The sequence below is a fragment of the Rhinatrema bivittatum genome, chromosome 7, assembly GCF_901001135.1.
Source record: "Rhinatrema bivittatum chromosome 7, aRhiBiv1.1, whole genome shotgun sequence".
NCBI classification, from domain to species: Eukaryota; Metazoa; Chordata; class Amphibia; order Gymnophiona; family Rhinatrematidae; genus Rhinatrema; species Rhinatrema bivittatum.
The window spans coordinates 139872391-139944479 of NC_042621.1; the positions used below are offsets into that span (position 1 = coordinate 139872391).

Sequence of the window (72089 nt, forward strand, 5' to 3'; positions counted from 1 at the left end):
CTCCCTTCTTACTCATCTTTTGGATGTCTTCAGTTCTCTGTCTAGTACTTCCATTTGATTTGGAGGCCGGTAAAGCACGCCAATAAAAATGGATGCCCCATCATCTTTTTTTAGGACGGCCCATAACGCTTCTTCTTTGTCCCGTCTTCCCTGCAGCTCAGATGCTTGGATATTGTTTTTGACATAAAGAGCCACTCCTCCCCCTTTTCTGTCCTCTCTGTCCTTTAATAAGTTATATCCCGGTATGGGAGTATCCCAATCATGTGAATCCGTGAACCACGTCTCTGTGACAGCAACAATGTCCAAGTCTGCCTCCAACATTAAGGCTTGCAGGTCTGGGATTTTATTGCCCAAACTATGAGCATTTGTGCACATAGCTTTCCAGCTATTCTGGTACAGGTTAATGCTTTCTTGGACTCTCTATGTGACTTATTTAGCGGACTATTGTTATCCACTTTGCACTTTTTTTATTGCATTTGAATTTGTATTTGGGGGGTGACATTCTAATGTCCTACTGTCACTGTTATGCTCAGGCTTGTGAACCCTTGGGCCAATGGGAGGATGGTATACCTAGGAGGATGATTCGTAGGTTCTCCCGTCTGGTGGCGAGGCAGAACAGAAGATGTGAACAGCTGACCCTCGGCACTGAAGACTGAGGAGACTGTGGAGGCAGACGAAGAGACGTGATGTCGAGGAGAGGAACTGAGACTTCGCCACTGGAAGCCCACGGTCCCCCCAGGAGGAAGCCCGTAGTGACCCGGACCGCTGGGACATAGGTGGACCTTTGAGAGTTCAAGGAGACGAGCGTTCGGTGCAAGGGCTGACTGGAGCTTCACCCCTGGAAGCCCGCGGTCCCCCCGGGAGGATCCTGTAGGAACCCGGGCCGCTGGGACTTAGGTGGGCCCTTGGAGGCGATGGTCAAGAAGAAGTCCAAGGTCAAGTGCCAGAGGGTCATCGCTTACCAGTCCAAGGTCACACACCAAGGGATGCTTGCCAGTCTGAAGTCAGGAACACAGAGACGAACCAGGAACAAGGATTCAAGACACTAGAAGACTCACTAAAGGAAACAGACAGCATAGGAAGACATTGCTAAGTCAAGGAATGAGCAGAGGAAGCCTCCTTTTATACTTCCTCTGCTCTGGCTCATAGGGAACAGCTGAGTGTAGTTAAAGGGATCAGGTCCCTTTAAATCTGACGAGGAGGCACGGCCTCGTGCCTAAGGATGGTGGCGGCCATCTTGGATTTCCTCCGTGGAGGAAACGCTGCTGGACGCCGCGAGGGAGGAGCAGGGACGGCTCTCCACCCGGTGATCACCACTGGGGCCTGTGCCGGAGTGACGGGCAAGGGTCAGGGGCTTCCCCCGGAGCTCCTGCGATGGGTCGCCGTCACGGGCACGGTAGGGGACCGCGGCTGTGGCCTTCCACGGCCATGGAACACAACAGTCACTGACTATTTGAATAGCATTTTTGCTGGCCACTTCAATCTCTTTCTCAAGAACTTCTTCGGTATTTAATACAGAGAAGGCGTTTTGTACTTGGGTCACTTGATAGAGTGTGTGTCTCCGCATCACAAGTCTAATTCTACCACAGCCCACTGTAATACTGTTGTTTTTTGAGTTCCTTAATGCCCTATGTGAGTAGGGGGGGTAGACTTGTGGTCCGCACAGCTGTCAATAATGGGTGTCTGTGGGTCACAGGTCTTATCCTACCTGAGCCCACTGTAAATCCATTTTTCCTTGACTTTTGTTTTTTTTTTGTGGTAATGGGGAATTAATTCCTGAATAATGTAAAGTGGGTGAAACTTTCTTTATTGCAGCTAATTCAGCTTTAACTTCAGCCAGCTCCTTTTTCAAGGAAGAGAGTTCTGAACAAATGGGGAAAGCCCTAATTTTCCAGATGATTTCCCTCAGAATAAAGGCTCTACAATAGTTACATTGGATAGTCCTCATTTTGGTAAATTTATTTGGATAATACCTAAGGAAATACCAATTTACTAATTTATCTTGTTGCCAATTATGTATTTAGGAAGACTATATCAGAAAAACAAACCTAAGGGTGGCTGGGCAGAGGGGCAGGGTGAGAGGGAGTTAAACAGTTAACCCCTGGTCAAGGTTGTTCTCAGGACTCTGTATCTACAATTGAGTTTGATAAGACCTTCCCTCTGATTTCCTTACTAAATTAAACTTTTCTTAGCTGGACACAAGAAGCTTTAGTGCTTCCTGTCTCAGCACAGCCCACAAACGATCAGATTGACCCCTGGGACAAAATAGCTCACTTTCAGGTTTCTATATCAAATCTGCCCCTTACTAACAGACAAGGCACAATCTTTGGCAAATATAAAGCTCTATTACATTAAGTACAGGTAAATAAAATAAAATTGCACTTAGATTCAGAGAGGCTCTGGTTCCTGAGAATCCCAGCTCCAACAAGTTTCAGTTTTGTGAGGCAAGACTTGCCTTGGGTAAAGCCATGCTGACTTTGTTCAATTAAACTATATCTTTCTATATGTTCTGTTATTTTGATATTTAGAACACTTTCCACTATTTTTCCTGGCACTGAAGTCAGGCTCACTGGTCTGTAGTTTCCCGGATCGCCCCTGGAGCCCTTTTTAAATATGGGGGTTACATTAGCCACCCTCCAGTCTTCAGGTACAATGGATGATTTTAATGATAGGTTACAAATTTTTACTAATAGATCTGAAATTTCATTTTTTAGTTCCTTCAGAACCCTGGGTATATACCATCCGGACCAGGTGATTTACTCCTCTTCAGTTTGTCAATCAGTCCTACCACATCTTCTAGGTTCACCGTGATTTGATTCAGTCCATCTGAAACATTACCCAAGTAACCTTCTCCTGAACAGTATCTCCCCAACATCCTCTTCAGTAAACACAGAAGCAAAGAAATCGTTTAATCTTTCCATGATGACCTTATCTTCTCTAAGTGCCCCTTTAACCCCTCGGTCATCTAACAGTCCAACTGACTCCCTCACAGGTTTTCTGCTTTGGATATATTTTAAAAAGTTTTCACTGTGAGTTTTTGCCTCTACGGCCAACTTCTTTTCAAATTCTCTCTTAGCTTGTCTTATCAATAACTTACATTTAACTTGCCAATGCTTATGCTTTATCCTATTTTTTTATGTTGGATCCTTCTTCCAATTTTTGAATGAAGATCTTTTTGGCTAAAATAGCCTCTTTCACCTCACCTTTTAACCATGCCGTTAATCGTTTTGCCTTCCTTCCACCTAGAATAGGATGGTATTTTTTAACAATGTCCATGCCTCTTGCATACTTTTTACATTTGTAGCTGTTCCTTTCAGTTTTTTCTATTTTTCTCATTTTATCAAAGTTTCCCTTTTGAAAGTTTAGCACTAGAGCTGTGGATTTGCTTACTGTCCCCCTTCCAGTCATTAATTCAAATTTGATCATATTATAATCACTATTGCCAAGCAGCCCCACCACCATTACCTCTCTCAACAAATCCTGTGCTCCACTGAGAATTAGATCTAAAATTGCTTCCTTTTTCTTCTGTTCCTGAATCAATTGCTCCATAAAACTGTCATTTATTCCATCCAGGAACTTTATCTCTCTAGCATGTCCCGATGATACATTTACCCAGTCAATATTGGGGTAATTGAAATCTCCCATTATTACTGCACTACCAATTTGGTTAGCTTCCTTAATTTCTCTTAGCATTTCACTGTCTGTCTCACCATCTTGGCCAGGTGGACGGTAGTATATTCCTATCACTATACACTTCCCCAACACACAAGGGATTTCTACCCATAAAGATTTGATTGTGCATTTAGTCTCATGCAGGATGTTTATCCTGTTGGACTCTATGCCATCCCGGACATAAAGCGCCACACCGCCTCCCGGGTGCTCCTCTCTGTCATTGCGATATTATTTGTACCCTGGTATAGCACTGTCCCATTGGTTATCCTCCTTCCACCATGTCTCTGAGATGCCAATTAAGTCTATGTCATCATTCACTGCTATACATTCAAATTCTCCCATCTTACTTCTTAGACTTCTGTCATTAGCATACAAACATTTCAAAGTGTGTTTTTTGTTTGTAATTTCATTCTGCTTTTTACTTACAAGCACTTGGACTACTTTTCTTATTATTGAAATCTCACTGTTGGGATGCCCTAATTCTAATGCATCATTAGTATCCTTTGAAGATAACTCCCTCCGAACCATGCTCTGCGGAGCGACTGTCAGCTTTCCCCTTTGTTCTAGTTTAAAAGCTGTTCTCTCTCCTTTTTTTTTTTATTTAACTTTTTATTGGGTTTTTCAAACATAAACATATTCAACATATAGTACATAGGAAGAGCTCATCGTTTTGCATCACCATACAGTTCACTTAGCGGAATAATATGCTGGATAACAGACAGGTTAATAACGAACAGAAGAGTATACTGTAACTAGAGCTCAGCTTAGTATTATCTTTCCCCTTCTCAGCAACCCCCTCCCCCTTTCCCCCCCTCTGTTCCCATCACTGAGGCTAGACAGCTCTTGATTTAGAATTTGAAAGCTGAAGCAGTACAAGACACAACTACCGAATTTCCATGAATCGGTTTGTACAGATGTAATCACAGTGTTTATAAATGATGTTTCTATAATAGGCAATAAAAATAAGCATTTGACAGCAAACAAAACACAGTAAACAATAAACTGTAATCTGGAATTTAGAAAAGGGAATTTTGATTGCTAAATCTTCCCCCTACCACTATGTGGGATACCATATAGTTTAATGCTGTATGCCATTAAGTCTCATAATCTCAACTCTGTCATGGGCATACAGGAAACTAAAATGTTTTAGGTGCTAGGTGATTAAAGAGTGGTTCCCAAATTCCTGTCGTCATAGCTACCTTCTTTAGAGAGATGTTTTTAGCCACTATATACTCCAGAGCACTGAGATTGAGTAGTTTTTTGAACCAAAACTCTACACTCGGCGAAGTGTCGTCTAACCATTGGGTGAGAATAACCTTTTTTCCCAGAAGACCTGCTCGTTGAATAAACAACATAATCTGTGATGCGGGTTCCCCATGTAAAGGAACTGGTGAGCCAAACAACCACAAATTAGGGTCATTGGGCAAAGGGATGTCAAGCATTTGAGCACATATGTCCGTGACTTGCTGCCAGAAGTGGAGTACAGTGGGGCAGTCCCAGAAACAATGTTCATATGTACTGCTGGCTGCTTGACATTTTTTACAGGCTACAGTGGGCGTTAACTTGAATTGGTGTGCTTGTGAAGGAGATATGTACATACGCCAGAGCAATTTATAATTAGTTTCTCTAAGCAATATGTTATCGGAAACTTCTGGTAAAGTAATAAACAAATGTTTGAATTCCTCTAAGGAAAGTTGAAAGTTCGGCCAGGCTGCAAGTTAGAAAGGGTAGCTGAGTGATGTGAAGTTTGGTATGGATTGTGTGAGAGAGAGTAGTGCGTGGGGGAGTTAATGTGTGTGTTGGTATCTGTAGCAATGGTGGTAGAGGGCAAGCTATTAAAGCGTGCCATAAGTGTGTCAATTTTGTCATGAAAGTAAGCAGCTAGATTCTCACATTTGTTCTTATCCTCGCTTTCTGCATTAATATTTGCTAGGGGGGTGATGAAGCTAGATACATATTGGAAAAGAGCACGTGGGTTGAACTGGTAATTATGGATCCTTGACGAATAGTAGTCTTTCTTAGCTTTGTCTGTGGTTTTACGGTATTCGTGTAGAAGTGATCGGAATTTTGAAAGTAGTGATGCGGTTTGGTATCTACGCCAATTCTTTTCTGTTTTTCGTAGCTCGGATTTCATATTTCTAAGCTCAGGAGAGTACCAAGGTTTTTTATCTCTTCTCTGAGGGGATTTCTTTGGTAAGAAGGGGGCAGAGCTTATTTGCTATATCACTGGTGATTTGGTGCCATGAGGAAACAGCAGAATTGGCATCAGAGAGGTCTAAGTTCCTTAGACCCTGTGTTATAGGGTCAATAATATCTTCAGGTTTGCAATGTTTTCGGAAAGTAATGGTTTTTTTTAATATGGAGAGGAGGGTGGAAGGTAAGCTTCATAGTGCAGGATGTGTCATTCCGGTAATGGTCAGACCACGGAATTGGAGTGCATTTAGGAGAGTCTGTTTGAATGAGGGAATTTGTAAAGTTAACATCCAAGGTGTGTCCTGCTTTGTGGGTGGGGTTTGAAATATGTTGTTTAAATCCTAGTGCATTTAAGGAGGTCAGGGTGGCTTCACAGGATGGTGAGAGTGGCGAGCGGTCAAAGTGGAGATTTAAGTCTCCTAGGATGATGGCCGGGGTGTTAATGTCTATGTATTTAGAGATGTATTCCGTAAGTGGCGAAGGGTTGTTTTCTAGAATGCCTGGGGGGGGGGGGGGCATAGATTAGGCAGATTTGTAAAGCCTTAGATTTAAAGAGGCCAATTTCAATCTTGTTAGGCGGTGAGATGGATTGTAGGGTGAGGTTGAATTTCTTTTTGGCAGCCATGAGGAGTCCACCTCCTTTCCTTTTACTTCTAGAAATGGAGAAAACATTGTATGAATCAGTAGGTAATTGGTTTATTATGGCTGTATCTGTGTTCCTTAGCCATGTTTCTGTTGTTGCGAAAATGTCAGGGGATTCGTCAGTTAGGATATCACAAATGAGAGAGACCTTTTTCAGGATAGATTGCGAATTCAGTAGTAGAATAGAAAATGTCATTAATCCTAAGATTTGATTAAAGGGGGAGGCCATGAAAGTTGTAGGAAGTTAGATTGTGTTTAATTCTCATAGAATTATAAGCATAGTTGGAGTATTTGAGAATGGGAATTTTTTGGGTATTCATGGAATTCCAATTCGAGAGCAACACTTATCTTTTATTGTAGGGGGTGTCCTTCTGGGGTGCACGAAGGGGCGCGCCCCTTTGACGCGCACCTTCGGCGCGTGGCACCTAGCTGGGCTGGAAATTTAAAGCCCAGGGAGGGCTGTTTCCATTGGCCGGCTGTCCCCGCCTCTGTGGATTGGTCATTTCTGCGGAGGAGGCGGGACGAAGACCCGACGGAGCAGGAGGTCCGGCAGCGGTCAGGTGGTAGGTAAGGAGAGTCTCGTGGTTGGCGGGCGGGCCCCCTCGTGGTAAGAGAGCAATTAAGCAAGGCCTTACCCCGATGGGTCCCAGGCGCTGATTGCGCAGGCCTGCACCACCGTTGAGCCATCCAGGTGAAGAAAAGGAAGTGGAGTCGTCTGATCAATGAAGTTAAAGCCCAGGGAGGGCTGTTTCCATTGGCCGGCTGTCCCCGCCTCCGTGGATTGGTCGTTTCTGCGGAGGAGGCGGGACGAAGACGCGACGGAGCAGGAGGTCCTGCAGCGGTCGGGTGGCCGGTAAGGAGAGCCTCGTGGTCGGCAGGCAGGCCCCCTCATGGTAAGAGAGCAATTAAGCAAGGCCTTACCCCGATGGGTTCCAGGTGCCGATCGCTTAATTGAGCATTGAGTGAAAAAGTTTCTCCGATTTGTTTTAAATGTGCTATTTACTAACTTCATGGAGTGCCCCCTAGTCCTTGTATTATCTGAAAGAGTAAATAACTAATTCACATTTACTTGTTCAAGTGCATGGGATCTTCTTAGTGTTTGGGTATTTGCCAGGTTCTTGTAGCCTGGTTTGGCCACTGTTGGAAACAGGATGCTGGGTTGATAGACCCTTGGTCTGACCCCCAGTATGGCAATTTCTTATGTTCATAAATGCTCCTTCTGCTAATTTCAGTGATATTACGTGCTACTGCTAAAGCAGTTTTTGGCACGCAGACATCAACATGAGAGATGTCAGACAAAGATGCTGCAACAGCCTAAACCTGGGCCTAGTTTTTGATGAGTCTCAACCCTCAATCCTCTAATAGGGGGAGGATTCAACTGTTTCTAAGAGGAGAGATATAAAATCACCAAGGACTGTTTGGTCTTCAAAATAGTAGACTCTAGCTAACATTTTCACGTCTCCCATCCGCCAACGTTGCACCAATGTTTAGTCTTCAATCTGGATCTGTCTTTCTTGGCTCAGCTCCATCTCGAGGTGGAGAACCTGACCCTCCCAAAGAACTTAGCAGATTCTACTCCTATTTCCTTATCCCAAAGAAGTGAGAAGACTGAGAGTCATTGTGGATTTACAAAGGCTGAGCAAGAGCCTTCAAGCAGGAGACTGGATGTGCACCCTGCATCTGAAAGATGTATATACTCACATACCCATCAATTTCACTGGAAATACCTCAGATTTATGCTACATTCCTTTCACTACCAATACCAAGGTTCTTCATGAAATGCCAAGGAGTAGCAGTAGAACACAGTTGTCGCTTGGGAATTTAAAGGAGGGAGCCCAACACCACTGCTTTTGCAAGCCCCATCCTTAACCATTTGGCCAGAAAGGGAAGACACAATCACGAGGGTTCATAATCAATTTTGTTAAACTCCTTCAGTTAAGGTTCATAATCAACTTGGCAAAGCCCAACTTTGTTCCTACTCAAAGAATCAAGTTCATCATGGCATGGATAGGTTCTGTGAAGAAGAAAGCATTCCTGCCATCAGATTAGGAATTCTGCCTTCAAACTTTGATCCAGAATTTACTACAGTGGGATCAGATCCCAGCCTGAGAAGTCCTGGTTGTTCTGGGCCATATGGCAGCAGCGGTGTATGTGGTGCCTACGACCCAACTCAAAATGAGAATTTGCCAGTGGGGTCTCCAGTCCCAGCAGGATCAATTATTTTAGCCCTTGTTGCACCCTGTAATGGTCACTGCAGAGATGAAAATGTCTTTCCTTTGGTGGCTAGATCCAAAGGTCTTGGAGATAGATGCTCCTCTTCAACTGCTACTTCATCAGGTAAGGCTAGCAATGGATGCATCCACCAGAGGGTGTGGTGCACACACGGACTACTTCAGAACTCAAGGGATCTGGGCAGCAACAGAATGTCTGTTTCAGATCAGCTTCCTGGAGTTATGAGCCATTAGACATACACTGAACTTTTTCTTGCATCTCTTTTGGGGAAAGAGAATTCTGATACAAACTGACAACCAAACAGTGATGTTTTCTGTTATCAAACAAGGGGCATAGGGTTGTGGACCTTCTGCCAAGCATCTTTAAGAAATTAGGAGTGGGCTCATAGCCACAGATCCTTTATATAAATAACCTACCTTCCCAGGATCTCCAACATGCTGGTGGATCATCTCAGCAAGGCCTTTCACCCCTATGCGTGGTCTCTAGACCAAAGGCTAGCAGCCAAGTTGTTTGTCCTCTGGGATCACCTGTCAATCAACTCACTCACATCGGAGGACAACAGAAAAGTCAAAAAAATGTGCTCCATTCTTAAAAGCAAGTTCAGATCAACTCTGGACGCTTCTCTTCTCAAGTGGGATGCAGATCTACTATAAACCTTTCCTCCTCTTCTGTTGGTTGTGAGAATTGTGCAAAAAGCACTTAGAGCGGGGGCACCTTATCCTCGTTACTCTAGCATGGCCCAGGCTAGTTTGGTTCTCTCACCATGCCAGGCTGTCAGTCCATTCTGCGATCTGATCAGGCTCTACTAAGTTTGTCATATGAACCTCCTCTCAACTTGCTGGCATGATGTTGAGTTTTTGTTAGTCTCATTACTGTGCTGTCTAAGGAAGTTGAGGATACTGTGATTTCGGCTAAAAAGCTATCTACCAGGTGAGCATAGATTTAAATGGAAAAGGTTTTCATCTTGGTGTCAGGCAGGCTCCCTAAACCCATTTGCCTGTGCTCCAAAGAATCTACTACAGTGCTTATTCTTGCTCTTCTCACTGGGCCTCAGTAAGTCATTGGTTAAATTGCAGCTCTATATCATTGAAGCTTATCATATTCAAGTGGCTGGTAAGCCATTCTCCATACATCTTCTGCTAAGTTCATGAAAGGCTTATGGCATATGAGACCACCAGTTGCCAAGTCACTGGTACCATTAGATCTCAACATTGTCTTGGAACAACTGATGAAACCACCCTATGAACCATTAGTCAGCTTCCTTACAGTTCCTCACATAGGTAGTGATCTTTCTAGTTGCTATCACGTTGGCTACAAGTGTCCATGAACTTCAAGAATTAGTTTATTACTCTTTGTACTTTCAATTTTTCCACAATGGAATGATGCTCCACACTCACCCCAAGTTTCTGCTATGAGCAAGAACATAAGATTTGCCAGACCGGGTAAGACCAAAGATCCAAGAAGCCCAGTATCCTGTTTACATGGCCAATAAACGTCATATGTACCTGACAGGATCCCAAAAGGTTAATAGATTCCATGCTGCTTATGGATTTCCCCATTTCCACCTTAATGGTTTATGAATTTTCTTCCAAGAACTTGTCCAAACCTTTTTTAAACCCAGCTACACTAACAGCTTTTACCATCACCTCTGGCAACAAATTCCAGTTTATTTTTTTATTCATTACATAATTATTTTCTCCTATTTGTCTTAAATGTATCACCTAGTAGCTTCATTTACTGTCCCCTAATCTTTGCACTTTTTGAAAGAGTAAACAATGGATTTGCATTTCCTGTCCCACTCCACTCATTTTATAAACCTCTGTCATATGTCCCCCTCATTTGTCTCTTCACCAAGCTGAAGACCCCCAAACCTTTTTAGTCTTTCCTCATAGAGGAATGGTTCCATCTTCTTTTATCATTGTGGTTGCCCTTTTCTGTACTGTTTCTAATTCTGCTCTGTCTTTTTTGAGAGGCAGTGACCTGCTGAAATTAGTTTTGGCTTTTCATCTGAATCAAGCCATTGCTTTGTATATGTTCTTTCCAAGACTTCATACACATAAAAAGGAGAAAGCTCACCATTCATTGGACAGCAAAAGGACCTCTGCATATCCAAGGAGAACTCAACCACATCGGCAGGCTTCTCACCTTTTTTCTCCTATGATCCTAACAGCCCTAACTAGATGGTGCCAAGTGCACGTTGTCCAACTGGCTAGCGGACTGCATTGCATATGGCTACACTCTTGCTGGGCATCAGATACCAGACTCTGTCAAAGCTCATTAAGTAAGAGCTATGGCTATCTCAGTAGCTTTCCTGAGCGTCATGTCCATGCAAGACATTTGCAAAGCTGCAACGTGGTAGTTTATACCTTTTCATCTGATTAGACATCAAAACTGCAATTTTGGGCTAGCAGTTTTGGACAGAGTATTCACCCAGTAGTCCACTCTCCACATGGGTGGAGATAAGGGGGTGGGTTCCTTTTTCAGTAAGTGCTCCACCACACTCACTGCAGGATTCCTAACACGTCATGGCTAATTCTGTTCTGCTTACCAAAAACAGGGTTTTTCCGTAGACAGCAGGATGATTAGCCATGCTTAATACATATCCTCTGCTTAAGTGCTGCCGATCTAGCTAAAGCTAAACTCCACAATTAACTGATGGGTTCATGAAGCAGTGCTTATGGTGGAACTCCTGCATATGCTTAGTAAAGTAAAAGTTCTAATGAGCGTGGATAGATGGGGCTGTTTGTCATTGGATGACATCACCCATTTGTCATGGCTAATTCATGAACTGTCTATGGAAAACCTCATTTATAATGAGAAAACTTGTTTTTTTCTAGAAACCAAAACATTGTTTAATTGGTGTCTAGATATAAAAATACATTTTAACAGAAATCTTTGCTCTACTGAAAAGAATTTAAAAAAACCTTTGAGGTTTAACTTCTTAAAAAATTGTAATTAACCCTACAGCCCTATACACAAGCAACACCAGTCATGCTCACTTCTATGAGTAAACTATAGTTTTCCCAATTCTAACTAGGTAATAATTATTTATGGACTTTGCCTCTAGAAACTTGTCCAAACCCCTTTTAAACTTGGCTATGCTAGATACCTTCAGCACATTCTCTAGCAATAAATTCCACAACTTTATTGTGCAAACAGTGAAAAAAAATGCATTCTTTAATTTTCTGTTATGTGTTAGTTTCAGAGTGTGTCCCCTAGTGTTAGTTCTATTTGAGGGGGTAAATATTTCTCTATGTACCTGTTCCACCATCCTTATGATTTTATAAATCTTTATCATATTCCTCTGTGATCTCTTCTCTAAGTTCCACATGTCAATAGATTCCAGGCCAAAAAGGTCTAAATAGTCTAGCTAGCATACCATGGGCACCTTCCAGAAGCTGCTAAGGCTTTGGGAGCTGTAGCCTAGACTTTGTACCTTCGTCTAGAGAGGGCCTGTAACATGATAGAACAGATCATACATGACTCTAAAATAGGGAGTACAATTATTTTCAGTCCTCTTTTACTTATAAGGCCATTCAAACAAACTATGCAGAGTCGGATCACATTTTTGTTCCCACTGTAAGTTGGAAAAACATGTGCAATTCATCTGGGGTAGGTTCTACTGGGCCAGGGTGTCGCTGCTGAAGCCAGGCCACTGCAGAATCCTGATTTCGTGAAGTACATGGAAACTCCAGAATCAGTTTCTTAGCTTGGCGTGGAGGACCCTGTTTCTTGTCAGTCCTTTTCTTTTGATGTTTTTTTTGAGCTTAAAAAATCTTGAAAAATAAGCAAAAGGTATGGGTATACCTATGTCCAAACCATGAATGCCTGATGATTAAAATTTCCAACACAAAGTTGAGTTATAAAGCATCCCTTAGTGTGCTTCTACCTGTGCTATATGATGGTCATTCCTACTCTTTGCTTATATATGAGCCTTTGGTCACATATCTATATTTTCAAAATGAGATCATTAGTGGAATCCTTTTCTCCTGGCATAACTTTGGGGTCTCACATTCACCAAGTCCAGATCCGAGAAGGGAAGAGCTGTCTCACAGCGCGATAATCATCCCAGCCCTGAACACACCCAGAAGTCTAATAAAATGTATTTATTCAGCATTGAGATGAGCAAAAGGCAGGAACTTTGTATCTCTATCTTCTGTCAAATCCATGGAATGTAAGTATTGTTTTAAATACCCATACTAAGGTCAAATTTGCTGTATTCTTTAATGATTAAAATAGCACCTAAAAGTACTATTTTGTCTTTACTTTAATATTTTTCCAGAGCACGTTAAGACCTGTTTCAAATTGTATTCCAAAAGTTAACTCCAGTCTTCATATTAATCAACATAAAAAGCTTAAACAAGTTACAATTGTGATTAACTTTTGAGCTATACTGCCTTTAGCAGGTCAATGTAAAATGAGCTCAGGCAATTCATTACAGCAATGTTCCCAAACCTGTTCCGAGGGACTCCCAGCTAATCTGATTTTCAGGATATCTGCAATGAATAACTATGCGATAAATCTGCATACAATGGAGGCCATGTATGTAAATCTCATGAATATTCACTGTGGATATTCTGAAAACCTGAGTGGCTAGGGGTCCCCCCCAGGACAGGTTTGGAAACCTCTGCAGTACAGAATAATCCCCATCCAGCCCAGTGCTCAGTGCTTCGACCAGCAGATAAGCCTAATACTGGCTCCAGTTGCAGCTTCAGTCCTAAGACATTTGGTAATTGCAGTTCTAATCCATGGCTTCAGCACAGAATATAAATCTAAATGAGGATTCCAGCTTGCTGCAGATTTTAAAACTATGAAAACACATTTTTCTCCTCTGTTATGGATTGTTTACAGCTCTGTTGATTTTTGGCTAGCTTTTATTCAAAGCCCAACAGTGGCTCCAGCTTTGCCTAGCTCCCTTAGACACCTCTTTAGGGGGGAGCAGTTGAAGCGCCTGGGCCCCAGTTCTGGCCTATGGCCCCAGCTCCTTGCATAGTGGCTGCTAGCTGGTCAGCTCTAACAGCTGCTGCAGGATCTTCTTCTGGCCATACCGCACCTGCAGCGCCTGCTGTTCTCTCCGGCTCAGCTTCAAATATTCCACTGGGTTATCAATGAGGTTCTCATCTGCCGCCAGGTCCGAGATGTAGTTCTGTTGGGTCAGGATGACGCCAGAATACAGAAGCTTCTTCCAGGATTCCTGCAGTTGGCAGATGGCCTCATTAGAAAACACCATCTCCTCTTTATCTTCTTCAGAGTCCTCCTGCCATCCGTCATTCTCCTTATATTCTCTGAACTCCTCTGATGACATGCACAGCACCTGAAAACAGAGCAGGTTAAGCTCGCGCTCATGCACAATGCTTCTGCACAGGCTGCATAAAGAAACTAATTGTACTGTTTTCTCTCTGATATTGCACAAGAAGCTGGACTCACCTTCCCCAGAACATATTAAGGGGCAATTTTCAAACAGTTCGCAAAGCAAGTAAATTTGCAGAAGCTTACATGCACAAACAAGCACGTCTATGCATGGATATAGTGTACTTTTAGCTAGCTAAAGGATGATTTTCAAAAAGAGTAATCTAGGCATGTTAATCCATCTTAACTCAACTAGACTGCTCTGAAAATTATCCTAGTCTTAGACTGGGGCTTCAACTAATCTCAAGGAGATTAGTGCTTTGCGGGTCCAGCGAGCAGTTCGACACCCTCTCTTCTGGGAGCCAGTTCAGTGATAAGTGCTGCGCACTGCCGGGCGGAGGAGCTGGGTTTGATTTCCAGGCCAGCCAGGGTAGGTGTGCTAAGGAGATGGCCTTCACAATGCCTGGAAAAGGGGAAGGGGGAGTTCCTAGTCATCATGCAACCTCAACATCGAAAGGCTAGATTTAGTATCCATGATTGTATGCATCCAGGAGGAGCCCTGGCACACAGACTCTGGCCAAGGACTGTCACTGCAATAAGTGGGTTTAGATGATGTGGAAGGGGATATAAAATGAGTAAAAAAAAAAAATATCTGCGGTAGTTGTGAATAAAGGTTCTATGGCATGGGGATCTCAGACCTGGAACAGCAGAAAATTACTGGAGGCCCCACCAAAAAGTTATCTTTGTGATAAGTGGCTATTCTTCCTTGCCCAGCTATGCTAAAGTTTACAGTTCTCAACCCAGTGTTTGGCCCTCCCCCTAAGCCTAGCCGGTTTTCTGAATATTGACAAAGAGCATCCATGAGCTCTAGCTGTGTACCTGCAGTGTAAGAATCGGGTTGATGAATGCAAATCCATAGAGGTAGATCTTAAATAAGTACATGCGCGCGAACAAAAGTACGCTGGATTTTATAAGATACGCACGTAGCTGCGTGTATCTTATAAAATCCGGGGTCGGCGTGCAAGGCTGCGCAAAATCAGCAGCCTGTGCGCGCCGAGCCGCGCAGCCTGCCTCCGTTCCCTTGGAGGGAACTTTCCTTCCGCGTCCCCCCCACCTTCCCCACCCCCCAGCCCTACCTAAATCCCCCCCTACCTTTTGTTGTGCAAGTTACGCCTGCTTCAAGCAGGCGTAACTTGCGCGCGCTGCCTCGGCATCCCCCGGCACAGGCCGCAGTGCTGGGGGACTCGGGACTGCCCTCCCGGCCCGCCCCCAAACCATCGCCATGCCCCCGGACCTGCCCCAGACCGCCCCCTGACCCCAGACACACCCCAGGACACGCCCCCTCCCGTCCCTTTTACGAAGCCCCGGGACTTACGCCCGTCCTGGGGCTTTGCGCGCGCCAGCGGCCTATGCAAAATAGGTGCACCGGCGCAGGGCTTTTAAAATCTAGCCCATAGTATGGATGGATTTTAAAAACAGGTTTGGATATGGTTTTGGAGGACAGATAGGCAGGCATGGGGGCTCAACCACCTCCTACTTCTGGGAGTGAGCAAGAGGGAAGGGAGATCTCTCTGTTAGGATCTGCCAGGAATGGCTTCTGCTGGAGATTGGATGCTATCAAAGATACTTATGGTCAAATACTTCATTAAATGGAAGGAAACTTAAGTTATTGCAAAAAAAAAAAAGTCAAAGAAATATAAAGCTCAGAACGTGTTCTCCAGCTACACATTTTTACACCTCTGACCTTCAAGCTGAGTAACAGCTCTTGCTCTGTCAGCACCTCCTGCACGCCGATCACATAAGCTCCTTCCTCACCCACGAGCTCCAGCTGGCACAGGAAGTCCCACTTCTCAACCACCAACTGCTGCTCCTGCTCTGTCTTTGCTCCTAGGAATATTGTGTGGTAGGAGGGAGGAAGATGTTTATGTATTAAAAACACAATCAGTGACCCAGCTTTGCTGTTCATGTCTCAGGAGCTATGGCCATGCTGCTTCCATCCTGAGACATCCCCTAACTTGGCTCCTGAGAGCATCACAGCATAAAAAAAAGAGAAGAAACAGATAAAGGTTTTATACAATTATTAATTCTTTACTCATTGTGATACTTTTTATTGGGACAGCATAAGAATTATTTAAAGAGGATGATATATGGTCTCAAAACCTCATGTACATTCTCTTTTCTTTTTTTCCCCAGATGGGGCCAGGCAGGAAGGATGATGTTATAGGGCAGCAAAAGTGCACAAATATTTTCATGTTTGGAGCATTCTCAAACTGACCTAGGAAACAGCAAAAATCAGTCACATCAGCAAACAGTCTAAACAGGGCTTAGCTTGCAGTTTTAAGCAAGATAAAAAATAGGCAACAGGAAAACAACAATCACAGTTTATCATCAGGTTCAAAGTAAATAATAAAGATATCTAATCATCAGTACTGTGCGGGCTCTCTTTCTCTAATGCAAACATTTTATAAATAAGGCCATGTGGGATCATGGGATGCTGTGAGCACGGCAGGAAGCAGATCCCTGCTGATCTTGGAGCCCTTACCCTGATATCCACCCCTATCAGAGCATTGAACTTTCTTGGCTGTATCAAACATATTTATTTGGTGTACACTGCAGTTATATCTTCTTGTTCACAGTAACACACTTGTTTTCAAATTTGAGAAGAAATTTGACAAGCTAGAGGAGGTAAATGTCATCTTGGTGAGTTATGGTCAAAGTTAATGCACTGGAGCAGTATCTGATCGTAATGCCAAACTCCAGACTGAAACAGGTCTTGCTAAAATGAAAGGGACAATCGCAAAACTGGAGGAAAAAGCGAAAGTCCTGGAAAACAGGTCTAGCTGCAATAATTTGTATTTTATCAGCCTGCCAGAGACAAGTTCAAAAGCTAAACTGCAGGGCTTCCTTGAATTGTGGATCTCGCTTGAGTTGGGCCTAGATCTGGGCAGTTTTGGGCTGAGTAGGCGCACAGGATGTGCCACAGGGAAAAGACCCAGGACAGTAACTGCCTGAGTTCTTAACTTTTCACATAAGATGCTTATTCTGTACTCTTTCAGAGGGGGAAAAGCAGCTAAAGTCCTAGTGTTTCAGGGCTACTCTGCAACAGTGATGGCTGAGGAGCATGAGCTTGCCCCTGTCTGCTCTGCATTGCATTGTATGAGGATGCAGCACCTGCTACACAATGGTGAAATGTGATGGTTTCCTTCATTGGCTGAAGCAGAGGTTTATTTGTGGCTACGCTGGAAGAAAATAACCGATGTTTGCTATAATGAGCAGGCTCACCAGTGTGCTTTAGTAATGCAAAACAGTGTCTTACTGAATACTTCAGGAAGGCTTTTCAGTCATTTCCTGGTCTTCTCTTTTTAAACTGTTCACACTGTTGTGGCACTTTCGAATAGCAATCAGACCTGGTTTTTTTTTTTTGTGTATATCCTGTTGGGGCTTAGTGCTATAATTGGCAGCTAACTCATCAACACAGATTTCTACTTCCTGAGAAAGTTTTTTTTTAAGTTTTGCCCTGTGCTGTAGCAGTCTAGGTAACTGTTGCTGACTAATGGATGTCTTATCCTACAGAAGGATGCTGGACAACGATTCGGTTATTTACTTTCTTTTTGACTGTGTGCCTTGAACTGTTCCGATTTCTAACGTTGGGGACTCAATCTGATTTTTCCCTTCCTCTACTATGAGATCTTATGGTACAATCAGGTTGCACTGTTTTCTTTGTCTCTAAGGAATACATTTTTCTTCATGTCTCACTCACTCTGTTGTGGATGGGGAATTTAATACAATGCTGCCTAGTGACTGAGAAATTAATGTATTTATTGTTTGTTTGTTTTTTTCAAAATAATTTATTATTGTTGCAAGTTTTCCTCTTATCTATGGAATTTTCTTGGGGTATTTTGTGGGTGTCGTTGAGGGGTGGCACCCTACGTTTTAATACATGATCCAGCCCATAAGAATGGGGAATGGAAGGAGGTAAGCAGTGGGACGTTTACTGGATGGAGGTTGGAGAGGTTTCTTGGGGTGGGAGAGAAATGCAGGAGGTTTAGGATTCCTGTGTTGAGAACATGATGAGTTAAGGAGGAGGGGAGGTCTGGGCTGTGGGGCCTGTTTTTTCTGAGTTTTGATTTGACTGAGTTTTAGGGAGATTAAAGTAGTGACGTGGAATGTTGGAGACATTATTGCAGTTGTTAAGAGACAAAAGATACTGAGCACCTTAAACAGAAAGAAAGTTAAGATAGCTTTGTTACAAGAAACTCAGCTGAATGATATAGAGCAGGATTTAAATCCCACTAACGCTCCTTGTGACCTTGGGCAAAGCACTTCACACCGCAGTGCCTCTGGCACAAACATAGAGTGTAAGATCACCGGGGATAGGGAAATATCGATAGTGTCTAAAGTGGTTGACTAGTCATGAAGGTGGAATATAAGTTTTAAAAATCAAATAGACCAACCTCCACCAAATACTAAACCTAACAAATGAGTCTAGGTGGAAGGCTAACTCGATATCAGCTTTTACCAAGTATGCGTGACTATCGAAACAGCGGATGATGTCTATGGCCTGATCTAAGGACACATAGGGGTCGATTTTAAAAAGACTGCACCTGCACATGGATGCACCGATTTTATAACGTGTGCGCATGTTATAAAATCTGATATCCACGCACGTGATTAAAATCTGCGTGTGTACACCGGGGGGGGGGGGGGGGTTTTCAAATTACACACGGCAACGCGCTCTGCCTTTTTTCCAGTTCCCTCCCAGTCCGCTCCAATTAAAGAGCAGACTGGGGGGGAGGGGGGGGAAACTTCTCTACCCCCCTGCCTAACCTTCCTTCCCTTTCCCCTAGCTACCCCAAATTTTTTTATTTGAGTACTTACTGCTCCCCCTGGAGCAGAAGTAGTTTCTGTGTGCCGGCCGGCTGCCGGCACGCGCTTCCCCCGAGATAGCAGCTAATGGCTGCTGTCCCGGCCGGCCTTTGTCGTCCCCCCCCGGCTCACCCCTTGTGCGCCTATGGGTGGTTATGGGCGTGGCCGTGCAGTACACACAGGGCCCGGCCCCACGCGTAACCACTGGTATTTGTGTGCGGGCCTTTGAAAACTGGCCTAAATTGTACAAAGCCTAGGTTCTGGTCATTATGGTCATTCACTGATTGGCCTTCATGGTGGATCAGTGGAATGTTCTTAGTTCATTCTTTGGCCCCATCCTTAAAGATCAGTTTGGGAACGGGAAAAGGACCTGGCCCCAGCCCAGCACCACCTCTTCCTCTGTCTCTTTCCTTGCTGTAGTATTGTTATTGCTAAGGGACACAGAATTCCAAACTGGACTCGACTTGAGGAGAGGGGAGAAGGTATTACAGCATGGGATAGGAAAGCCCTCTTCTGCCTGTGCTTTGTAATGGGTATCTTATCAGTTAATGGACTCCTGGCACTAATTCTAACCAGGGAATAGCCAGGCCCATCAGTGTTACAGGGTAATAGGGGAGCCTGTTGCCACGTCCCTGAAAGTTGTACATTGAGAAGCCACATAGGCTGCTGCTCAGATCATGCAAAGATGATGTAACTTGCAAGGGTAAATTAAAGGTGGGCAAAAAAGGGCTGATGGACCAAGGTTCAACATTTTTTATGTCCTGAGCCAGTCCGCCCACCCCTATTCCATTTGTCCTTGCCCCGGTGCTGTCATGTCCCCCCCCCTTCCTTCTCCCTCTAATTCTACCACCACCCCGTACTGGGGTTGTAGAGATCTGAACCACTGGACTCAATTTAACACTGTTTTGAAAGCACAATCTCTGGTCTCCTGCTCTGCAGCATGACAATATTTCCTTCTGATAGCACAAAGCAGTCTTTGGCTTCAGGGAGGCAATACTGGAGGACCGAAAACCAGCTGGCCTCTGGTTTGCAATGGAAATGCACTCTTATTCTTTACATATCAGAAAGACTGCAAAAAACTGCTTACCTCAGCAGTGCTACATCAGAGGTCAGGAATTTAAATGTACAGGTTTCTGGCATAATCCCTGGGCCTTCCTGGGCCTGGGAAATGCTCCGTGACCTGAATTCCCCTTCTAGGTATTTAAGGTGGACCAAGCTCGATAGCTGGTCCCGGTCCTTTAAGGTGTTTTGGGGTAACCTTTCACATTCCTCTTCTGACCCTGGATTCCCAGGGCTTCAGGAATGGTATCCCTTTGGGTCAGACAGTAAAAGTGATTTTTGACTAATGTGGAGTTAGACACTTGAAAGTGAGTGTATGCATATGTACTGGAGGGGGGAATGAGAAGAAGAAGAGAGGAAACAGAGATCACTCACCCTGCAAGGCTGCCTTGCGCAGAGTCATCATCTGAATATCTACAGCATCGTTGGTATTGTCAGGGTACGGCTCCACAAATCCATACATGTGCAGTAGCTGCCAGTTTGCCATCTGCCCATAGGTATTAAAGAGCTCCTGCCCCTTTGCAATGCCCTGAGTGGTGACCATTCTCAAGCACATCTGTGAGGCAGAGAAGAGCACAAGTCAGCACTGGCACCCACGTTAAAGCTGGGCTCCTACCGCCCTTCTTTATGTAAAATCACTCCTGGACTCCAGGAACCAGCTGCTTTCAGTGCATCCATTTTCTGTTGTATTCTGTTTTATTCAGTGAACAGGGTTTAATTGATACTTAATGTGTTTCTAAGAAATATGCTTCTATTATTATTTAAAAAGGAGCCATACACCAGTGGGAATCTCACCCTTTCAAGGGGATATTTCTCACTCCACTAGGTTGTTCTCAGGTCTGAAGCATCATAATATGAAGACAAAAGATAAGTATGTGAAACCAGGCTTGCCAGAACTTGACAATACAGAGTTCAATTGACACCCCTGACAAAATGGCTTATCCAAATCAAAGCGTCTGTGGCAGAGTTGGAAAATCCCAGATGCTGATTTGCGAACTAGTCAGAGCTGTGCTAACAGTGCTTCAGCTTGTTCGTTATGCGGACACCAACAGAAAAAGCTGATACTGTCCCTGTTTATTCTCAGTTTAACCACTCATTTTATTACAGATTACAATATAAAATAAGAGGCTTATAAATAACTGCCAGACCCACATTAGTACAAGCAGCAGCAACGCTGCTAAATGAAAACCAGCTAAAACCACCAAGGATTTCAGAGCATAAGATTGTCCAAAAGGACTAGCACACTATACAGTCCAGTCAGTTCAAAGGTCAGTGTCATATATGTTAACTTACAAAACCGTGCATGGGAATGCTAGGGCTCTATCTCAAAAGTTCCTAAAACTTACCATGCTGTGTGTCATCATGAGTTATAAGCACCACTAAACTCCCTGACAAATTCTGACTCCCATGTCATGAAACATGAGCACCCAGTGCTTGAGGATTTATGGCCATTTCCATTGTACCACTCTTGAATTTCACCGCTGAAGGGTTTGATGACTTGTGCACCCACGTCACATTTCTCTATGGATTCTGTATTCAGAAAAAGTGGCAGAAAAACGGTGGCTGCCACGACAGGGCTTTTAAATGCCAACCATCTGACCTGAACAGAAGCAGCATCACCTCATCTTGACATCATCTTTTGCACGCAGCAGGGCTCTCAACTGATTCTGTGGACAGCGGATGTACAGTGCACATCCTACCTGATGATGGCACTAGTGTAAGAATCCAGCTGAAGCAGCAATTCTGAAGCAGGTCAGTATAACATGGATTGTATAATTATGAACCACCAACACCTTCATTCCTAAAGTGTTCAATTTTGTGAAAACTATTTTCAAAAAAATAGAAAAAAGTTTTGATTTACATAAAATGTTATTTTGATTATGTTTTTAATAGCTACACAATGCATATACTTTTTATGAATCCATGGGCTAAAGTATATCTCAGCCTCTTCTTAGCACCAATGTGATGGCAGAAACATTATCATCATCTAATTATAAATCCTTACTGCTCTCCTAACAAGGCCACGCTTCAAAAAGAATCCTTCATAAGGGAATGTTTCATCTCTCCTGCTGTGCCAATAACCATCTCACTTAGATAACCCTTCTTTACCAATAAACTATAAATGCATAGGATGAGTTTTGAATGGCATCCATTTCTTTTAGTCCCCACTACTGGCCATTCAGCATTTGATATACAGTATTTTATACGCAAATTAAATCTTCAACTTTATTTTGCCAAGAATGCGAACAATATTGTTGACTTTTCTATAGTCCATCCACATTCAACCTGGAGTGCACCTGGTCCTACTGATCCGCTTATTTAGACTTTTCATCAATCAGTATTGCAGGACTTGACACAATAAGGAAGTTAGAAGATAAAAATGGTGCCATAATTTACAGAGGGAACAATGAGAGGCATTAAAATTATTATTCAGGTCATCTAATTTAAGTATTAAGGGGAACAATTGTGGTTCAGGATAAACAGCACTATATTGATAGTATGTTGTCCCAGCTCAATGATAATAAACTTTATAGCCCTTTGACAGATGATCCCATGGAAGTATTGCAAGAGAAATTGAAATCTATTGTACAAAATGCAAGTTCCTTGACAGACAAAGAAAAGAGTTATTTATTAGTGGAACATCCAAGGAAACCGGTCATTTATTCAGTACCTAAAATCCATAAGAACATCAGAGTGCCACCTCTTAGACAGATAGCATTCTTAAATGGGACAGTTCTAGAACCTCCTGCAGGTTTTGCGGATAAGTTTTTGCAGTCCAAGGTACAACATTCAAGGTCTTAAGTAAAAGATACATCACACTTTTTTAATGTTATTACAATCCATGCAAGTTTCTATGTGGTTGGTCACAATGGATATTAAAACATTATACACTAATATACCCCAGCAAGAGGCATTGCATGTGGTGAGAAAAGCTTTACAAAATAGGCCAGGTATACATCAAATACCATCGCAGTTGTTCAAGCAATTAACTGAAAGTGGTGCTGTTTAACCACTGTTTTCAATTTGGATCGAGGCTTTTTCATCAGACCCATGCCATTCCAATGAGTTCACCTTTGGCACCTTCAGTAGCCAACTTGTATGTGGCAAATGTTGAAGATAGGCATATGTATAGTTCTGAATGGTGGCAACACTATGTAACAATACCACCCAACATTGACAATAGTTTTGCATTATGGAAAGCATCAGAAGACCTACTTATGGAATTTAGCAGGTGGATTAATACGCTAGATAATAATTTGCAATTTACAGCACAATGGTCTACATAATCAATCTCATTTTTGGTTTAAGACATCTATATATCACAAACCGATCTTTGGTGTTTTCAGAGTCATCATTCTCAGTCATTCAAAATAGCCTGTTAGCCATTTTTTTTCATAGTAGAAGAATTTGCTCTGAACCAGAAGATTTTGAGTACCAGGCAAATATTGGGCCGATTCAGTATGGTGCGCGCGGCCAAGCGCACCATTAACCCGTTTGACGCACTATTTTTATCCCTTATACAGTAAGGAAAATGCGCGGCCAACCCCCCCCACAACTAATAGCACTCGTCTATGCGCTTTCATTGGCCGGTGCGCCCAAATTGACGGGCGCTCCGGCCAATGAAAGCACCCCCGTCTATGTGCATTTGGAGGGTATGTGTAGGGGAGGAAATGAACTGCGGGTCTGAAGTACGTTTGGATGATGGAGGTTGAATCGCAGGTGATGGTAGGGTTCGGCGTGCTTTGGATAATGGGGACAGTGAGAATTGTTAGACTGGGATACACTGGGCAGATTTCTAGGTGCTGTGTAGGGGGGGGGAGGGCTAGTAAGGTGGGTTTCCAGACTCATGCTAGATAAATTTTATGGATGCTGTAAGGGGAGGGGAGGCAAGTTGGGTGCCATCTTTTGGCAAAGTCTGGGAGCTGTGCAGAGGTTAGGCTGGAGCGCCCAAAATCGACAGGCCGATGGAGTCCTAGCTGTTGCCGAGCCAGGAGAACCGGGACCTGCACGGGGGGGGGGGAGGGGGGCCGCTGCGAGCCGCTTTCGCCGCCGGCTGCCCCCTCCGGAGGGCGGAAGAGAAGGGAAGGGGCTGAAAAGCAACAAAAGGTAAGTTGCCACATGTCAAGCCGCTTCGGGAGGAGGGGCTTTTCTGTTTCTTTTGGGGGAAAGTTTGCCGTCTACCATTACCCCTGCCTCTAACGCAGGGGTAAGGGTAGGCGGTAAGTTAGCAGGTTAAACGCGCAGCAAAACAGCAGGGTAAAATAGCGATAGTCGGGGCGCGCGTTACTGTATGGGAGGGAATAGCTAATTTGATCGTTTACATCAGATATACATGCCGTGTGCGGAAGGGGTTACCCGGGGATTTAAAGAGGCGGTAAGAATGGGTTAAAGGGGATAGTGTATCGCAGGAAGGGCAAACGCGGCCGGAAAGTGAGTAGAAAGCGGGTTAGGAGCAGGGTAACCGCGGCCCCACTTTACAGTATCGAGCTAATAGGGATCTATAGCAATCTGGTTTGTTTTGTTTCCTCAGTAGGTGGTGTATTGGTATTCTAGGACCCAGTGTAATATTTACCCTTGCTTTTTCACAGGTAGGGTTATTGTTGTTTGAGTCCTTGGTGTTATTACTGTTGTGTTACAATGGGATTGCAGTATAGATTTTGAGTGTCTTTTTTGCGAGGTTTTATTTTAGTTCACAATGTGCCTGGCAGTGGAAGGTGTTTGTGCTGCTGTTACTGTGAGGTGACACCAGAATTTGAAAATATCTTTTAGTATGATGAGCTGTAAGGGAATCATCCAAGCTCCATTGTTTGGGGGAATTTCAGTGGATGCACAGAGTTACAGAACTGGAGGTGCAGGATTTATATTGACATTCTGTCCCTTCCTATAAATTCCAGACTTCACTCTCATAGCCATATAGAATTAGTTGAATGAGGCTATCAAATAATTATATAGTGTGAAACTGGCCAGCTTTTTAAAATTACGCAGAAGACCCTTTGGACTTTCTTATTAACACCAAATATTCAAAAGCTGTGTTCATCCTATCAAGCTCATATATCTCATTAAAGAGGTAAATTGAATAACACAATAACTTTGTTTTATTATTGTTATTCATAAATTAGAACATTAATCTTGGAATATTATATATTTTTTAATATAAATGAGGTTTTCACAAGATAGGTTGTGTCGTGAAACATTTTATTTATGTATATATTTAAGGAATCATACATAAATTGTCGAAATAAATTTTGTTCGTTTAACCTTTAACCTCTGGTTTGCTAGTAGACTGAATTACTGTGTCCCGAAATTATGTTTGTCTAAAAAGTGTGTCACCAACATGAAAAGTTTGGAAAGCTCTGTTCTAGTGGATCCTCCTCCACTGCATTCCCACTATCAATCGGTGTGCCTCTGTCCAGGACCCTCTTTTCTTCTCTTTCTGTATACTAATTCCCTTGGTGCTCTGATTTCCTCTCATGGCTTTCAATACCATTTTTATGCTGATGATTCCCAGATTTACCCCTCTACCCTAGAAATGTCATCAGGAATCCAGATCCAGATCTCAGCCTCATTGTCTGATATTGCTGCCTGGGATGTCCCGCCACCACCTTAGACTCGAAATTCAAGATAGCCAAGTCAGAGCTCCTTATCTTTCCCCCCAAGCCCACTTCCTCTTTTCTCTATTTCTGTTGATAACACTGTAATCCTCCCAGGCCATAACCTTGGAGTCATCTTCAAACGTCTCTCTTTTCTTCTCTACACACATCCAAAACACTGCTAAAATGTGCCATTTTTTTCTCTATACCACCACCAAAATCTATCATTTCTTTTCTGAACACACTACCATAACCCTTATCCACTTTCTCATCACCTCTCTTTTAGAATATTGCAACCCTTAGTCTGACCCAGTATGGTATGTTCTTATGACTGATGCAGAAGGTACTGCACTTTCACTTTATTACAGAACTAAAGGTTTTGGAATGATGGCAATAAGCGCTGAAAACCGAAAGGGTTTTTCCCATGATGGCAGCTTTGGAATACAATTCTGATGCTAAACACCAAAGTAGTTTTTAAATGATATAGATGCAATCTGAGTTTTTTTCCCCATTCTATTTATATTAAAAATAAAAAAAAATAGGAAAGTATCTTTATAAGGTGTAGTACATTCAACCTTGATCACAAAATTAAAATATCAAAATGAAATAATATAAAAGGTTAAATTGCAACCAGTTGACTTTATGTTTGTATATTAATGTTTAACCTTGTCCCATGTAGAGGCTGTATCAGTATCTGTTCACCCAGAGATTCATGGAAACAGATAGTCTGACCAGGGGTTCCTAAACCTTTGTACACAACTTTATTTATATATACATATATACACACACACACACACACAAGTGGCGTACTGAGGGGAGGGGGTGGGGGGGGGCGCTGATGGCCGACATAGGGAGGCCCATACAGCTGCTAGTGTGTGTGCCTAAGGGGGTGTGTGTTTGAGAGAATGATTGGGAGGTTGCCTAAGGGGGTGAGTGTTTGAGTGTGAGTGTGTGCATGTGTGCGTGATTGGGAGGATGCTTAAGGGTCTGTGTGTGAGAGAATGAATGGGAGCCTACCTAAGGGTCTCTGTGAGAATGAATGGGAGCTTACATGCCTGTGTGCAAGCCAGTGAGAGAGAGCACGTGTGTGTGTATGACAGAATCCAAGAAAGTAAGAGAGAGGGTCTAGAGCCCGATAGTGTGTCTGTGAGAGAGAAAAGCTATGGGTGTGTAAGAGCATGTATGTGTATGAGAGAAGAGACATGAGTGTATGTGTATGAGAGAGAGAGGATAAAGTTTGTGCACCCCCCTAACCCTCGACAATCTCAGGATGACTGGAGTTCCCAGGTATGGGCAGCAGGGTTTTGTTTTGTTTTTTTATCATTGTTATTTTTAAATATTGGGTGTTTGTTATATGTACTGTTTTGAAATATCTTATTGGTGCTTGGGAAATTAAAAAAAAAAGATGATTTATTAATATTTATCAGTAGTTTTAAAATTTGTATTTATTAGTATGGTTTTACTATTATGATTGATGCTTTATATTTCTTGATTTTATTTGTTTTATGAGGAATGGTGGTTCTGTTTTTCCATTGTTACACACAGAATCTGGCTTCTTGGGGTTTCCATTTCATGTTTTGTCTAATTTGTGATCCTTTATTCTGTATTTGGTGAGGATCTGTCTCTGCTCTGTGTGTGTGTGACCATGATGAGAGATTCTGCTAGCATATAGTATCTGTGTAGGGATCTATAGCAATTGTGTTTGTCTTGTTTCCCTGGTAGGTGGTGTATTGGTATCTGGGACCCAGGGTAATATTTACCTGTGCTTTTTCCAGGTAGGTTTCTTGTTTGAATCCTTGGTGTTACTACTGCTAATCATGATAGGTTTGCTGTATAGATTTTGAGTATTTTTTTTTTTTTGCGGGGTTTTGTGTTACTTCATAACATGTCTGACAGTGGAAGGTGTTTGTGCTGCTGTTACTGTGAGTTGACACCAGGATTTGAAAATATTTTTTTGTATGATGAGCTATAAGGGAAACATTAAAGCTCCATTATTTGGGAAATTTCTGTGGATGCACAGAGTTACAGAACTGGAGGTGCAGCTTTTATATATTGACAATCTTTCCCTGCCTATATACACTGCAGACTTCACTCTCACAGGCATATAAAATTAATTGAATGAGGCTATCAAATAATTTGAATAGTTATACTAGAAGTGTGAAACTAGCCAGCTCTTTAAAATTACACACAAGACCCTGTGGATTTTCTTATTAAGACTTTTTTTTTTTTTTTAAATAGCCAATTTTAAAGCAGGGGACCATGCTATGGAGGTGGGTGTGATGAGGAAATGACATTTTGGCTCCTCCCCCAAAAATTTCTTCTGTCTAGACACGCCACTGATTTTGTGACCTTAAGCATTAGTACAAGAAGGATAGGGGCGCGCTGGAGACCCTCTGCACGCCACCGATATGCAGATACATACCTACATGCACCGCTCCCCCAGAAATTCTATGGACCGTCTCTCAGACTGATTTATCTAACTTAGCAAAAGGTTTGCGCATTCTGGGCTTACTTGGTTTACATGAGATTGGAATGTGACTGGCACACTGCGGGGACCAGAAGTACAACTCAATGCTCAAAATGCCCACCGCATGTTCTGAAAGCCCCCTTCACCTGTTTGCCCCTTCTAATGCAGTGGCCGGGGGGGGGGGGGGGTGGAAGAGGAAGAACTAGATGTGCAATGAGCAGAAGTGGGGGGAGAAGGTGAATCAGGACAGTAAATGGTTCTTCAGAGGCAGTAGCCGCTGTCCCCCGGCTTCATAATGCTTCATGGAAAACAAAAAGTGTCAGAGCAGGAGACAGGTTCTACAGCATTTGTTGCAGCATCGTAGGCCACTATGGGACCTACCAATAAGGTACTCTTTCTATATGACCCCGAGGATATGCTGGAAGAAACAGTGGGAATTTTGCCTAACTGGCAATTTCATTAGCTCTCCTACTAGTCTAAACCAACCATCCTGGGTTCAATCATATTGATATTTGTTCCACTGTTTTCGTGGGTTGTGATAGTGTTTAGTATTTCTAATTATGTGCTCTTTTAGTACTTTTTCCAGTCATGAGGATTTGGAAGTTCTCTCAAACAGAAGCAGAGAGGGAACAGCAGAGCCCTGTCACGAGTAAAAACAGTGTAATCCGATTGTGTTGACCTCTGAACTTGTAGCACTAGTGGTCCAGACTAGTGTGAGAATAAAAAAAGAACTGAAAACAGGAGGAAACTCCTGTGCCCCCACTTTTTGGAGTAAAATTAGATTAGTAAAGAAAAGAAAACCTAGAAATTAAACCAAATGAAGAAGCTATAGAGCAAAGTAAAGAAACAAAAATATGGGGAGGACAATTTTCAAAAGGGATCTAGGTGTCTAAGTACAGAGATACTTACCTAGATTCATAGCTATGCGCTTTCATAGTTTGGCTTTGCAATCAGGTGTTCCCAGGGATGTGTTTGAATTGGGGGAGAAAAGTATGCATGTAGAATTGCATCTTCAATTCTATGCACATAAATAGCATGGGCAATGTATGCAGGTACTTTTGTACCTTTAGGCAATTTCCAAAGAAAAACCACTTGGATGGTTTCACTTTGCAGACAGGCTGAAGATATGTGGGGCTATGCGGCTTACCCAGATTTGCCCCCTGTATTAGGACCCGTGGTTTCACCTTCTGTCTGAAGCTTGGCTGTCATTTTGTCCCTCTATAACAGTCTTTCCCAACCAGCGTGCAAAAACCTTCATTGTTACATTGCCCACTGTTTGACCAAACACCGCTGTATTAACAGAGATCACTGTAAAAACAGCCTTTAATCTGGTTTTACAGAGATGAAATGTGCAAACTGAAGGGATCTCCAAACACTCTTCCCTGATGACCTTAGGGAATGAGTTGGAACCTAGATTTTAATTTTTATTTTTTTTTTATATTGAGGCAATACAGTAGGGGTGGCCAACTTGGTTCTCAAGAGCCACAAACAGGCGTTTTTCAGGATATCCACAATGAGTATGCATGACATTTGGATTCACTGCCTCCACTGTATGCAAATCTATTTCATGCATATTTATTGTGGATATCCTGAAAACCTGGCCTGTTCGTGGCTCTTGAGAACCAAAGTTGGTCACCCCCTTTAATACAGCATGGGGCTGTTGTCATTCAATGCTTTCTGAATCAGCGTAAGAATTTTAAACTTTATACAACAGCAATGGGAAGCCAATACAGTGATGCCAGCACAGGTGTAATAAGATCATAGCGCCAGGCACCCATCAGAACATGAGCTGCAGCATTCTGCACGGTCTGCAGTGCTGATAGGCTGGATGCCCGATGTATACTGCTTTATAATGTCTGGGCCATTAAGTATCATAACTTGTAAGACTGCAAGGAAGTCATCCTGACATAGGAAAGTTGGGGTTTATAAATAAGAAGTTTGTTAGTCTTTTTGGCCCCAAATTAAAGCAATAAGAACTGTCAAAGATGACGCCTAGATTTCTGACTTGCTTTACAGTTGGAAAAGTCTAGTCACCCTGGGAAGCAGGGGAGCCGCGGTGTGCGCCTCGGGAGGAGGGGAGAGAGGACGGGGGCTGTTCCGGAGCTGTCAGCGCGCCCGCATGGGAGACCGGCACCCATGGATGCCCTTCTGCTGCTGGGGGCTTGTGTGGCTGCGGCCAGGTGAACGGGGGCTGGGGGAAAGTTTGCCTGTGAAATTTCGTGTCGTGTCTTGTCTTGTCCGTCCGAAAGAGGCAAAAAATCGGAGCTGCGCGCACAGGTGCTTTGTTGCGCTCCCTGCCGCCGATCGCCGGCTGCTGGGGCTTGCCTGACGCTTGTCAAGCTGGCAATCCCCGATGCCCGAGCGTAATACAGAAATGATTTTCGCCCTGCGCCTTGCTTTATTTTTTGTAATAATTTTTCCCCCTTGTGCGAGAAGCATTTTTTTCTGTGGATTGGGTTGGTTTGGGACTGGGTGGCTAAATTCACCACACTAACGCCAGGGTCAGGGTAGGCGGTAAATTTCCAGGTTAAAGATGCGGCAAAATAGCTGGTTAAAAAGGCAATAATCTGGGCGCATGTTACTGTATCGAAGGGAATAGCTAATCCAATCATTAATATATCATATACATGCTGCGGGCGGAAAGGGATATGCGTCGATTTCAAGAAGCAGTAAGGACGCATAAAACCAGATACTGAATCGTGGGTTAGACATACGCGTCCAAATTCTGCGTACAAAGCGGGTTAGAAACAGGGTAACCGTGGCCGCGCTTTACTGTATCGGCCTGTTAATTAGTTAGGATAGTAACCGCCGCAATAAGCAAGCTACACCCATGCTTGTTTACCCAGTCTATGTAATTCAGTCCTTGTTGGTTGTTGCTGTATATAGATCCACTTTTCTTCATTCCCCCCTGCCACTGAAGCAGAGAGCTACTCTGACAGAATAATCACCTCGGTCTTTCCTATATTTAGCATCAGTCTATTTCCTGTCATCTATTGCTTAATGGCGGAATACAAATTGTCACTTTACCCAATGCATGACGAATTGAGGATGATACAGGAATAAAGAATTGAATGTCATCTGCATAAGCTGGCACTCAACGCCAAGTCCCACTGCAATGTACAAACTGGTTTCAAATAGATGTTAAAGAATGGCTGACAATGCTGAGCCTTGAGGTAGCCCTGGCTTCAGAGGGTACAGGAGGAGACTAAATGTCCCAACCTGACTTTTTGTACCCCCCCAGTCACCTGATCCAATCTAATGTAGTATCCCTGATACCTATCTCCTCTAATCTGGACAATAAAATATAATCAAGTGTCAAATGCCACAGATCTCTCTGAAAAGGTCCATACATAACATGTGTAGGTGTCAAATCTTCAACGAAAGACATCAAGACATGACATGAATTAGGTTTCCATATTGTGACCAGAACACAAACCATATTGATGCCGGTTGAAAATGTCATGCTTCTCGAAATGTTCTTTAAGCTCTTTTAATACCATATCCCAAGTAAGTTAGTTAAAAATGTTAGAAAAGATATAGGTCAGTAATTTGATAACTCTGTATGATTCAAATTAAGCTTCTTCAGCGAAGGATGTAAACTTGCCTGTTTTAACTGAGAGGGCACAAACGCTTCTGCTAATGACAAATTAATGATCTTAACTAGTGACTCGCTGATTTTATTACATAAAGCAGGCAACCTGGAATTTCTGCAGCCCTGACCATCATCTCTTTAAACCACCCGTTTATCCCCCAGGTCACTCACAGATGAGAACTCCAGCTGGGCATTGTTTCTTGTAACATGATTCAGCAAGTCCGCCACAGGCACCATGAAGGGAGCATTTGGCTGCTCATCCTCGTCCTCTGTTGACTCCTGAAAGCTGGGGGAGGGAGGAGAGCAGTGCAAAAGAATAAATTAAATTATTAAAGTAGCCACCTCCTTTCTAACCTTTATGGAAGTCTCTGAAATCACTTTTTCTATACCCTATGCAAAAATTAACTGTGTTGCCGCCCCCCCCCAATTCATTCAGTGCCTGTCCTGGGCCCATCAAATAAAGCCCAGCTCCCTCCTGCAATCTATATTTTAAAAACCTGACATGCCCCCCAGCCCAGACCCCATGGATAAGGAAACGTATTAGGTACCCTAGGCATACTTTATAGCTTTGCGCACACACACCCGCACAATTAAATTATGCATTTATAACAAATTTTACCTGAAAAAGAACATTCAAGAGTACAGTCTGCTGAGGCAAAAATATCACTTACAGCATACATATTATATTTACATATACACCTGTGGTGCCAACCAGAAAACTCTACAAATAAAAAAAAAAAAAAAGACACTTGGAGCACCTATAGAATTAGACTTTTTGTAATGTGTGCTGAGTATGGACTTGGTCCTCAGAAAGCCATGAATAAAAGAAATTACCATTACAACATAGTAAACCTCCCATACTAAAACAACTAACAACCTTATCTATGAAAAGGCAACACTGCACATATTACACCAGGCCCTAGAACACCAATAAAACTCTTATTAGGAAACCAGGCTGCTATAGATCCCTACACAGAAATTACATGCTAACAAAATACCTCACCTCTGTCATATATACAGAACACAGAGAGACCCTCACCAAATACAGAATAAAGAGATCAGAAAGTATAAACAGATGGGGAAAATAAAAAAAAAAAATTGTGCTAAACCGGCTCTGCGTCTGGGCGTCTTATGGAGCAAATTAGGGGAGTGCATAGCTTTTTTTTTCCTCCCCATTTTGTTTTCGGGTCTGGGGAGGGCCATTTCGGTCCACTCCCCAGATCAGAAAACTTTTCTTTCTCTGGGAACCCCTCCCCCCAAAAAAAAACCCCCATCCCAACCCTTTAATTTAACACCCCCCACCCTCCTGACCCCCCAAGACCTGCCAAACGTCCCTGGTGGTCCAGCGGGGGTCCAGGAGCGGTGTCCTGGGCTTGGGCCGTCGGCTGCCAGTAATCAAAATGGCGCCGACAGCCCTTTGCCCTCACTATGTCACTGAGACCGACCAATAGCAGCGGTAGGTCCCAGTGACATAGTGAGGGCAAAGGGCCGTCGGCGCCATTTTGTTTATTGGCAGCCGACAGCTCACGCCCAGGAGATCGTTCCCGGACCACTCCTGGACCCCCGCTGGACCACCAGGGACGTTTGGCAGGTCTGGGGGGGGTCAGGAGGGTGGGGGGTTGTAGGAAATTAAGTCGGCAGGTCTTGGGGGAGTCGGGGGGGGGGGGTTTGTTAGATTTTTGTTTGTTTTTTTTTTTTATATTCGCTCCATAAGACACACATACATTTTCCCCCCACTTTTGGGGGAAAAAAAGTGCGTCTTATGGAGCAAAAAATACGGTAAATATTTCAAAAGAGCAGAACCATCAAATTACACCCAGTAATTTAAACTAAAGGAAAATTGGTTCTTACCTGCTAATTTTCGTTCCTGAGGTACCACGGATCAGTCCAGATTGCTGGGTTTTGCCTCCCTTCCAGCAGATGGAGTAACAGAAAAACTTGAAGGGCACCCTCTAATAGACCGGTGCACCACCTGCAATGCCTTCAGTATAAACAGTGTCAAAGCAGATAAAGAACTAATGAACTTTGCAACCAAAACATCACATTCCAATCCAATGGTTAGATCAAAACTGGGGAAAAGGTATGTGACCAAAAACTATGGACATGCCAGGAGCACTCTGAAAATCGAGCTCATAATATTGCACTCATTTGCGTAGTCTGTATCTAAAAGAAATGAATTTGAGCGAACTCTCCCCCTTTAAACTTGTCTTCCTCCCTGGGCAGATGTCTGGACTGATCAGTGGTACTACAGGAACGAAAATTAGCAGGTAAGAACCAAATTTTCCTTTCCCTGTACGTACCCGGATCAGTCCAGACTGCTGGGATGTACCCAAGCTGCCCTACATGGGGTGGGACCTGGAGAGTCCCGCTCGAAGAACACTGCTACCAAAACAGTCGACATCCAGAGCCTGGACGTCTAAACCAGTGGTTCTCAACTGGTGCGTCGCAACACACCAGTGTGTCGCCAAGAACACGAAGGTGTGTCGCCACACTTCCCGGTCCCCCGCTGACCCGGCTGCTCCCTGGTCCTCCTCCGCCCGGACTTGAAATGCTGTCAGCCCGGGCGGAACGCAGAACAGTTGGAGTCAGCGGCACCGGCATGGTCTATTCTTCCCACCCCCCGCAGCCTGGAAGAGGAAGTGGTGAGCAGCGGGTGCATGCGCAGGAAGAAGAGACCATGCTAGTGTAGTCAGGATCGGCCTGAAGAATAGAAGAGAGGCGCGGCCGGAGGAATGAGCAGCTTGGCTCAGAAAAAAATGAAGAAGAACGTCAACCCCCACGGCCGATGGGACTCCTTGCTCCGCGAGGGCTGAAAATAGAGGAGGTTAGGGTTGGAAGGAGGCTGCTGCTGCCGCTAGGAGGGAGGGAGGGTGAATGAGCAGGCAAGCATGTGTGTGTGTGTGTGTGTGTGTGTGTGTGAGTGAGATAGCAATGTATGTGAATGACTGAGAGCCTGTATATGTGAAAGAGAGTATGTCTGCGATTGAGAGCCTGCCTGTGAGAGAGAGAGCATGAATGTAAGTTTACGATTGGGAACCTGTATGTGTAAGTTTGTGATTGAAAACCTATTTGTGTGAAAGAGTATGTGTGTATGATTGAGAACTTTTGTGTGTGAGAGAGATCATGTGTATGTATGATTAAGAGCCTGTGTGTATAAGTAAGAGAGAGAGCATGTGTGTCTGTGTGTGATTGAGAGCTGGTTTAGGTAAGGTAGCATGTCAGTATGTGATTGAGAGCCTGTGTGTAAATGAGAGAAAGAGAGAGCATGTTTGTAAGCATGTGAATGAGAGTCTGTGTGTGAGAGAAAGACAGCATGTATGTGTGTGATTGAAAGCCTGTGTGTAAGCCTGAAAAGATAGACAGCATGTGTGGAAATGTGTAATTAAGAGCCTATATAAGTGAGAGAAAAGCATGTGTATATATGTGAGTGACTGACAGCATGTGTGTATAGGTGTGTAATTGATAGCCAGTGTGAGAGAGAGCGCTGGTATGTGACAGAGAGAGGGGAGAAAGTTCCAAGCAAACCACCCTCCTGCTAATTCAAAACAATCATGGGAGACCTGGATATCAAACGTTCCCAGGTATGCAGAGCAAAAAAAATTTTGTATCCTTATTTTTCATTACTGGGTCTTTGTGTCTGCTATTTTGAAATATTTTATTGGTATCTAGAAATTTTTTTTTTAATTTATATTTTATTAGGTTTTTTAAACAATTTTTACACTGTAAAAAACAAGCAAATATTCTGTTTTGAGAAAATAATACATTAGGCAATTACTTTACCATATACATTCAAAACAGTGATATCTAGTCCACATTACGGGAGGTTCTTAAAAGAAAAACAACAAACAGGAAAACTGTAATCACATCTTACAGAAAGTAGGAGAATATAATATTTTATTTGCAGTTTTTCTCAACCCAATTCTTTATCTGCCAAAAAGGACTCTACATGGGATGATTCTTGAAAAATAAACGTATTTTTCTGGTAGACCACAGAGCATTTACAAGGAAATTTTAATAAAATGTTGCTCCTAAGGCTAATACTCTAGACTTTAAAGTCAAGAATTGTTTACGCCTAACCTGTGTTGCTCTGGCTACATCAGGAAAAATTTGGATTCTTTGTCCACAAAAATTATAATCCTTATTTTCAAAATATTTTTGTAGGACCTGATTTTTATCTCTCTCTCTACAAAAGGTAACTAACAATGTTGACCTTTGCGGTATATCATCCTGGGATGCCTCCAAAAAAGAAGTTAAATTGGGAGAATGTTGGACAATATCCATATCCTCTTGACCCACTTGTGTCCTTAATCTAGATTTTGATACATAATATAGTTTAGATATACTAGCCTCATCAATTGACTTAATAGATAACACTTCAACCAAGTATTTTTTAAGCAATTCCATGACAGATATCAATCTGGTTTCAGGGAAATTCAATAACGACTTTGATTTTCCATCTGTCTATGGATTATTATGCCATCTTTTATAGAGGAATTGTTTACCTCCCTAAGTACATCTATCTGGGTAGACATAGTTTTACTTTGTTCTTCTAACTGTATCAAACGATTATTATGTCTCTCCATTACATTTTTAAATTCACAGGTAGTGATTCTATTTTGCTCAATTGAATTAGCCATTATTTTCTGAAGATTATCTAGAGCCTTCCATACATCCCCTAAGGTAATATTCTGGGGATCTATGGGCACCATGGCCGTTTCTTGCGATCCAGGGCCCAATTGCACCCCACCAACTTCTACATTTGCAATTACATTAGTCATTTCACCATTAACTTTTGTCAACTCTCTTAGTCCATAAAGACTTGTCTGGGTAGTATTAGGCTCTTCCATTATTGGTTGAGAAAACTGTTGTGGCCCTTGAGCTTCCGGGGATCCTGAAGAAAACGATATATCAGGAATTATTCTCTGGGTAGCTTGACTTACCCCTCTAGCGTTGTGTGAGTCCATCAGTCCCCTCACAGGCAACCCTGGAGAGGAAGTCCAAACTTTCACTTTTCTCTTTCTGCCCATAAAGATATAATAAAGAAAACAGAACAATTTTTCAGGATGGGCGCGCCCCTTTGGCACGCGGCTTAGGCAGCGCGCCGACAGCTGCGCGCCATAGCCGCCTCGAATTTAAAGCTGTAAGCAGCCCGTCCCCAAACGATGACTTTACGGGGGCGGGGCTACCAGCAGGTCCGCGATGTTCCTCTGGCTCCAGCCCCGGAGGGGTAGGAGCCCTGAGCCCAGTCCTGGCCAAATCCTCTTAGTGAGAGGTCTCTCCTGCAATGCCTCCAAAGAAAACGCCGTAGCCGCCTCGAATTTAAAGCTGTAGCAGCCCGTCCCCCAACGATGACCTTATGGGGCGGGGCTACCGGCAGGTCAGCGATGTTCCTCTGGCTCCGGCCCTGGAGGGGTAGGAGCCCTGAGCCCAGTCCTAGCCAAACCCTCTCTCGGTGAGAGGTCGCTAATGCAATGCCTCCCTGTATCTAGAAATTTTTTTATATGAGTTTTAAATTATTGGATATTCCACTCATCAGCTGTTTCGAAATAATCTGCTCTTTTTGTTAGTATGGTTTTACTGCTACTGATTTTATATTTCTTGATTTGTTTTATAAGGATGGGTGATGTTTCTTTTTTCCTTTATTACATTGCATATAGAGACTCTGCTTGTTGCAGTTTCCAATTCAGTTTTTGTCTGCATGCTTCTAGTTATGCATTTTAGTCTCTTTATTCTTTGTTAGGTGAGGGTCAGCACATGTGATTTAGGTGAGGTTTTTTGCTGGTGTGTAGTTTGTGTGTAGGGCTCTACAGCAGCCTGACTTGGTCTGTTTTCCTAATAGGAGATGTATTGGTGTCTTAAGGCCTGGTGTAATATTTTCAATGTTGCCTTTTCTTAGGTAAGGTGGTTACTGTTTAAGTGCTGGACATTGGTGCTGTTTTGGTGTGGGTTGTTTACTATTTACGCAATTTCTGTTCAGACAGAATATGTATCTTTTCCTTGTGTCATTTTAAACAATAAAAATAATTACCGGACCTTTACTTTTTATTTCCGCCGTGAATTGTAATGAGCAGTGTGTCACACATGTGAGCGTGGCCTGTCAAGTGTGTCACGATGGGAAAACGGTTGAGAACTACTGGTCTAAACTGTATGCTTAGCAAAAGTGTGAAGAGACTTCCAAGTCGCTGCTCTACAGATCTCCTGTGGCGAGACCAACTGACTCTGCTCAAGATGCCATTGAGAGCGGATCGAATGAGCTTTTAGACCATCCGGTACTGCCCAGCTGTGACATATATACGTGGAAGCTATAGCTTCCTTCAACCAATGGGCAATGGTAGCTTCGGATGCCTTATGTCGTTTCTTAGGACCGCTCCATAGCACAAGAGATGGTCCGAAACCCTGAAGTGATTAGTAACCTCCAAATATCGAAGGAGAACCCATCGGACATTCAACTTCCGTAAGTCGCGAGCATGAGGAGACTCGTGATCCAAATCCGGAAAAGCCGGCAATTCCACCGACTGATTCAAGTGGAAAGCAGACACGACTTTCGGCAGAAAGGACGGTGCCATTCTGAGAGACACCCCCGAATCTGAAACCAAAAGAAAGGTTCCCTACAGGACAGTACTTGTATCTCAGATATTCGCCTTGCCGAGCAGATAGCCACTAGGAAGACCGTCTTGAGCGTTAGTTAGGTCCTTCAAAGTGGCACATGCTTGAGAGTTTCAAAAGGAAGCCCGCACAACCCAGGGAGAACCAGATTCAGACTCCAAGAAGGACAAACCGCTCCAACTGGGGGCTTCAACTGCTTAGCACTCCTCAGAAAACGTGCTAAACTACCAGGACCGCAGGTTCACCTTGCTCTCAACTCTAACAAGACTGAGCTTTTAATCATATCGAATAGACAACCACTCCCTGACATCCCTCTTGCTTACTCAGCTACCAACTTCCCTTCGCACACTCGCAACTTAGGAGCTATTATTGATAATCACCTCTCATTCAAACCATTCATCAAATCCATAATAAAGGATTGCTATTTTAAACTTCAAACAATAAAGAAACTCAGATCCCTACTACACTTCAACGATTTCCGCACAGTCCTCCAGGCTATTATTTTATCGAAGCTCGACTACTGTAATGCACTCTTACTCGGCATTCCTGCATCACACACCAAGCCCCTTCAACTCCTACAAAATGCCTCCGCTCGGATATTGTCAAACACAAAAAAAAGAGACCACATCACCCCCACACTTATTCAACTACACTGGCTCCCTATACAGTCACGAATTCTTTACAAAACACTCTCGATCATTCAAAAGAGTCTAGTAAATTCTAACCTGAACTGGATTAACCCCCCCATCTCACCCCGTTCCTCCAATAGACCCACCCGCCCAGCACTCCAAGGAACACTCCATGCCCATTCTATCAAATCTTTTAAACTCTCCTCTACTATTAACAGAGCCTTCTCTCTTGCCGCACCCACCTTATGGAACTCACTGCCCCATGATATTCGAATAGAGACTTATACCCCCATTTTCAAAAAGAAACTTAAAACCTGGCTCTTTCGGCAAGCCTACTCCATTTCACCCCCTATTACATAAACCCCCTTGTGAATTGTTAGATTGATATCCTGGTATGAACGCCTTTATGTCTGCTGATTCTGTACTGTGCACTTTCATGTATATAGTTCTAGTTATAATTATTATAATCAGCATCTCCCCATTGATGCTTGTTATATCTAAGGGCTCCTCCCGAAGATTATCTATATGTTACTGAGTTCACCATCTTTATTTGTTATATGTAAGGGCAATGCCCAAAGTTTTATGTTCACTGTGAACCGATACGATGTGCGAACGGATATCGGTATATAAGAAATGTTAAATAAATAAATAAATAAATCTGCTGGAGACAGAGAAATACTGAAGGGATCGCAGGTGGTGCACGGGTCTATTAGAGGGTGCCCTTCAAGTTTTTCTGTCTCTCCATCTGCTGGAAGGGAGGCAAAAACCAGCAGTCTGGACTGATCCAGGTACGTACAGAGAATGGAGAAATTACTTACCTGATAATTTCGTTTTCCTTAGTGTAGACAGATGGACTCAGGACCAATGGGTATAGTGTACTCCTGTTAGCAGTTGGAGACGGATCAGATTTTAATCTGACGTCAGCCCCTAGTACATATACCCCTGCAGGAAGTGCAGTGCTTCAGTATTCTTCCTTGAAAAGTATTGTGGATATATGTGTGACTGACTGATTAACTTAATATGGATAACTTAAATAACTTTGTTAGAATGTTAAAAACTTGATTAACTTAAACTTGTTGATTGACTATAGCTGGAGACCGCCAGTATAAACCGGAAAGCGTCGACACCCAGCAGGGTGGATGCCCTAGGTAAATGAAAACATGGCTTACCCTTGATTCGTTGAAAAACCATGCATAACGGCAGCCGAGGGTGGGATGCTGAGTCCATCTGTCTACACTAAGGAAAACGAAATTATCAGGTAAGTAATTTCTCCATTTCCTAGCGTGTAGCAGATGGACTCAAGACCAATGGGGATGTACAAAAGCTACTCCCGAACTGGGTGGGAGGCTGCCAGTGGCCCACTTAGGACTGCCTTTGCAAATGTTGTGACCTCCCGAGCCTGAACATCCAGACGGTAGAATCTGGAGAAGGTATGGATGGAGGACCATGTTGCCGCCCTGCAGATCTCGGCAGGTGACAGCATTCTAGTTTCTGCCTAGGAAACCGCCTGGGCTCTGGTAGAATGGGCCTTGACCTATAGAGGTGGTGGTTTTCCCGCTTCTATGTAGGCCGCCTTGATGACTTCCTTGATCCAGCGGGCAATAGTTGCCCGTGAGGCCGTTTCCCCTTGCCTCTTCCCGCTGTGAAGGACGAAAAGGTGGTCTGTCTTTCGTACTGGTTCCAACATTTCCAGGTATCTGGATAGGAGCCTGCCGATGTTGAGATGGCGTAGACTACGGGCTTCTTCAGACTTCTTCAAACCGTCCATCGTAGGTAGTGAGATGGTTTGGTTAAGGTGGAAGTGTGAGACCACTTTGGGGAGGAAGGAGGGAACCGTGCGTAGCTGAATGGTCCCTGGGGTGAGTCTAAGGAACAGCTCACGGCAGGACAGTGCCTGTAGCTCAGATGCGGCGGGCCGAACACACGGCCAGCAAGAACACAGTCTTCAAGGTTAACAGACGGAGGGACAGGCCTCGGAGGGGTCTGAAGGCGGATCCCGCTAAGAACTCCAAGACAAGGTTGAGCTTCCACAGGGGCACTGGCCACTTTAGTGGTGGGCGAATGTGTTTGTCTCCTTTCAGGAAGCGTGATACATCTGGGTGCAAGGCTATGCTGTCGTCCTCGCTCCTGGAGCCGTAGCATGACAATGCGGCTACCTGTACCTTGATGGAGTTGAGGGACAGACCATTCTGTAGTCCATTCTGTAGGAATTCCAGAATCACGGGAACTTTAGAGGAGCGTGGTTTGACGTTGTGGTCTTCGCACCAGGCCTCAAAGACTCTCCAGATCCTTACGTATGTTAGAGATGTGGAGAATGTGTGTGCTCGGAGGAGAGTATCTATTACTGCCCCCGAGTATCCCCTTTTTCTCAGGCGGGCCCTTTCAATGGCCAGACCGTAAGAGAGAATTGAGCTGGATCCTCGTGGAGGATGGGACCTTGTTGAAGCAGGTCTCTGTGTGGAGGCAGGGGTAGTGGATTCCCTGCCAGTAGCCTTCTCATGTCTGCATACCAGGGTCTTCTTGGCCAGTCCGGGGCCACCAGGACCAGCCCCCTGTGCCGCTGAATCTTGTGAATGATTGCACCCAGCAAGAGCCACGGAGGGAAGGCGTATAGCAGGGTCCCCGGTGGCCAGGCCTGTACCAGGGCATCGATCCCCTGGGACTGCGGATCCCGCCTGCGGCTGAAGTATCTGGTTACTTGAGCGTTGGATCTGCTTACTAGAAGGTCCATGTCTGGAGTCCCCCACCGATTCACTATCATCTTGAATGCTGTGGTTGATAGCTTCCATTCTCCTGGGTTTAGACTTTCCCTGCTGAGGAAGTCTGCCGTGGTGTTGTCCTTCCTGGCGATGTGGACGGCAGAGATGTCCTGGAGATTTGCTTCTGCCCAAGCCATCAGAGGGTCTATTTCTAAGGACACCTGTTGGCTTCTGGTTCCGCCCTGCTGGTTGATGTAGGCCACCGTCGTGGCGTTGTCAGACATCACTCTGACTGCTTTGTCTCGAAGTCTGTGGGCGAACCGCAGGCAGGCTAATCTGACCGCCCGTGCTTCTAGGCGGTTGATGTTCCACCCCGCCTCTTTGTTCCACCGCCCTTGGGCGGTTAGCTCTTCGCAGTGTGCTCCCCACCCGTGTAGACTGGCATCTGTGGTGAGCAGGGTCCAGATTGGGGAGGATAGTCTTGATCCTCGGCTCATGTGGCTGATCTGTAGCCACCACTGTAGCTGGGTCCGGACTCCGGCCGGTAGTGGTAGATGTACGGTGTAGTTCTGGGATCGTGGACTCCACCGTGATAGAAGTGAGCGTTGCAGGGGCCTCATGTGGGCTCGCGCCCATGGCACCACTTCCAGTGTGGATGCCATTAGTCCGAAGACTTGCAGGAAATCCCATGCTGTGGGACAGGAGGTGCCAGTTCAACAGGTTTGATTCTCCTCATAGGGGTCAGACTGACCTTGTCTTCCTTGGTGTCGAATCGGACTCCTAGGTATTCCAGCGACTGCAAGGGCTGTAGGGAGCTCGTTTGTGTTGACTACCCATCCCACGCTTTCCAGTAGAGCTATGACTCTACTGGTTGCTTGGTGGCTTTCCTCCGGTGATTTTGCTCTGATCAGCCAATCGTCCAGGTAGGGATGAACGAGGATTCCTTCCTTCCTGAGTGTTGCCCGCCGCCACCACTACTATTACCTTGGTGAATGTCCGGGGTGCAGTGGCTAACCCGAAGGGTAGTGCCCGGAACTGGTAGTGACGATTCAGGACTTGAAGCGTAGGTAGCGCTGGTGTTCCTGATAAATTGGGATGTGTAGGTAGGCCTCAGACAGGTCCAGGGATGTGAGGAATTCTCCTGGTTGTATTGCACGTATGACTGATCGTAGGGTTTCCATGCAGAAACGTGGGATCCTTAGGTGTCGGTTGACAGACTTTAGGTCCAGGATGGGTCTGAATGTACCCTCTTTCTTGGGTACGATAAAATAGATGGAGTAATGTCCAGTATTTATTTCCCGTGTAGGTACCGGGGTTATGGCCTCGAGAGCCAGAAGTCTGGTCTGTGTAGCTTCCACTGCCGCCCTCTTGCGGGGGTTGTGGCAGGGAGATTCCACGAACTTGTCTGGAGGGGTTCGAAGGAAGTCCAGGTAGTACCCCTCTCGGATGATGGCTAGGACCCACTTGTCCGAAGTTATCTCGACCCATCTGCGGTAGAATAGGGTTAGTCTACCCCCTATGGCTTCTTCCTTTGGATGGGTCGGCTGAATCTCATTGTGTGGTGCGGCTGGGGCCTGGACCCGAGCTGGTTCCCCTCTTGCTGAGCTTGTTTCGAAAGGACTGGTTCCTGCCCGTAGGGCGGGGCGCTTTATAGTTGCTCTTGTAAGGGTTGAAGCGCTGTGAGCTTCTGCCTCTGGAGGACCTGGGGAAGGGACGCTGGTTTCTCTTCGTCTTGTCTTCCGGCAGGCGAGGTAATGGGGAATCACCCCATTTGTTGGCCAGTTTTTCTAGTTCACTGCCAAAGAGGAGGGATCCTTTGAATGGCAGTCTTGAGAGGCATGTCTTGGAGGAGGCGTCAGCCGACCAATTTTGAAGCCAGAGTCGTCTCCTGGCTGTCACTGTGGACGACACTCCTCTGGCTGCTGTGCGCACTAGATCGGAAGCCGCGTCAGTGAGGAATGATAGTGCTGATTCCATGTCTTCTCCCGGGGTGTTGTTTCTGGCTTGTGATAAACAGGAACGTGTCACCACGGTGCAGCAGGCCGCAATCTGCAGGGACATGGCCGCCACCTCAAATGATTGTTTTAGTATGGCTTCCAGGCGCCGGTCGTGTGCATCCTTGAGTGCCTCCCTCCACTGGGATGGTAGTGCGCTTAGTGACCGCGCAGATTATGGCGTCCACTCTAGGGCACGCCAGAAGTTCCTTGGTCGCTGGGTCCAGGGGGTACATGGCCGACAGGGCTCGACCTGCTTTGAATGAGGACTCCGGAGCATTCCATTCCAGGTCAATTAGCTGTTGTGCCGCCTGTAAGAGGAAAATGGCGGGACGTCTGTCGAAGGCCCTCCAGTAGGGGGTTCATTCTAGGTTCCCCCGAGGTGCCTTGGCCTGGGATAGCGAGCTCCGATAGGCATTGGGATACCAGGTCCGGAAGCTCATCCTTTGTGAAGAAGTGTCTCATGGTTCGGTATGGATCCGTCCCCAAGGGGAGTTCCCCCTCCTCAAGGGGCTAGACTTCCTCTTCGGAGAAATCAGTGTCCCCGTAGGTGGGGCTTCTGGGTGGTGGGAGCCTGTACCTAGGCCTAGAGGGTCCTGGGGCATGAGGGTCTTCCGGTGGTGCATATGGCTGGTCCGCCCGGGGTTCAGTTTGCATTTTGACAAAGGCGTGAATCCCCTTAAACAACTCCACCCAAGAGATTGACGCAGGGTCTAAGTTGAGGGGTGCCGGTTCCCTGGGGGGTCCCCTTCTGTGGAGTGGATTCACTGGGGCCTGCTAGGTCCGGGGTGCCCCTTGAGGAGCTAGCACTGGGCCCTGGGTGGGGCTGGCCCTGACCTGGATCTCCCAGGGCCTCCTCACAGGGTGCACATAGCACGTCGGCTTCCTCACTCTGTGTGGCTCTGATGTAGCATGCTGGGGCAGAGGCCTTGAGCTTTTATTCCTGTTTCTGGAGGTGCCCTTTTCTGTGGACGCGTAAGCTCTTATGCGCTCCATTGCGTCTATGTGTGCGCAGATGTGCGCCTTGTTGTGTGCACGTAACTTATGCGCGTAAGGTTTTATGTGCGCCTAAGATTATGCGCACAAGAAATTTTGTGCGCTCGGATCGGACGGTGGGCGGCGCGGTGAACAGGGCCAAGATGGCGACGGCGAGCATGCGGGCAATATGGCGACCTCCTCGGAGGGTCTCCACGTGGGCAGACCCTGGAACAGCCGGGGCCTAGCCCTGCTAGGGCGGATCAACCCGGTGGCACAGGTTCCGATCGCCGACTTGTGCTCCTCCTCGATCTTCGGAGACCGGCTTAAAGTAGAAGATTTCCACCTTACCTTGTCTTCGGCGCTTCCCGGTTTCGCCCCGGACAGTCTCCGGCTGCGGGGGGAGAGGGCAAATACCTTCACCGCCGCGCTCGAGGGGTGCACCCGCTGCCTCTCAGCCGCGCCCGAGATTGGGGGCTAAGTCCTCGCCGCGATTTGGCCACTGGACCGAGGCTGCCTCTACGCCGCGCCCGAGGATTCGGGGGCTAGGTCCCTGCCGCGATTTGGCCACTGGACCGAGGCTGCCTCTACGCCGCGCCCGAGGATTCAGGGGCTAGGTCCCTGCCGCGAATCGGCCACCAGACCGAGGCTCTCACCTCCGAGGGACCACGGAAATCACCTCGGGAAACTCAACTGGGGGAGGGACACGAGGGTATCACCACAGGAGTGCGGGGCTCGTCTTCAGGTAGATCTCTTCTTTAAATTTCAGGTTTTGTTCTTTAATTTTGGTCTAACGCTCTGAGAGCGTGCAGATAGTCCCTAACTGCTATGGAGACGGAAAATACTGAAGCACTGCACTTCCTGCAGGGGTATATGTACTAGGGGCTGACATCAGATTGAAATCTGATCCGTCTCCAACTGCTAACAGGAGTACACTATACCCACTGGTCCTGAGTCCATCTGCTATACGCTAGGAAATACGGGATTAAAAAATCTCCTGCTCTCCATACCTGGGATCTGATTGCCAGTCACCCTGAGATGTGTCTTGGATTGAGGGAGGCAGGGCCGCACAAATTTAATCTTCTCTCACACGCACATGCACAATAACACATTCGTTCTCTCACATACTCTCTCTAACATACACCGGGCTGCCTCTCTCTCTCATCCTCACAGATACATTTGTGTGTGTGCATGCCTGAGAGAGCCTATATGTGATACACGGGGCTCTCACAGGCACACAAACCCTTACACAGATACATTCACAGGCACTCAGGTTCTCACCCACACACAAATAGGCTCTCAGACACACACAGGTTCATTCACACATACATACAAGCTCATACACACACATATATGGTATCCCTTTATCAGTGGGCCGTGGGGTGGGGGGGGAGAGCTCCACCACAGCCCAACGGTCCTCCTGCTGTCTTTGGGCTGTACAGATGAGAAGTCATGAAGTCGAGCCTCTCTGGAAGCTGGAGCCTGCGCTCAGCTTCTGCTCCCTCCCTCAAGCAGGAAGATCGGTGGGCCATACGGCTCAAAGACAGCAGAAGGCCCTCACTCTCTCCTCCTTTGGCACCGGCTAGTTAGGCTCCGTCAGCGGCCTGCCGCCCTCCCCAGGTGTGCCACTCCATGCAAATGCACAGTATGCACACCCGGTCATGCCAGGCCTGCTTACTTTCAACAGGGATGGGATACCAAGAGCAGTACTCAGCCTTCCCTCAAACTGATATCAGTTTGAGTCAGTAGTATTTACTTATTCCTTTACCTATCACACATCACCTGGAGATCACATTAGTACCACAACAGAGCAAAATGTTCATAAACAAAAAACTGAAAGGCACAATCATGTGAGGTTCTTAGATTCTCTGGTTCCCATCTGCAAGAGGTCTGTGTAGGTGCAGCAAATAGGGGAAATTCCTCTCAGAAGAATGAGGGACAGGCATCCCAAAAGCACCAGGAAAAAATGGGTAAACTAAGGGCCTTGCTCCATAAAATCTTTTTACACGGGCACAAAAAGGGGAAAAGATCTTGTACGGTAAGGCCCTAAATCTAGAATACTGCTGCCAAAAATAACCTTATTTACATTTCTCAACCGCACAAATTCATCATAGCCCTAGGTGGTGTACAACATAAATACAGGACATATTAATAGATGTCATTTCAACAAATCCAACATTATCCACCTTACCCCATAAGAGTACTGGCTCCACAGCTGGAAAGAAATTCAGGATGTCTTACAAGTCCAAACCTCTGACTCGTGACCTCTCACCTGTATGCCATGACAAGTGCCACCAACTTCTTATACAGCTCCAGGGTGTGAATCTTGGGGTCAAAGATGTTGGGATGCAACCTCATGAATGGAAGTACAATAGTATAGTACTCCAGATCCATGTTGGCAAGGTCTTTCTCCACTATCTCAGGCACATAAGTGCCCTGCAGTAGGCGTACTCGCTCGTCTTCCGGCCTGCATCATGAGAAAAATAGAAAAAAAGAACCCATGAAGCAGGACAGAAAGCAAAGATCCACCATCCTGTGCCCCAACAACAGAGGGCAAGGAACAGAGTCGTCACCTTGCAGCACAGGAGAGCAAGCAGAGGGTAGAAACACAGCAAAGTGGCACAGGAGTATTCATTAAGGGTCACTGCCCCAAGGCAAGAGAGAAAAAAATACAGAACCACCATAAAGGGTCAACGTCAGGCTTACCAGAACATGGGGTGACCCAAGGCACCCAGGTCTGGCCAAAGTGAGAAATAAGGCCGCCAGCGGGAGTCCCCATTTGTATACTCATGGAACAAGGAAAGCATGAGGGGTATCCAGCCAGAGTCACTCTCCAGCGATGCCTCTTCTACAATGAAATAGATAGGACATATGGCACTGGAAATATGATTGACAGGACCCACCAAGATCACATAGTGTTCCATTCCCTCCTCCGAAGACAATCTTCTGTTGTCATACTCAACACAGCATCAAACTTGAATTCCTGAGCTTTTTTACCCTCAGCCCCCACATCAACTCTTGATCCATGGCTATCGCTACTAAACGTTACATCAACCACCAATCCTCAGGTCTGTCACCCTCATACCAACCCCTAATCCTGTATGCCATTTCCAAATGCCCCCTTGTCAGAGGCAGTGCCCCTCAATCACTGGTACTGCCACCCACAAGCCCTATAGCAGGACCAGGACCGGGCCCGTTGGGGTTTTTTTGCCGGTCCGCGGCGCCACCAAGCACCAGCTGGTGTGTCGCGTGCTCCCAGTCTCTCCCGCTGCTCTTCCTTCCCTGCTGCCGTTGCCGCCGGGCTATCAGCACATTCAAGCCCAGTGGGAACGGCAGCGGTGCTAGAAGAAGCTGTGGCACCCGTGCCTGCCCCCCCCCCCCCCCCGTGACAGGAAGTGATACACAGAGCGGTGCGCGGGAAGGAGAAAGGCCGTGCCACGTGGAAAAGTAGCAGCAGTGGCAGCAGCATCGGCCCCCGAGCAATCAAAGCAGCCAGTAATTGGGAAAGGAGACAGCAGCATGAGCCTCCCGCGGCCGATGGGATTCTTCTTTCTTGGCCTGCAGGGGCTGGAGGAGGAGGCTGCTGCAGCTAATATTTGTGCTGGGGGGGGGGGGACTTAATGGGACTTTCGGTACTTGCATCAACATTTCTGTGACACAGTGCATAGGAGACATTGGTGGCTAAGTCTGATACTGCATTCCCAGGGACATAGAAGACAGCAAACTAATAAAATTGGCAGGAATAAAAAAAAGAGGGAGCCCCTGGGAGGAACTGAGCTCCATCTCACAGCAAAGGACCACATCTGCAGGTCTAGAAAAAGCTGGGGAAAAGACAGTTTCTCTTGGAAATTCTCAGAAGCACAAAGAGGTAGGAACGTAAAGAAGCCCAAAGAATGGAAGGCCGGCAGTTCCTACTGAGGCATTCGACGTAGAGCAGCTCCAGACTAAGGGTAAGAACAGAGATAAGACAGACAACGAGAGACTAAAAAAAAAACCAACCCAGCATCCAGAGGTGGTCCGAAAGAGTGGCTGGAGGGCAGCTCCATGATACCCCTATAACAAAACTGAAAATATTCCAAACTTGAAGAACCTTCAAAGGTCTGGCAGGAGACAATGAAGAGCACAGTGCTAACCCTCCCTGTAGGTCTGCTCCCATCCTACCTCTGCCCTGGAGGTGGTGGATGAGACACCACGAGTGACAGGTTCTGTACCTTTCTCCAGCAGCGAATGGATGGAAGTTGTGTGCTGGGACAGAAGCGCTGATCTTGGGATGATGAAAACAGTCTCGCCTGCTGCAAGAGTCTCTCGGGCTATCATGCCATAATCTGCCACTGTGCCCTCTGTGGTAATGCATACCTACGAAAAGATGCAAACAAACAAACAATCACTCTCTGGCACTGCATTACCCCATGCCAACAATTGCTGAGAGAAAACAAAATGAGCAATAATTATAACTGTGCATGTAGATAAGGCTCTTGATTCAAAAAGATCTCAGTAAGCTTAAAAGGTCTGGCAGGAGACAATGAAGAGCACAGTGCTAACTCTCCCTGTAGGTCTGCTCCCATCCTTTTAACCTGTTCCATGCCATTCATGATTTTATAAACCTCTGCTTCCACCTCCCTGTCATCTCTTCTCCAAACTGAAGAGCCCTAACCTGTTAAGTTTTTCTTTATACAAGAGGGCCAAGCCACCCTTTATCATTGTTGCCCTTCTCTGCACCTTTTCTAGCTCTGCAATGGAGCAGCCAGAACTGTGTGCAATGCAAGGGCAGTGCACCTGCAGGGCCTGTGAGCATGTACTGGCTAGCAAGGCCCATGCTGACTTTCACTACTAACGCTGCTGCTGGTACCTGAAGAGGGCTACTTTTTGAGGCAGTTATGACCCCAGCTGAAGGTTGTGTGACCCCCTTTGGAGTCCCGACCCACAGTTTGGGAAGCCTTGCTTTAGGGATGTTACCAAATAGCGAAATATTCTGTTCTTATGACATCAGTGAGGCACAAGCATATCAAATCAACCGAAACTTGCACTTAGAAGTTACCAGTGTTATACTCTGACTACCCACAGAAGGAACATAAATGCCCAAACCTTATAACATCATCTCTGTTTGGCTTGTCTCCTGGTTGCTAAAGGATGGATGTTTGGAGTATCTGGATCAGCAGGACTCTGCATTCTTCAGTGGCAGCTTAGCCATCTCTGTGGTGTGTGTGTTGGGGGGGGGGGGGGTTACAGTACTATGTAACGTTCTACTAATTTAAAACTAATCGGAGAAAGTTCTTTTTTACTCAACGCACAATTAAACTCTGGAATTTGTTGCCAGAGGATGTGGTTAGTGCAGTTAGTATAGCTGGGTTTAAAAAAAGATTGGATACGTTCTTGGAGGAGAAGTCCATTACCTGCTATTAATTAAGTTGACTTAGAAAATAGCCACTGCTATTACTAGCAACGGTAACATGAAAGACAGTTTTTGGGTACTTGCCAGGTTCTTATGACTTGGATTGGCCACTGTTGGAAACAGGATGCTGGGCTTGATGGACCCTTGGTCTGACCCAGTATGGCATGTTCTTATGTTCTTAGGCCAGTGACGGCAGGTGAGAGGTGTTAAAAGTTGTTATGGATGGCCAAAGCAAAACTATTCCTTTGTTCCCTTCCTTATATAGGGATTAAATTGCATTTCTTCATTAATACAAAGCAATTAGCTTCCAGAATGGCAATCCGATTGGTCCACCACTGCCTGTACTTTTTCCAAATTAAGCAGATCATTTCTTGGCTAGAGCAACACTGACCAGGCTTTGAGGCAAACATCTTCTGATAAATCTAAAGGCATCGATTGGTAGGTTAGTAAAGCTAGGTTGTAAAACAATCTCAGCAACACCTAACTTGCTCTATTTTTGCAGGTAAATAGGCTTTCATTATTATTGTCTATGTATAAATGGTCTCCCTTATGCAGAGAAAAATGACAAATATCCCATACAGCTCTGAAACAGAGATTCCATTTTCTCAGGGTATACACACAATCAAGTTTTACTGGGCCTTGCTCCTACATTATGTTTTCTTAACAGGATATGCCCTGGGGATGTACTGCTGCCTTTCCATAGGTAGGGTTATTGCTATTTGAGTTTTTGGAGTTAGTGCTGCTTCAGTATGGCAGGTTTGCTACAGCTATGCTGAGTTTGTTTGGGTTTTTTTTCAGGTTTTACATTTTTCAATGTGTCTGGTAATAGACAGAGTTTGTGTTTCTGTTACTGAGTCAACAGCAGAATCAGAATATCTTTTTTGTAAGGTGAAATATCCTAGCTCTGCTCTGCACTCACTGTTGAGAGGTGGGGGGTTCCTGTGGATACAGAGTATGTGTTTACATTTAGCCCTGTAATGGTCATGTTTTCAGTTTGTCATACATGTGAGCATCATCTGTTAGGTGTGCTCTGACAGAAAAAAGGTTGAGAACCACTGTATTAGGAATACTCCAGAGTCTTCTTTGCCTAATTGAGAGCCGAATCTATCACTGAGGGGCGAGGAAGCTAGATCACTCTAAAACCAGGGGCAGCTTGCACCCTGTATTTCAGGTCAAGATTATGTGCATCAGCAGACATGAGATGGGAGACTGTCACATTCACATCTGGAGATCTTGAAGCAGCTTGTGATCCAGAACTGCTGCCAAATCTACTGGTGGCTGCAGGAACTGCAATAGTCTAAAGACATCCATCCTTGGGTCAGCCTCCTTCTGAACATTAATATTAAGTACTGTCATTACATTATCCAAGAACTTGAACTAGCAGAAGTCTTCAGAAGGAAAAATATACTAAGGGATCCAATGGAATTCTTACAGAATTTTCGTCTACCCCTGGACCAAGGAAAATGCTGAGTCATGACCCCACTGATGAGATAGTGATGGGGATGGAGATCTCTGTTGATGTTGAGGGACACCTTCATGGAAGTAGACCGATTGGGCCAAAATCCTGTTTTTGTCCTCCAATACCTGATGAGACCCTCCTCTCCCCAGGGAGAGGATAAACTTGCTTGGCTTGTTGTGGACTCAGGCCTACGACTGGCAACTCCTGAGGTGAGGCATGTACCAATGTCAAACTATATGGGAATATGTCATCCATCTTGGACAGGAAAGGCTCTAACTCCCACTTCGGTCCTCAGGTATTGTTAATGAGACACAAATTATTCCCCAACTTTGCTAACAAGTCCACAGGCTGAGGTGCCCTTTGGGCCAGGGTTGCAGGGAGATGCATCCTCTTCCAAGAACCATATGGGTTCTTCACTCTGCTGTAACACTGCTGAAGAGCTTGGCTCTAAAGATGGAGCCACCGAGATGTTCCACACCAATGGAACTGTACTCTCGGCAGTCTTCCACATCAGGACCTCTTCAGAGGTCTTCTGCGCCAGTGGCTATCAGACTAGCACCATCTCTGATGGCACCACAGCTTCTTGTGCCAATGGTACTGAATATGGTGCTACTGTATGTCTCTGCGCAGAGTGCGTCCATGGCACTTTTGAGAGGATGCTCTGCACCGAAGCAATAGACAATGCCCTTGTGGGGCTGGGATCCAGGCAAAACAGAGATGTCAGCATCATAGGATTTTTCTGTACCAGAAAAGATGGCGGCACCTGCTCCAATATGGTCTCATCCTTCCTAAGCGCGAGTGTTGCCCAGGCATAGACTTATGTCTTTTTGGCTCTAATGGGCCATGCCCTGGGGAAAGACCCTGCTTAGGTACCTTGCTCCACACCTCTTAGTCTCGAGATGGATCCGGGAACCAGTGCCACAGTGGGGGGAGGAGGGGGGGCATGCCAGCCTCACCCAGTTTCACATGCTGAGAGTCCAAAGAAGTACCATTTTGAGAAAAGGAGTGGCTCCAATGTCTGGATTTCTGCTGCCACTTACCCTTCAACACCCTTTTAAAGTCCTGCATCTTCCATGCCCAAGACCGTTGAGCCCTGGGAGACTATGCCCACAACTGTAGCAATTTGTCATATCATGATGTAGGCCCAGGTCCTGAGCACTGGACATCTGGCACCTGCAAATGCAACCCTTAAAACCACCAATGACAAGCTTCTTGGCCTTTTTCTTTTCCTTCATCTTAATTTTTTTTTTTTTAAAGCACTTAAACGTTTTGGTCACAAAATGTGACATATCTCTCTAAGATCGTGTCTCATTTCATACCACTGAGTCCTGAAGCTATTCTTTTTGATCATCTACTTCCAATATGCCTTAAATCTTACTTTTCTTTTTGCAAAGCATGCCTATTGGGCAAGAAAGCCATTCTGCTGAATTGAAAAGGAGCTGTAGGCCCCTCCTTTTGGACCTGGCATAATCTGCTACACAATCTTCTCGTGATGGATTATAAAGCATCGCACCACTCCTTTAAGAAAAAACAACAGGCCTTTATGAGGACTTAGTTCGGCTACTTACGTTCTCTCTCTCCAAAAGCCAGAAGTTTAGTCTTGAACAATGTTATTTGACTCTCTCTCTCTGCACACAAGGTTTTCTCTCATCGTTATAATCAATGTTGTTATGATCTGTGTTTATGGGGTATGTAAGGAACCAAACATGCTCCATTTCATGCTATGTTTGTCAATTATACCATTCTACAATAAAACAGATTAACCATAAAGCACTTAAACGTGCTGTTTAGGGGGCCGCAGAGACAGTGGAAACCTCCTCCTGCCACTGCAACAAGACAGAATAACTGGAGAAAGAAGCTTTTAGTATGAAAAAAAACTTTTACATTTGCAACAAAAGTATACTGGTAACCAATGGAGTGGAGTAAAAGAGGACCGACAAGTTTTTCTAGAGCAACCCGTTACAATGTGTGCAGCAGTATTCTGGGTTATCTGGAGTGTGTGTATTAACTTCCCAGACAAGCCTAAGTACAAAATATTGCAATAATCTATGCATGATAAATCAGTGTAGTGTCACCGTTTTCACTGCCTGAAAATCTAAATACATCCAGACAGAAGCTTGAACAAAGAGACTGAGGGGCTCACGATGCAAGCTCAATAACATTTTACTGAGCTATGAAAGATGGGTCATCACATAGTTCAGCCCTGTTTGTCGAAATGGTGACAGCTGAGTGAATGAAACCAATGACAGCAAAGAAAAGCATTACCCAGGGGTGGGAAAATATTCAGCTGCCTCAGGTTCTAGCTGTTCCGGTACTGAGTTGATGCACAGCTCTGCTAATTACCCCAAGGGAAATTCTGCACACAAAAAAACCCCTTAAAATTCTGCATACTTTATATTGGTCAAAATACACAATGTACATGACAGTCTAAGTAATTAATTTAAAATATAATTACAGAAAAGTTATTACTTAAAGATGCAGAGTTTTAAATATTTTGAGCAGAATTTCCCTAGAAGTTCACTGTAATAGTATCTCTTCATCCTCTCTCCCTACTCCCCTGCCCAGTCTCATTTCACTTTGCCCTCTCAGGCCCCAACTCCTCCACATGCCATTCTCTCTTCCCCCCCCCAGGCTCAACTCCTTTCACTCTATCTCCCAGGAGTTTGACCACTCTCTCAGTACTGCCCATTACACAGGCTCCCTATGTCCCTCTCTCTCGCACACACACATCCCCTCAACACAGGCTCCCTCTTTTGCGTGCGCACTCACATAGGCTCCCTCTCTCTCACGCATACACTCACATATGATACCTCTCTCTCTCACATACCCCTGCACACTGGCTCCCTCTCTCTCACACACACATACAGATCCCTTCACACAGGCCCCCCTCTCTCACAAACAATCCTTTTTCATGAACACCAGCTCCCAATCTCTCACACATATACACACTCCTTCACAATCTCCCCACCTAAGCTCCTCCTCTCTGGCACCCACACCCACCCACGCTCATAAAATATTCTCTCTCTCTTACACACACACACACACACACACACACAGGCTTGCAGTCTTACACCCACACATGCGCACACCTACCTATTCACACTTTCATCTGGGCTTCCTCCATCTTTGCCGCAAGCGAGGCCTTCATCATTTCACTGTGAGCGGGATGGGCTCGTGGTATGCTGGGGCCTGCGCGATCTTTGACGCGAGCGGGATGGGCTCTGCTCAGGGCTGCCGGGACCTGCACACTGTTTGTTGTGAGCAGAATGGGCTCCGCTCAAGTCAACCCAGGGCCTGCTCCAAATTCTGTGCAAAAAATGGAAATTCTGTGCAAATTCTGCGCTCTGCATTAGCGTAGAATTCTGCTAATCCAATGAACATCTTTCTTGACTTGCAGCAAATCCTGAACAGCACCAAACTCATATGCAGCTCTTTTGAGCAGCCTGCCACTCGTTCGTTACATGATGTACAGTAACATTTCAAACAGGATGGGAAGAGGGATGCAGGGGTTTACCAGACTTCAATGGGGTTTTAATTGGAAATTGAACCCAATTCTAGACAAGTTTACAGCCATACTCCAGCTCCTTGCACTAGCTTCCTAACTGGATATTTCTCAAACTCCCTATTACATTAGAGACTTCTACAAAGAGACTAGAGGAAGTATGAAAAATTCTGTCAGCATCAAGTCCATATCCATAAGCAGATTCTAAACCCCCCCCCCCCCCCCCCACCTCGTTCCTCACCTTTGCACTGAGTTCCAGTTCCATCTTCTCACACCATTCTAAAAACTGCGAGAGCGGTCCAGAACAGTCACCTGCAGCAGCAGGGTCTCGCTTGCCTTCAGGATCATCTGCAATCTACACACAAAGCAAGACACAGATTTCAGAGCATAGCACATAGTGGACCTTCCACCTCTCTGATCACAGGACAGACAACATCCCCTCACCACACCTGCTCCCCATCCCAACTGACCACAATAGACAGACCTTCAGCAATATGGTTCAGTCATGTTATTTTGGCACTGCTCTCTCTCCTAACTCAGGACTTTGAGTTTTCCTGAGCATGCACAATTAAAGGTGAATTTTAAAAGCCCGGCACGCGCATCAATTAGGGGATGCGCAGAGAAGTTGGGCTCGCTTGTGCCGACCGTATTTTAAAAAGTGCCCAGATATGCATGTAAAATCCGCTGGGCACACATCTGAAAAGTTTCCAAAAAAGAGGGAGGATGTGGGCATTTCGAGGCCTTGGCAAGAGATGGTGCTTGCCAGGTCGCATACTTATTTACGCACACAAGTCCCCTGTCGGGTAACTTTACTTCTGATAGGGGTGATGTGTAAGTTTATAAAAGGATTGAGCCATTTCTGTGGGGTTTAAAGGGTCTGGGGTAATGGGGGGAGTGTAGGCTATCAAACCAAGGGGGTTTAGAGGACCTAGATTTGAGCTGGTGGCAGAACTGATAAACTGGCACACGCCCCTTTTAAAATTCCCCGCCTTATGCAGTAGAGGTGGGATTTGCGTGCCCATTTAAAATTTGGCGCACGTGTACGCGCGGCCAGGCCATTTTATAACGCACGCATATTAAAAACTGTCCGTGTCCACACGCCAGTTTGAAAGTTACCTTCCCTACTTTGTGCCAACGCCGCCAAACGAGCTACCTCTGTCTTTTTCTGTCCACTCTGCTTACAGCAGGGTCACTGTTTATCCTCGAGCTGCCATGATTTTTGCATTAGCTTTGTACGTTTTTGTTTAATTTTATTTCTCTAACTTAGTTTAAAGTAAACTGGATGGTTTCTAGTTTTAGTTACCTTAAAAAATATATTTTTAATTTTAAGAGGACCGTGGCTCCAGAAACATAAAAAGCCATTTAAGATGCATGGGCACGAGGTGGGGACTGGCGGTCCCTCACATGTAGCTTGATAAATTTGCCAGTGTGTTATGCAATGGCTCTCAGAAATTGGAAAGATAGTAGACTACTCAATTGCACATTCCGGTGGAATACAATTTGTATGGTTTACAAATATGAGCTTGCCACAGCAATTAAGTTACATCAGAAAAGACGAGTACATAGAATTTGGCGATGTATATCTGATAACAAACCATATATCAATGGTATAGCGCTAAAGATTCAGGGACCTTGTCAGAATAAATAAAAGTCCAATAAAAATGTATTCAAAACATTTCCAACTTTTCTTCAAAAGGTATTTAGAAAGCTCTAACGTCCTGCCCCGGACGATTCCTTTTGATGCTGCCGCGCTGCTCATACACTCCTTTGTCTGGGCACCCGCAACCACACAATGTTTTATAAAATAAACGTAAAAGTTTCCAGTGTATTATCTGGCCTCTGTGTTCAAAGACGCAACAACTTGAAAAAAAAAAAACCAAGCCAAAATCCACACTCTTGAAGTGTTGGCATTTCCACTGCGTGCATGTTGCAGCCATTCTTGAAGGAAGCATGACGTACATAGCGTAAATCCATAGCAGGAATCAATGCTTTATTACTTGCAAGAGCTGTAAAGGTAGAGTTATCATACAACCAATCCCATAAAATGCATAACACACTGGCAAATTTATCAAGCTACATGTGAGGGAGCCCCAGTCGTCCCCCCCCCCTCGTGCCCATGCATCTTAAACAGCTTTTTATGCTTCTGGAGCCACGGTCCTCTTAAAATAATTAAAAATATATTTTTTAAGGTAACTAAAACTAGAAACCATCCAGTTTACTTTAAACTAAGTTAGAGAAATAAAATTAAACAAAAACTTACAAAGCTAATGCAAAAATCATGGCAGCTCGAGGATAAACAGTGACCCTGCTGTAAGCAGAGTGGACAGAAAAAGACAGAGGTAGCTCGTTTGGCGGCGTTGGCACAAAGTAGGGACGGCAACTTTCAAACTGGCGTGTGGTCTCGCACCGGCACATGCGCATCGGCCAGAGCCCAGGGACGCGGAAAGTTTATAATATGTGTGCGTTATAAAATGGCCTGGCCGCGCGTACACGTGCGCCAAATTTTAAATGGGCACGCAAATCCCACCTCTACTGCATAAGGCGGGGAATTTTAAAAGGAGCGTGTGCCAGTTTATCAGTTCTGCCACCAGCTCAAATCTAGGTCCTCTAAACCCCCTTGGTTTGATAGCCTACACTCCCCCCATTACCCCAGACCCTTTAAACCCCACAGAAATGGCTCAATCCTTTTATAAACTTACACATCACCCCTATCAGAAGTAAAGTTACCCGACAGGGGACTTGTGTGCGTAAATAAGTATGCGACCTGGCAAGCACCATCTCTTGGCCAGGCCTCGAAATGCCCACATCCTCCCCCTTTTTGGAAACTTTTCAGATGTGTGCCCAGTGGGTTTTACATGCATATCTGGGCACTTTTTAAAATACGGTCAGCACAAGCGAGCCCAACTTCTTTGCGCATCCCCTAATTGATGTGCGTGCCGGGCTTTTAAAATTCACCTTTAATTGTGCATGCTCAGGAAAACTCAAAGTCCTGAGTTAGGAGAGAGACCAGTGCCAAAAGAACATGACTGAACCATACACATCTCCCTGCACTGGGTGAGGGTAAATACCTAATATCATCACTAACACAGAATTGGCATGAGCAGGAACTAATCTGTAGGCACTCCTTGCTGAACAACTGCAGTTAGAACTGTGTGCTCTACAGCAGGGGTCCCCAATCCTGTCCTGGGGGCCCACCAGCCAGTCAGGTTTTCAGGATATCCACAACGAATATGCGTGAGAGAAAGTTTGCATGCACTGCCTTCATAACATGTAAATTTTCTCTCATGCATACTCGTTGTGGATATCCTGAAACCCCGAATGACTGGTGGGACCCCTGCTCTACAGAACATCAACCTCAGATTATTTATTTTATTTATTTATTCCTTTATGTTCCTTTAATCACTTATGTTCCTTTATTCCTTATGTTCCTTTAATCACTTAACCCACCAAAACATGGCAAACATTGACAGAAAAGGACCGTTTGGCTCATCCGGTCTACCGGCTGCCACTGTCAACATTGATCTAACTAAGGCTTACTCCCAGCTGTCAGCCCTACAAGTTTGACCACCTATGCTGCTCAGGTCACTATCCCTCCTTACCACAGCCAGTATGCCAGCAATATTTCCCAGCTGTGAGAGGTACATGTCTGACCACCTGCAGGAGATCACCGCTAATCTTTAATGAGAGCAATTGTCAAAGGGATCTAAACAGCTAACTTCAGAGTTATGCACCTAGAGCCGTGGGTGTGAGAAGTGCCACGGGCAGAGCAGCTAAATATAGCCGTCTACTTTCACAACACAACTACATTTAGTTATCTTGCACCTAGGCATCCCACGGTTGCTACAAGGGTACTTAGTGAAAAGTGCCCCTTCTATGTCCTTAGCTAGGAAAGACAACCAAGTCTGCCTGCCGCCCTTGCAAAGGAACCTGTCACCTCCCTCCACAGTTATATCTAGGAACTTACCAAATCCCCATTGCCCTTACGTCCCCTTTTCAGAGCCACACTGCCGCTCTGTGCTCCTCGGCATTGTCAGCTCCTCTTTTTGGCCCTCCGACCCTTGTAAGTAGAAGACAACCTGTCTCTATTCCTAAAGCAACTCTCTGGTCCCGAGTCAATTGTATTCTACCGCTCCCTCCCAAGTCCCCGCTTACCACTACATTTTGACGTAGGCTACTTGAATTTTCTTTTTGTTAAGGAGTATTTCCCACTAACTAAATCACACAGGAAGTCGCAGCAAATTTCTGATTTGCCCATCACTCTTTCCCCCCCTCCCCCTTTTTATCTCATCTCTTCCCAATAACATCTATAAGAGCTTAATACCTTCCCATGTCCTTGCTATACAGCTCTCCTCCACCATGCAGCACTACCCTCTCCTCTGTACACATGCACTTTACCCCCTTCACCTTCTTGGGGAGGGACAGAGCCTCCGTTACCTTCAGCCGCTTCGCTTCGGGCTCCATGTCCGGGTACAAGCGGTGAAAAGCGAGAGCCGCTTCAGGCTTCTTCCCCAGCCCCTCTACCTGCTACCCGCACACATTCTCTCCCAATAATCCCGCCCCCTACACGTGTTGCCGCGAATCCGTGCATTTACTTCCGGGACAGCAGAGGTCCTTCCCCCCTCTTACAGGCACCGTGGGCGGGGCCAGCGCTGCGCCTCGATGGGGAGGGGGAGGAGAGCGGAAGTCGTTCGCGGAGCCCGAGGGCTCCAGCCTGCAGGGGGGGGGGGGGATACATTGTACAACAGCGCATTCTACAGGTGTTGCCAAAGTCATACGAGGAATGATTAAAATAAAAAAAAGAGGAAAAATTATAGGTACAAAAAATGTGACAAGGATAAATCTCAGGTTTTGTTACTAGTCCATATTGTCTTTGGTCAGGTTACATTTCTTTTTGTCAGACCAGACCGAACTAGTCCTGGTTTGACCCTTATCCCATCTGGAAACATTTTATTATTATTATTATTATTATTGAACCTGAACTGTAGGTTAAAAATAGGATGTGGAAAAAGCAGAACATTTATAAGAACACAAGATTTGCAATACCGAGTCAAACCAAAGGTCCATTAAACCCAGTATCCTGTATCCAACAGTGTCCCTGCTAGGTCACAAGTACCTGGCAGGATCCCAAAAGTTTGATAGATTCCTTATTGCTTATCCCATAGATAAGCTGTGGATTTCCCAAGTCCATCTTAATAATGGTTTATGAACTATTTTTCCAGGAACTTGTCCAAACATTTTTTAAACCCAGCTACTCTAACAGCTTTCACTACATTTTCTGGCAATGAATTCCAGAGCTTGCTTGCTTATTTAAGCATTTTATATACCGTTATTCCAGTAAAGATCACAACGGTTCACAATATACGTACATTCATAGATCAAGGATACTCGACTAGAGACATTCATCATTCGGGGCCGCACATTCATAAGTCAAATTCAGTACATTCATAAAACATGTCAGTACTTGAAAGGACAATAGTACAAAAGTCAATGTAATACATTTATAATACAGGTCAATACTAGAAAGATTGATAATGCAAAACATGGAGAGTAAAATGAATAGATCATTATGTAGGGGAAGCATGAGTAATTGTTCAACACTTTTAAGTTGAGATGATTGGTAAGGGAATTTGTATGCAAGCATCATTTAGTTAGTTTTGTGTTGTTTATAGACTCTTTTCGTCTTATAGAGGTTAGATTAGGTTGCGTTTTTGAAGAGTCATGTCTTTAGTTCTTTTTTTTTAATTTTTTTTTGTCAGGAATCAATCATAGCCTTCCGGGCAGGGAGGTCCACAGATTTGGTCCAACAATGGAAAAGGCGTGATCCCTTACCTGTGTCAGGTGTGAGCTTCGTATGTTGGGAATGGACAGTTATCCCTTATTTTGGGATCTTAATGATCACTTGGGAGAGTACGGTTACAGTGATGTGCCTATCATATTAGTGTTACTTGAGTGAATGATGTTAAAAATTACTGTTAGTACTTTAAATTGGATTTAGTAGTGAACTGGTAACCAGTGTAATGAGATCAGTGATGGCGAAATGTGATTGAATTTCTTGGATCCAAGTAAGAGTCTTACTTAAGTATGCATTGAGTAAAAATATTTTCTCCTATTTGTTTTAAATATATTACCTACTAACTTCGTTGCAAGACTCCTAGACTTTGTGTTTTTTGAAAGCGTAAACAACCAATTTGCATCTACCTGTTCCACTCATTATTTTATAGACCTTTCTCATATCTCCCCTCAGCTGTCCCTTCTCCAAACTGAAGAGTCCTAATCTCTGTAGCCTTTCTTGAGATGGTAATCATTCCATCTTCTTTATCATTTTGGTCACTCTTCTCTGTACTTTTTCTAATTCTGCTATATATTTTTTTGATATGCAGTAACCAGAACTGCACACAATATTCAAGGTGCAGTCTCACCATGGAGTGATACAGAGGCATGATATTCTCTGTTTTATTCTCCATTTTTTCCTAATAATTCCTAGCATTCTATTTGCTTTCTTGGTCACCACCGCTCACTGAGCAGACAATTTCAACATATTATCCACAAAGACGCTTAGATCCTTTTCCTGAGTGGTGACTTCCAATGTGGAACCTTGCATTATGTGGCTATAATTTGGGTTGCTCTTTCCTGCATGTTTTATTTTGCACTTGTCCTCATTAAATGTCATCTGCCATTTGCATGCTCAGTCTCCCAGTTTTGCAATGTCCTCTTGCAATTTCTCACAATCCTTTTGTAATTTAATATCTTTGAATAACTTTGTATCATCTCACTCATTGTTCCCATTTCTAGGTCATTTATAAATATGTTAAAAAGTAATGGTCCCAGTAAAGATCCTTGGGGCACTCCATTTTTTTTCCATTGAGAAACTAACCAGATAATCCTACTCTATGTTTTCTATCCTTTAATCAGTTCTCAGTCCACAATAAAACATTACCTCCTATCCCATACATTTTTAATTTCCTCAAGATTCTGTCGAGATACTTTGTCAAACACTTTCTGAAAATCCACATCCAATATATCAACTGGCTCACCTTTATCCAAATGTTTATTCATGCCTTCCAAAACAAGAATGAGTTTTGTTTGTAATTACCAGGGGTAATTTGGAATCTTCCTTCTCTGTCTGCTCTTTACTTAAAGGCACCTGGGCTACTTTAGCATGTATTGCAACCTCTCTATCAAGAAGCACTAACGTCCCTGTTTTGTTAGCATCTTTCAAAGATACATCATTCCGAACCATATGCTCTTACGTTTGCCGGCTCACGGGATGGCCCTGCAAGCTGGCTTACTCACCCAGGGCTCCCAACTGGCTGTTCAGAGCAACAATGCCACACCTCCACCTTGCAGCCAACACTGCCACGCCCTCTTCTTCTAATGCACCGCAGAATCAGGCTCATTTAAAGGACCTGCAGCAGGAAAAGGCCTGAGGCACCTAAAGATGACATCAGAAACCTAAGCCTATTTAAGGCGCTCCCCGACACTCCCTCCTTGCTTCAGCAATGGGTCAACTACCCCCTGGTAGTGTGAGTTGCAGCTTCAGAGTCTGTGTCTTCAGCCTCGTCCAGCCTTCCACCTTGCCTTTCTTGTCTCCAGCCTTGTCCAGCCTTCTGTGTCTTCAATCTTGCCTTGTCCTTCTCTCCTGCCTGCTACCCTTGGATTGATCTCCGGTACTGACTTGTGACCTGATCATCCTTTGCTTGTCACCTGCCTCGACCATAGTCTGTGGCCTGACCATCTCTTGCTTACCTAGACCATAGCCTGTGACCTGACCATCCCTTGCTTACCTAGACCATAGCCTGTGGCCACACCATCATCAAGCTTCTCTTCAGCATTTACCCCAGAGACTATGATCTAAAACCTACTGGCTCCCGGAATCCAAAGGCTCAACCCGAGGGGAAAGGAGCTGGTAGAGGTGAAGTTCCAGCTCAACCTCTGCACTGTCTGCTCTGCCAGTTGGCAGTGAGAACCTACTGGGCCTTCCCATTAGGTTGTGTCAACCTCACTCCAACACAATTTTAACATATGCTTCTGAGCTATTGCTGGCTTTCCCCCATCATCCAGTTTAAAAGCTGATCTGTCTCCTTTTTAAAGGTTAGTGTCAGCAGCCTGGTTCCACCCTGGTTAAGATGGAGCTCATCCTTTCAGAAAAGGCTCCCCCTTCCTCAAAATATTCCCTAGTTTCTATCCAACCTAAAACCCTCTTCTCTGCACCATCATCTCATCCATGCATCTTTTAGAATGCTACCTTGGAGATTCTGGATTTAAACTTTCTACCTAAAATCCTAGATTTGGCTCCTTCCAGAACCTCCCTCCTGCACCTTCCTATGTCATTTGTACCCACATATACTAAGACAGCTGGCTTCTTCCCAGCACTGCCTAAAATCCTATATGCCACCATCGCACCAGACAGGCAAGTTACTAAGCAATCCTCAAGTCCTCCAGCCACCCAGCTATCTACATTCCTAATGATCATCCTAACACTTGCCTTCTGTGTACATGCCCCTGGAGACACATCCTCAGTGTAAGAGGATACTGCATCACAGGGGAGGTTCCTGAGGGCCAGGGCAGGGAGACGGCAATGGAGAGTGAAGTAACTTGCCGAAGATCACAAGGAATGGCAATAGGATTTGAACCCTGGCTTCCCTTGTTTGCAGCCCACTGCTCTAACCATTCCGTTTTTGGGCCTGTTATTTTTTTGTTCTCAGTCTTCAGCATCCACACTAGGACGCGACGGAGAAATGTTTAATGGGGCGGACTTGGCCCACAGACAGCCAGGGATAAACTGAACTATAATTCCAATATAGTAAACCTTCCATATCATAACTTTCAGCACTCAACCTATGAAAAAGCCATAGTGCAAATATTAAATCAGGCCCTAAACAGCAATACACCTCCTATTAGGAAAACAGATTAAAGCCAGGTGGTTGTAAATCTCTCCACAAAATTACATGCTAGCAGAATACCTAAAGCCTCAGTCACACAAGCAGAACACAGATAGACTCTCACCAAATACAGAATAAAGAGATCATAAAATATAAATTGAAACGTGCAGACAAAAATTAAACTGGAAATCACAAGAAGCCAAACTCAGTAAGCAATGCAAACACAATCAAGAAATATAAAACATTAAACATACCAATAAAAAGAATGTAAAATCTGCTGATAAATTCAGCCAATTAAAAACGCATATAAAACTGTTTAGAATATTGCCAAACACTAATAAAATATTTCAAAACAGCAGATACACTTGTTTCTCTCAAAGACAGGCACTCGCTTCCTCTCTCTCAGCACACATGCTTACACACATACTCTCTCTAGTAGGCGTGCAGGACTGATCCCCTTCCAACACAGGGCCTCCTTTAGTTGGGCCGCTGGGCCGGACACGAACCCCTGGCAGCCATGGTGTCTCCTCTATTGGCCTCCACGCAGGATGCAATCCCCCAGCTGCCATGAGGCCTCCTCCATTTTGGCAGTCGGCTGGGATGGGATGCCCCAGCGGCCAGGGCCTCTTTCAAATGGGCTGCTGGGCATGATGTGATTCCAAGGCGGCCATGAGGCCTCCTCCATTTCGGCAGCTGGCTGGGATGGGATGTCCCGGCGGCCACGAGGCCCCCTTCAATTTGGCTGCCAGGCAGGATGGGACCCCCCGGCAGCGACAGGTCTCTTCTCCCCTTCCACAGCCCCACTGATCTTATTGCGCCTGGGAGCGCGGGGAGGGGGGAAAAGCTGTGCATGGCAGCACACAAGCGCAGATTAAGGAACATTGCTGGCGGCCATGTGTTTTCTTCAGTTCAGCCGCCGGGCAGGATGGGAAAATAAAGGCCCCCCCCCCTCAGTACGCCACTGCCAGGAGTTTTCTGCTCAGGCCTGGAGCCCCGGCAACTCCTTTAGAATTGTGGAGTCTCCGGGCCAAATCTGGAGAGTTCCCAGGTATGAGGGTGAGGCGGCTGTGGCAGGAAGGTTTCAGGGGAAATTTTGCAGCCTCAAAATCTTGACGTCTGAAGTGGCCACCTCACCCTGCCTCATCATAGAACCACTCCTGCTCCATCACCTTGAGGGCAAGCCCTAGCTACAGGATTGCTTCCTGCCACACCAGGACACCAAGGTGATGCTCTCCTTCCACATGACCTTTCCCCTCCAAGGCAGCACAGGTCTCATCTATATATATCTCTCTTTCTCCCTTAATTCCTTCAGGTCTGCCACTCTAGCCTTCAGACACTGGATTCATTCTCTGAGGGCTAGGAGCCCTTTCCATCAAATGCACACATACGACCTCTCACTGTTTGATGCAAAAGACTAGATAGCCCCTCTCTCACTGCTGGAATACTGTATACATTTTAATTTGGTGGAGGAGTTAATGATTTAGAATTTCTAAGGGAGTAGGGTTGTTCAAACTAATCTAATTTACTTTTAGGCTATTAGTTTATTTTATATTTGTGTCAGTGATCCTTAAGACACTTTAATTATTCTACTTACAACTACTACTTACATGCCTTTTTGATTCTTGCTTTGAAAGAATTACCTGTTAATGTATAAAATCTGTTGATGAAAATGTATAGGAAGTGGTGCTGGAGATACTTTTCAATCCTCTACTGTTGGAAAGGGTGTGGGTGTGGGTGTGTGTGTGTGAGTGTGAGTGTGAGCTTAAGCCTAGATGGCTCATGGTGACTGCTGGAGTCCTCTGCTGGAGCTGCTGGGAGAAGTGTAGGAAATATCCCAATTCTTGCTAACAGGGACAAGCAACTAAGACGGACCCTCTGACGTCAGTAAAAACAGACATTGGCTAATTTGGGCTTTGTACAGCCAAATGCAGACTGAGAAAGCATTCTCGTTACTGTGTACGTGACAAGCCAAAGAATTTATTAGCCTTGCTAGCTGAGCTGGCACCAAAGTGGGGCCCAAAAGAAACATCAGCACAGATGGTGCTGTGTGGGAATCGTTACTGTGATAAAATGGGGCCTCTTTTTATGGTCCTAATATCTATCCAGGATCAGAGTTTATCAGAGCACTGTCAGACCTGTGAAACTGTTATTGGTCAGAACTGACCGCTTATTGAACTCCAGAGTGAACAAAGGACTGAGAGAAAAGAGCGGGAATCTGCTAATTAAACACCTTAATTATGCATTCACCTGACTATGCATGAGCTACTGAATATGCAGAAGTGAGCCATTGAAAAAGGGAACATCAACAGGCATTTGGGTCACCATCCATCATAGTTACCCCTCTGAAGAGAAGGAGGTGACCTACCTTGAGTGCTGTGGCTACTCCCCCCTCCCCCCCTTGTGCTGCCGTGCATCCTGGGCTGAGGTGACTTGCAGACACAAACTCTAAGAGACTTGAGAGTCTGTCACTTTGGTGGCTGTGACTGTCCTCTCTGTATCTGTGCTGGAGACCGGTGAAGGGAGAGACCTCTCCCGGCCAGCCCAAGAACGAAGCTACTACCTGTTCCCTGGTAAGAATCTGGCTCCATTTCCTACCTCGGCAGGGTTAGTAAGGTAGAGCTTATTAGCGTTCAAAAGTAAGTCTCAGCTAAAGAGAGGTGAGATCAGCAGAAATTAAGGGTAATTTGTTAAATATGCTTTAGTAACTATTGTCTTTCTTATTGCCCGTGTGTGTATTGCTTGATGAAGTGTTAAGTTTAGCCCTGTGTAACCTATAAATAAAGATTTGTTTTTATTCAGACAGTTTAATTTTCCAAGGTCGCTGGTAAATAATAATACATATAAAGGGAGAAAGCTATTCCCCCTACAGAAGTTTGCAGATGAGCCTTCCAGTCCTTTGTTGCTGGAAAGAGTGGAGGAGCTGGCGAAGCTGTGAATGTCGATTTTTGTTTATTCTGTGCTGATCTGAGAAAGGGTATTAGCTCCCGAAAGCTACTCAAGAAATGTATTAAGCTAGTCCAATAAAAATATATCATCTTATATATTTTAATGTTTTTTTAATTTATTTGTAAACTTTTATTTACTTTTAGGTATTTTCTCGCTTATGAGACCTACTCAGATTAATATAATTACAAGCATATAATATAATTTGCATACACTATAAATTCTGAAGAGGCTCATGTCTGGAACATCTTGGTAATCAATGATCCCTTGCTGTGCTTGGTCCCTCGCTGCAGATTTTTCTAGCCCTTTTGTACCTCATTGCACCTATGTAACTTTCGCTAACAAAAAATTAACTCTCTCTTCATGATTTCCACCTCTGCTTTTCTGGGTGTCAATATAGTCAGTGCCCCAGACTCCTGAGATTCTGCAGCCACCGTGGAAGAAATCACATAATTAGAGTGTAAATTATGCAGTAACAGGCTACCACACAATCAGGCCTGGTGCGAGAATATTTGGCACCTTAGACGAACCTCTGGTCAATCACTGCACCCCAACGAAGGCAGCTCTAGCACAATGCTTCCTCCTCCTGGTGGCAGTGGTTTCAGCACAATGCTCCCTTCTTTGGCAGCGTTGCTCTGGGCCTCACATTGGCTGCATTCTGCTGCCTCCTAAATTTTGGCACACTAGGTGACTGCATAGGTTTGCCTAACAGACTCACCTGCCTTGCACACACTCAACAAATTTGAGGCTTACCCATGCTAATTCAATCATCTGAAAGAAATTACAGTGCTTGAAGGGCTGATTAACAATCCTCTGTTTCAGTCCCCTTCAACGAATCTCTGTTTCATGCTCTTTTCTGCTCCAGCCTCAACCTCAGCCTCCCCGGGAGCTTACGGGGGGGGGGGGGGGGGTGAGACTCAGGTTGGAGCAGAAAAGAGCCCATATCTGCTCCCTAATCCAGTCCCTCCCCTCTTATTGTTCCCTTCTCCCCCAATGTCAGGATTAGGTGGGAAAGGGTGAGATTGAACAGAGAATGCAATCACTGCCTGATCCCTCCAAGATCTCTTTAAGTCAAACAAAAAATGATTTTGATATAACTCCTGGGATTTCATCTGTATACAAAGATTCTTGTACTTGCATATGTGGCCAGCCATGTACCAGTTGACAAAGACCTGGATGTTCCACGGCTGACAGAGAGGGCATTAATTAGTGGTGATTTTCTACCCAAGTCATCAACCTTTTTTGAACTTGCTTCCTTTTTCTCATTGGGAAAAAATGGAAGGTGGAGGTTAGGTAAAAGTTTGGGACTTCGTACATGTCAAAGTCTCGTCATTTCCATGAGAGCACCAAAAGAATTGTTCCATTTGGTCAATGCATAGTTGAAACAGAAGGATCATTATTCCAGGACAAAAGGATGACTTATTTTGCCAATAGAAGGGAAATTATTAGAAATTTCAAAACCTCTCTTAGGGAACCTAACCCTCCTGTCAACCAAACCCAAATTTATAATTTGGCTGGTCCTATTAATAGAACAATTCAAAAGGTTTTCTAAGGAGGCAGAGATTTTTCTTCAAAAAAAAGACAGTTAATGGCAGTTTGTAAACATATGACACAGTGACCCACACTGAAAATTATATTTAAGACATAAATCGGAATCCCATAAGTCCATTTTAGCCCCCCTTTCCCTAGTAAGGTAAAATCTGTGAATAACCTTAAACTTTACTTCTCTCACTTGGACCGCAGGAGGTGTTCATATATATAGAAAGAAAGGCAACTTGAGTATCGGATTCATCCTATTCAAGTCCCAAACCCACACTTCAAGCAGTTGCCAGTTTTTGTAAGCAACTGGCAATTACATTGGTAAACAACATACGACAGCACGCAGTAGTGGCGAAGTAAACAACACACACATATGGAGCACGATACAATATAAATAATATGTGGCTGACGTGAATCACTGATCAGTACATCTCAAGAAGAAAGCCTTTTATTGTTTCCTATGTAGACACAGTCACATCAACAGTGTACATCAATCAATACTAAACTCTTTTGTAGTTTCAAACCAGGGACCCCGACATGGCCGTGTTTCCCATCAGGGCTGCATCAGGGGGACAGAGCACTGTATATATCTATGATCAAAAACCAAATATATACAGTACTGAGCAGGTTGGCTAAAACCAAAATATTACAAACAATCAAAAAAATTCACAAACAACAGAAAGAGGAGACCACCGATCATAGGAATATATGTATAGAGTTAGGTGTGAAGTGCATGCATGTTGACCAGGAAGAGGGGGAAAAAAAAAAGGAAAAGAAAGGGGGGGAGGAGGAGGAAGGGAAGGAATGAAGGAGAGGGAAAAGGCAGACAGTGGAGGTTAAACAGCATTGAGACAACAAAACAGATGGATACCATAAATTACCAAAGGTAGAAAAATAAGGGGAGTAGTAAAACAATAGTAAAGTAAAACATAAATTAAGTAAATATTTAGATGTTTAAAATTTTTTTATTTAAAATTAAACAAGGGAGGGGGAAAGAAGGGGGAGGGAGAAGGAGGAAAAAAGGGAGGGGGAAGGAGGAAGGGGACAAAGGGAAGGGGAGGGAGAGGAGTGAGGGGGAGGAAAGGAGGCAAAGGAAGGGAAGGGGGAGAGGAAGGGAATTACGTTGAAAAATGTAGCTCACAATTGAAAATAATCCTTAAAGGTGACTGTTGGTAATCTAAAGGACACATAGGAAAAAAGGGTTATATAAGGGCTTACAAGTTCAATATCATGTAAGAAAGAAAGAAAGGAAGCGTGAACTAGCTTACAGTGGAAGGGAGTCTTCACTACCCATGTGCAAGATGTAAAGCTTGGATTTAATTGTGCTGAAAAAAGCAAAAGCTTAGAGATCAGAAAAAACAAATGACCAGAAAGGATGTACTTACGGGAAGCAAAGAAAAGAAATGGATACCTTGTTAGTAGAGTGCCTATAGCGAGGAAACGGTAACTCAGAAAAATTGTAGGGAGCTGAGCACACACCGCTAGTCAGCAGGGAAAGCCGACCCCTGCTCAAAGTAATGTTTTTAGCCTGAAGAGATCAAAAAAAGAGAAACAAGTCAGACGTATACGGAGGAAGGAGGGAATCCTAAAAAACGCAGACTTGTCATGCTGCTCTCGGGAAAAACGAGCAATTTTGAGAAATGTTACAGGCAGCAGAGCTTTTGCCGTGGGTCGGCAAGGAAAGCCGACCCCGGCCCAGGATAATACTTATGCTCTAAAAATGACGCATACATGGGAGTCAAATACTAACATAAAAGACAGTCAGAGAAGCGGTTTCGGTGCCGTTCTCAGGAGGACCGAAGAAGTAACGAAAATGTTTAGTTGATTTGAAAGAGAAGGCTGAAAATCGCTCAGGAGGTCAAACAATTACTTTGCGAGTCACCTTGAGAGTCAGGGTTCCGATGAGGACTGAAAATTTTCTTCGAAAAATGGCAGGAAACACCGGCCCCTGCTCAAAGGGAGTTTTTGTATTTTTTATTTGATTGATGTACACTGTTGATGTGACTGTGTCTACATAGGAAACAACAAAAGACTTTCTTCTTGAGATGTATTGATCAGTGATTTACGTCAGCCACACATTATTTATCTAGTAAACAACATACGATACCATACAGAAATCTTGTTGTACTTGACCACAGTATCTAAAAAGTTTCTTCCATCTCTGTACATTAAAGATGGTTAATATTGTTACCAGGCTCAGTGCAACTGGGCGTGCATACCTGCATTTGCATGGGGAGGCACATCTGGGAAGGTGGCAGGGCCACCAGTGGAGCCTAATCCGCTGGCGGCTGAAGAAGGAGAAAAGCTGCAGGTCACCGGCACTCAAGAAGAGGCCTGTCTTCCCTGTATGGGCTTGCGTGTGCACATCCCCGCGCACAGCTTCCGCTCCCCCCAAGTAGGAAGATCAGTGGGTCATGGCCCGAAGACAGCAAGAGGCCTGCGGGGCCATGGTGGAGTTCATCCCACTACGGCCTGAAGACAACAGGGCAAGAGGCCCGCAGGACCATGGGGAAGTACATCCCACCACAGCCTGATGACAACAGGAGACCATGTGTGTGTATGTGTGAGAGCCTGTTTGTGTCTGAGAGAGTGTTTGTGTGTGCATGTGTGTGTGTCTGTGTGACTTTGAATGTGTTTATGTAAGAGCTTGTGTGTTCAGATTGGAGAAGAGATGGCTGAGGGGGGATATGATAGAGGTCTTTAAAATCAGGAGGGGTCTAGAACAGGTAAATGTGAATTGGTTATTTACTCTTTCGGATAATAGAACGACTAGGGGGCACTCCATGAAGTTAGCAAGTAGCACATTTAAAACAAATTGCAGAAAAGTCTTTTTCACTCAACGCACAATTAAGCTCTAGAATGTTTTAACAGAGGATGTGATTAGTGCAGTTTGTGTAGCTGTGTTTAAAAAAGGTTTGGATAAGTTCTTGGATGAGAAGTCCATTACCTGCTATTAATCAAATTGTCTTAAGAGAATAGCCACTGCTATTAATTGCATCAGTAGCATGGGATCTTCTTGGTGTTTGGATACTTGCCGGGTTCTTGTGGCCTGGTTTGGCCTCTGTTGGAAACAGGATGCTGGGCTTGATGGACCCTTGGCCTGACCCAGCATAGCAATTTCTTATGTTCTTAAAGCAAAGAGTACAGAAAATTAAGACAAAGTGGTAATTTTTGCATCTTATTCTCTGGATTGCTTTTAGAATCTTTTATTCTCTCATTTGGTTTATTCTTCATGATTCTATTCTTATTTTTTATTTTTCTTGTCTTTGTGGCTCAATGTCTTCAGATGTTTTTAAGTTATATTATATGCATTTTTTAATAGCCATGTTTTTAGTTCACATTTAAATCTCTTTATATTTGGTAAAATATGTAGTGTCTCAGGCAGAGAGTTCCAGAGTGTTGGACCTGCTATGGAAAACACACAATCTCTTATTTGTGTTAAATATGTGCTCTGTATTGTGGGAATAGTCAATAATCCCTTATTTTGAGATCTTAGTGTTCGTTTAGGATTGTAAGATTGTAGTGTCACTCCTAACAAGCTGGTGATATTGGAATGAATGATGTTGAATATTATCATTAATACTTTATAGAAGATTTTTCGATTGTACCGGTAACCAGTGCTGTGACATCAGTGAGGGTGTTATGAAATCATATTTCCTAGATCCTAATAGGAGCGTTGCTGTAGCATTTTGTAATAGTTGTAGTGGTTTTAAGTGACGTGCTGGAAGACTTAATAGTAAGAAGTTACAGTAGAGAAGGTTTGAGAAGATTAGCGTTTGCAATACAGTTCGGAAGTCCGCAAAAAT

The 72089-nt window shown here is 44.7% G+C and overlaps 1 protein-coding gene across 2 annotated transcripts; it reads right to left on the reverse strand.

Annotated features, from left to right (window-relative positions):
* Positions 1–11893: 11893 nt before the first annotated feature.
* SETD6 (SET domain containing 6, protein lysine methyltransferase) lies at positions 11894–59500 on the reverse strand. Of its 2 annotated transcripts, none has more exons than XM_029609244.1 (9): positions 59354–59500; positions 55161–55274; positions 48778–48922; positions 47273–47414; positions 46839–47033; positions 31835–31949; positions 20389–20569; positions 15833–15975; positions 11894–14053 (listed from the first exon to the last, which is right to left on the reverse strand). In XM_029609244.1, the coding sequence occupies exons 1-9, from the start codon at positions 59378–59380 to the stop codon at positions 13739–13741; spliced, it is 1377 nt and encodes a 458-aa protein (XP_029465104.1). In that variant the 5' UTR covers positions 59381–59500; the 3' UTR covers positions 11894–13738. The 2 variants fall into 2 exon arrangements, with proteins under 2 accessions (XP_029465104.1, XP_029465103.1); XM_029609243.1 differs by having other exon boundaries at positions 59324–59500.
* Between the last annotated feature and the right edge of the window lie 12589 nt (positions 59501–72089).

Coding starts and splice junctions, on each gene's coding strand:
- SETD6 (XM_029609243.1), bottom strand. CDS start 59,380: ATGGAGCCCGAAGCGAAGCGGCTGAAGGTAACGGAGGCTCTGTCCCTC. Junction 48,923..55,160: donor AACTGGAACTCAGTGCAAAG/GTGAGGAACGAG, acceptor ATCTTTTCGTAG/GTATGCATTACCACAGAGGG. Junction 20,570..31,834: donor CCCAGCTGGAGTTCTCATCT/GTGAGTGACCTG, acceptor TCTGCCTCACAG/ATGTGCTTGAGAATGGTCAC.